At 45.2% G+C, this 70,180-nt stretch overlaps 4 protein-coding genes across 11 annotated transcripts in view; 3 read left to right on the plus strand and 1 right to left on the minus strand.

Moving 5' to 3' along the window:
* Positions 1–4,810: 4,810 nt before the first annotated feature.
* Positions 4,811–24,334, plus strand: klhl21 (kelch-like family member 21). 2 transcript variants are annotated; one of them, XM_061259215.1, is made up of 5 exons: positions 4,811–4,991; positions 12,510–13,600; positions 20,420–20,825; positions 21,947–22,019; positions 22,592–24,334. In XM_061259215.1, the coding sequence occupies exons 2-5, from the start codon at positions 12,574–12,576 to the stop codon at positions 22,937–22,939; spliced, it is 1,854 nt and encodes a 617-aa protein (XP_061115199.1). In that variant the 5' UTR covers positions 4,811–4,991; positions 12,510–12,573; the 3' UTR covers positions 22,940–24,334. The 2 variants fall into 2 exon arrangements, with proteins under 2 accessions (XP_061115199.1, XP_061115198.1); XM_061259214.1 differs by lacking the exon at positions 4,811–4,991 and adding an exon at positions 10,927–11,044.
* Positions 24,335–24,405: 71 nt separating this feature from the next.
* On the minus strand, positions 24,406–34,486 carry zbtb48 (zinc finger and BTB domain containing 48). 3 transcript variants are annotated; one of them, XM_061257776.1, is made up of 11 exons: positions 34,345–34,486; positions 32,966–33,729; positions 32,364–32,635; positions 31,512–31,623; positions 29,831–29,923; positions 29,218–29,304; positions 28,779–28,933; positions 28,186–28,322; positions 27,732–27,896; positions 26,762–26,850; positions 24,406–26,288 (listed from the first exon to the last, which is right to left on the minus strand). In XM_061257776.1, exons 2-11 carry the CDS (start codon positions 33,713–33,715, stop codon positions 25,881–25,883), a joined length of 2,268 nt encoding a protein of 755 aa, XP_061113760.1. In that variant the 5' UTR covers positions 33,716–33,729; positions 34,345–34,486; the 3' UTR covers positions 24,406–25,880. The 3 variants fall into 3 exon arrangements, with proteins under 3 accessions (XP_061113760.1, XP_061113758.1, XP_061113759.1); XM_061257774.1 differs by having other exon boundaries at positions 32,942–33,729; XM_061257775.1 differs by lacking the exon at positions 34,345–34,486 and adding an exon at positions 34,254–34,334 and having other exon boundaries at positions 32,942–33,729.
* A 20-nt stretch (positions 34,487–34,506) lies between these two features.
* nol9 (nucleolar protein 9) lies at positions 34,507–45,729 on the plus strand. Of its 2 annotated transcripts, none has more exons than XM_061257778.1 (13): positions 34,507–34,542; positions 36,249–36,805; positions 37,380–37,602; positions 38,397–38,530; positions 38,761–38,899; positions 39,859–39,955; positions 40,597–40,694; positions 41,444–41,605; positions 42,153–42,390; positions 42,826–42,940; positions 43,230–43,404; positions 44,190–44,323; positions 44,616–45,729. In XM_061257778.1, the coding sequence occupies exons 2-13, from the start codon at positions 36,296–36,298 to the stop codon at positions 44,739–44,741; spliced, it is 2,151 nt and encodes a 716-aa protein (XP_061113762.1). In that variant the 5' UTR covers positions 34,507–34,542; positions 36,249–36,295; the 3' UTR covers positions 44,742–45,729. The 2 variants fall into 2 exon arrangements, with proteins under 2 accessions (XP_061113762.1, XP_061113761.1); XM_061257777.1 differs by lacking the exon at positions 34,507–34,542 and adding an exon at positions 34,557–35,402.
* Positions 45,730–51,199: 5,470 nt separating this feature from the next.
* The window catches only part of plekhg5b (pleckstrin homology domain containing, family G (with RhoGef domain) member 5b), a 70,720-nt gene continuing 51,739 nt past the window's right edge, over positions 51,200–70,180 (plus strand). The window contains exons 1-2 of one of the 4 annotated variants that reach the window (XM_061258414.1): positions 51,200–52,018; positions 69,090–69,166. In XM_061258414.1, the coding sequence (XP_061114398.1) occupies positions 51,937–52,018; positions 69,090–69,166 (159 nt within the window). In that variant the 5' untranslated portion in view covers positions 51,200–51,936. Of the gene's footprint in view, positions 52,019–62,953; positions 63,114–69,089; positions 69,167–70,180 lie in introns of those variants that run through there. The other 3 variants (XM_061258411.1, XM_061258412.1, XM_061258410.1) reach the window with 3 other exon arrangements.

Genomic DNA, 70,180 nt, shown 5'->3' on the forward strand with positions numbered 1-70,180 from the left:
CGGGCATGTAGACTATATAGCCAGTCCAGCCCTGGTGCTCATAATAAGGAGTGTAATTTCAGTTTAATATTTAGTCAGCATTGCATTGTAATTATCCATATACATCATGAATATTTCAGCAGATTTTCAATGATTACTGATTTATATTCAGTAGTAAGTCAGTGTGAAGGCCAAATGTTGATTGAATCCAGGCCTTGTGATATCTCCAATTGTTCTTTTATTTCAACAAATGAGGATTGTTTATTTCCCAGCATTCCTCAGGGTGCACAGTATAAGGCAGAATTTTAAAGATGGGAAATCCAATAGGACACTGTGTACTGAGGAATAAAGGTCAGGAGAAAATTAATGTGGCTGGGTGGCTCAATGAGCCTCCTTCCACATCAATAATACAGGAAAGCCCTGAAGAAGCTCATCATTGCAGATAATCTGCCTGGTGTGAGCTTTTCTCTCTGAAGCCAAACACTCTGCTGAGGAAGACACTAAGATCAACCAAAAACACAAAAACACTGAAAACGACTGAAAATCCCAGAACAAATCAAGAACCCTCACATTAAATATTCTTACTATAACTGCCAGGAATCCTATTGAGATGCAGCCAAAGTAAAATCTAAAAATAGACAATGAAGGTACAATATATCTATGCAGAGAAGGATAACTGACATACATGCGCATATTCACTAATATTATACTCATGAAGATATGGGCATAATTATTTCCTCAGCAGGGATTTGCACAGAAATAATATTTGTTTTCCAAAGGCCCTGGAAGGAAGCGGATGGTAATGGAAGAGGATGGTAATGGGGTCTGAATCCAATCCAAGCATTAATGAGATGGTATGGATTTCTGACCAGCCACCCAAAAGCACAGAAGCCTGCCCAGACTGATTCCCTGTGTAAACTCAACAGACAGATTGAGATATGAGCAACTCCCCTGCCCTTTTAATTTAAAAACATTTAAAATAAACACAGTGTTCTTCTGACGACGATTGCTATTGAAATTGAGGGTCTGTGAATGTAATTTTTATACATCGTTAAATGGTTGCAGGGGCAGTAGTAGATGTAGATGAGTAGTTTTTAAAGATTTTTTTTTTTTTTTTGGCCTTTTTCAGCTTTATTGGACAGTATATAGTATAGAGAGACAGGAAGAATGGGAGTGAGAGAGAGGGGAAGACATGCGACAAATGTCAGACGGTCAGATTCGAACTGCCGACGTCGCGGCTCGCAATGAGCATGCGGTCAGTGCTCTACAGGCTGTGCCACCGAGACACCCGATGAGTAGTTTTTTTTTTTTAACAAACTATATTAGATTTTAGTCAAAAATACATTTAATTAGTTTTCAATTATGTAACTGTTTTGAAAAGTGTTGCAACATGCGAGGCAGCTAAGGTTAACAGGTTAACTAGCTATGGTACAGTAGTGCTATTTGCTGGCTAATTAGCTCACTGCTTATTTCTTGCTCTTGCTTACTGTTGCTAGTTGCAACCTAATTAGGGGAAAGGCCCCCATTAAGCCCACATAGCCTTAGACAAAGACAATTTTCAAATAAATAGTAATATATTTTCTCAGAAAAGCTAAAAGATGGAAAGATGAATGTCTTTAAAGGTGGATCTCTCAAACACATGATGGTTGGTGACACTTTCTAGGTTTTTATAAGCAATTTGCATTGAAGAAACACGATGAAAATATTAAATGCGTCCAGTTGTTCTCCTCATAGTGCGTCACACAAGGATAACCACTCCCCTTATCCATCCCCTATAACTTGTCACCCATAGTTTGCACCGCTCACCTCCTGGAGGATTCCTGGTTATATTAATTTTGCTCATTAGCTAACGTTATCTAGCTGTCTAGTTTGCTTTCATAAGGTGATGTTATCAATAATGTTAGCTTGCTAGTTTGCTTTCATAAGGACATTATAGTTGTGCTTTTATCTTAACTTGGCTAGCTAGCTATAAAAAAATATCATTGGATAAGTCAGCATCCTTACCTTACCTATCGATAGTTCATATACTAAGTTAGCTAGCTTTCAGAATTTAGTCTCCCAAGATAAGCACATATCATGGAGGTAGCTATGGTAACAATGTGTGGAAAGTGGGAGCACAGTCTGTCAATCATAGCTAATTCACAGTTCTCATTACCACAGGCAGACAGTTTGGGTAAACTTTTATAGTGGGAAATTGAGAAAAATAAATTTTTTGTTCTGTTATTGCCTGAAGACAACTGGCAAATGTTACATTCAAACACCATGTTACTCCTTTATATACAAAGCAAAGCAACCAATTTAAAGGGGAACACTGTATTTGATGGAAAATAAAGTGTCAGGACTCGAGGAACCAATCGCAACCAGGACGTAGGCAATGATGGAATGTTTATTAAGTCAAGTTAGACAGGCAGGGATCAAACGTTAGCAGACAGATACAGACAGGATAATCTGAATTGTGGTCGGGGTTACAGGCAAAGATTCAGACACAGTAAACTAATCCAAATGGGTGAAGGTACAGAATGTGATCCAGTAAGCGTTAAACAAATTCCAATCAAAGTCCGGTAACAAGAAATCCAATCAGAGACAGAAGGGTAATCCAGAAAGAGAAGGTTGAGGTAAACAAAATAGATCAGAACAGGCAATCCGAGAACCGGATAGATTGTAATATTATAATAATATTTTGACAAAGATATCTATTATATCATCCATTCATTTCTCATTTTATGCAAAAGGTTCAGCAGGACCATAAGAAATTAATGTTGATTTCACAAAATTGTGCTCAGGAATACTACCCAAATCTTTATTTTACGGGAAAATATAGAGGATACTCTGATATTAAACTGCAAGAGCTATTGTAAAAATTGGTTGAAGCCAATGGCATGTACCAGGGCCTGGTCTGACAGATGTATGGGATGTAGGCTTAAATTGCCATTTCTGTAAATTGAGAACAATTTAGTTAGAAACATTTTACAATGCCGCAGAGAGAACAAACAGTCCCTGTGTTGTTGCATTTGAATTTTACACAATATCCATGGGGGCAATGCTGGACAACTTGACCTTGCAATGGCAGACGAGGAGGCTTGCAGTCATCTTGTTATGTGCTCCAGCTATGTTTGCTCTTGCCAAATCCTTGGTCCTTTCAAATTTATCATCCGGGATAACCTGTCGCCCCTTTCCAAATGTTGACAAAGAGTCATTTCGAGTTGCCCTGGGGGACACGGTCAATCAATATTTATGGAACTCGAGAGTTTGGAAACAGCTGTAGCCACGGTGTGTGTGCCTCTCACCAAGCCTGCCGGTATCAATCTGGATCTGAACTGGGCCCCAACACTTACAGCCTGATGATACATGTATGTTTGAGAGCCTGCAGCCTTTGTCTAAATGGAAAATGTATTGAGACAGAGTGGTCATTATGGGTTATGCCTTTGTTTGTTCGTTTTTTTCATTTGTTAAAATAAATTAAGAAAACCTCCACTGGGAAAAGGAATAGATCAAGTCTCTGAAACTACTGGAGGGATGGAACACCATTCTTTCAAAAGATATTCCCTCATTTGGTGTTTTGATGACGGTGGTGGAGGGCGCAGTCTAACACGTTGGTCCAAAATCATCCATAGGTGTTAAAATGGGTTGAGATCTGGTTACTGCGAAGGCCATAGCATATGATTCACATCATTTTCATTCTCATCTAACCATTCAGGGACCCCTCGTGCCCTGTGGATGGGGGCATTGTCATCCTGGAAGAGACCACTCCCATCAGGATATAAATGTTTCATCGTTGGATAAAGGTTAAAGGTGATCACTCAGAATTACTTTGTATTGATTTGCAATGACCCTTCTCTCTCAGGGGACAAGTGGAGCCCCCCACTGCATAACAGCCACCAGACCAGACCCTCACTGTAGGGGTCAAGCATTCAGGACTGTACCGTCATCTTGGTGAATGCCATTCATGCAGTTGAGAATACGGAGATGGGTGATTCATCTCAGCATATCACTTTATATCTCTGTATACCACTGGCTATGGTTACCACTGAACTTTCAAATGTGCATTTGTCTTTGTATGTAGTTATCAACAGACGTTTCTTGCTGACTGATTACATCCTGCATTGCATGCATTGACATTCTCAGTCACCTGAGGAAGATTTGGTCTTCTGTTTTTCATTACATTCCGATCTTATTTACTGAATATCTTTCAAAGTCACTTTGATCATTTTCCTGTCTTGTAAAGGACAGAATAGGGGAGACGTGGCGAATGTCGGTCCGATAGTTTGTTGATAATGCAACTATTACTAATGTAATAACTTGAATTGAAACCATAGTTTGAAACTCACATTTGCTGTATAACTTTATATTCCATCGTTTGGAAATGTACAAACAAAATGTAACGACAGGGGGCGCTGCAATTCTCTGAACGAGAGGCTGAGGCTCTCCCTTCCCGTCTGAATCTAATGGCGGATTTGAAAGGCGATTTAAAACGATTATAAGACCTCAAAGCGTGCCAATTCGTTGCTTTAGCTTAGGTACTGCCCATACACAGATGGTCTTGTGAGTAACAGAATTATCTGTCATCTAATTAAATCCGTTTACTTATTTTAAAGAGAGGCAATTTTTTAATAAATGGTCATCAGAGAGAGATCTAACGTTAACATATTAAATATGACACACAGAATCCTATGTTACTAGCTTCCTAAATATTTCCAGAGCACATTTCATCGTGCAATAAACACGTGTATACACGAAAACAGCCACATTTGTCATGCAACAGTTTTGCGACATTGAAACTTGCTTAAACGTCACGCAGCAGCCTGTGCATCTCCCAATGAGGAGTGAGAGAGTGTTGATCTGACCAAAACTGATATGGGTTCATGGCATAGCGAAAAAGAGACGAGGAAAAACGCATTTTTCTTCTATGTTAAAGTTTCGTTTCTGAAACTGTTGATCTAACATTAGCTATACGCAAATGTTAACAGCCGAAGCAAGCACTTTTTAAAAGAAGCTTTGATATATTTACTTGGGTAAGTGAAAATCGGCTGGCGACTGTCTGGTTTGGACTGTCGATGGTGGATGGGCTTATTTTTGTTCCCCCAGGCAAATGAGCAGACGATGTTTTGTGTCGCGAGTATAGACTAGAAAAGAGTAGACGCCTTATGCCCAGAGTCAAACACGTCGATATGTTGCGTTGTAGGATATCGGTTTGTTTATAAACTAATGTGTTTTGGTTGAAAGGCTTTCTGAATTGTCTCGTAACGTCGACACATTAGAAACCCTAACTAGCTAGCTAGCATGGATTGATTTTACATTCAACCAATTGTTCAACGTTGGTAAGAAGGTTACATAGGCTAGTTCTTCTTAACGTTAATTCTACATTTTGAAAACATAACCCTAACGTTACCTTCAAATGTCCGTTTTCAGAATTTTACCGGACCAATTTGCTTTGTCGGCTGATGAAATTGCTACAAGTTCCTGAGATCCTTTCGTGCCGACTATTTACACCCCCACCTGTCAATTTAAAATTCACGAGTCTTCCTAATTTTGTTCATAGACTATGCCACGAATCCAAGACGCATATTGTCATTTCCTGCTTTTCCCCTTAGTTATGGAAGTATTATTTATTCTGCATTGTTATCATCACGTTTTATTGAGTCAAAGAACATTTTTCACAGACTGTAATGGCAAGACAAATGACCAGTATGCTAATAATATGCATAGGAATGAACAGTAGCATATCTATATCTAATTCCACACTTGGGGACCAATTGCTTACTGCTGCAGTTATTGCTGAATACTCTTGTGAGGAGTGGAGCTGCTTCCCGGGTGTTATGGCTCAAGTGGGCCTTTGTTGAATAACGTTGCCTTTTTATGGCAAAATCACACTTGGCCGCTGAAAATGGCAGCTCACAGAGGGCACAAGGTCTGTTCTGGCTGGGGCAGGTTCTGTCTGCTGTTTTGTGTTTACAGAACTAGCACTCTGGACATCAGCTTGAAAGCATCAACCTGTGCATGTTTTTTTGAAAGTTTATTGAATATTAATTGAAAGTACTAAGGCAGCCACGGGCCAGAGGATTACTGATAGAGAGACTGACTTACGTTTTTCAAAGAAAGTGGAGGGCTCATTTTTCCAAATTTTTGGGATTTGGTCCAGCCAAATAATACATGTAACATTCCTGTAGTCTGTTGGCAGAGGTATTGGATAGCTGCTGTGTTTTTATGTGCCTCCCATGGTCTGCCTGTGAACCTTGTATACAGTATATAGTCTAGTTTTTAGATGAAAACATGGTTATTATTATTATTATTATTATTATTATTATTATTATTTTATACATCGGTGTGTACCAGATTTCTCCAGCAGAGGTCAGCATCAGTTGCTTTGATGTACTGTGTCACCCCTGTGAACTGGCGGAGGGAACAAGACTGGTTTTGATTTAAGTTATTCTGTTTATTCAGTCTTGTTTTCCTGATGTAGCCTTGCCTACATTCCTGCACTGAACACACACACACACACGCACATTAACCCAGTCAAGGCTACTGTCCTGTCCCTAAATCTCTAAGGCTGAATCTGTGCCACTGATGTAGTGATGTGGTAATCTGTTTTATTGCATTCCTCCGCCTGGGGAAAGTGTTATTGTATGTGATTCACTTTGTAGCTGAATCATTAAAATGTGCTTTTATGTTCCGGGGAAAAGACATGTCCACATACTTTAATCTCTTAACCGTTACCATTTGATTCCGTTTTTTGGCTTCAAACGGTACGGTGTAGAGAATTTTAAAACAAGCCCCCAAAACAGCAGAGCCTACTCATCCCTCTTATTAATATTCAGAACTGGCTGCTTTTTAAAAACCGGTTCAGGATGTGACTTAGCACATCATTAGTCTTTGAGTGTTACATCTACATACACACTTTCAGGATGAGTCAGCAGTAATTTGATATCACCAGGAGGCTATTTTCTGGAACATCTCTGTGTGTTTGCACGTGTGTGTGTCATCCATTAAACAGTGGAATCGTCAGAGGTGTAGGCCTACCTACATGCATACATAGAGGAGGTTTGCAGAAATCGGCATTTTGGCTACATTTACATGGTGGTAATGATGATTTGTTTCAAAATGGAAAAATGTTAATCCTATTGAGAGGAAAATACATTTTAAGGCAGTGTTACTGCTTCATGAAAAATGCTAATAGTCTTTGAAGGGATCGGCAGAGGACTTTTTGAGGATTGACATTTCTAATTGCCAAAGCCAAATCACATTTAACCTTCCATTAAATACGTTGGATAAGCAACATATTGAGCTGTTGTCACAATGGCTAATTTGGTTTCCTGCTATGGCAGCAGTATTGATGCTTGGCCTTGAAGAGCCGCAGGGTGGGTAGTTTTATTTCTCACTCAAATCCAGCACTTAATTGCTCAATTACAGCGTTCAATTGCAGTTAATTTACCTCATCAGGTTTCATGGGTCTGGATTGATTACTGATTTTAAGGGGAAAACCGAAGATTAGGCACACTTCAGCTCTCCAATGGCAAGAGCAAAAAACACTTCTGCAGTGGCTTAAATGTTATTTTCAAGCTTAAACTAAGTGGGGTCAGTACAGACATGATGGAATATCAATAAGCCATTTGTTTAATGAATTTCTAAGTTCGGCTTGAACATGGTGGCAGCAACGGAAGCCAGCTTGTGCAGGGGTTAAAGTTCAGAGGTCAAGCCTTGTGCAGTTTAGACTGTACGGTAGGCTTGACCTCTGATTATTATGAGCATCATTTACAGTTTAGCCATTTAGCACCAGCATTCAGCCAAAGCCACTAAAGAGAATTTCACATGGTACCAGGTAATGTTCTATTCATGTACGGGCCACCACCAAGGTGAGTGCCCCAAGTCCTCAGTTTTTTTCTTTTATTTCTTTTTGACAGAAACTTTTAGTTATGTAGAAACATAACTGTTGGGTGCTGTCATCATTGATTGAAGATGGAAAGGGCCAGTGCGAGATTACTGTTGAATGCGTGCAGCCTCCGTTAGCCAGCGAAGGATGTTCAGAAGTGGTGGGACACGTGCACATTTTGGCAAGTTGAGGAACAGGCTGGCAGCAGCTTTCTGGACCAGCTGCATGGTGGCACAGGCTGGTAAGCTGGTTATAGTAAGCAGTACAGGAGACCACACCAGGGCACAGGCTGGTAAGCTGGTTACAGTAAGCAGTACAGGAGACTACGCCAGGGCACAGGCTGGTTACAGTAGGCAGTACAGGAGCCCACAGCAGGGCACAGAGGATGGAACTTAGTGAGTCTGCTTTCTCTGAGTAAAGCGTGACTGGGGGGGTGGGAGCTGTCTCAGCACTTTAAATCCATTTGTTTTATTTGTTTAGGGTGAAGGAAGTTAATCTCTTTGGCCATGGAGAGATGAGGACCATCACAACAGTGATCGTAAACGAGTCTGTAAACGGGGCAGCAACACTCCAGAAATTTTCGGCGTTGCGTAGTCAGCACATTCGTCCCTGGGGCAAAAGTGATGAAACGTTTACCCCGCATATTTCGAGAGGGTTATTCTCTCTTCCTAAATTTAGGAAATGAGCACACCCCCTGGCCCTGGCAGCTGTGCTGGGACACGGAGACAGCGTGTGGCCGATCCCCGTGTGGGGAGAGTGTGTGGTGTGCTGTCCCCAGGGTCACGTGGCCTCCACACAGCAGTCTGTCTGAGCTCACATCCCTGTCCACACATACCCAATCGGCCTTCCCTCCCATTTTAACATTTTGCCTTCTATTCTTGGTCCGGGCTGGTAAACAGACAGCTCGTAATCACCCCGGTTGGTTAATACCCCCACAGGTATGGACTATGGAGGGAGGGGAGCAGGAACTGCATTGCTTCGTTTATGTTTTCTGCTCTCAGGTTTTACTTTGTGACTATTTGCGTTCCTCTTCTTCTATGACTAGTGCTTAATTTCCAAAAAAACATGCAGTACGAAGTCCTGTCTTGTCTCTCTGCAATGAACAGGCAAAGACGCATATTCAGCACGGTTCTAGTTTAATATCAGCCAGCTGCACTGTAGCTAACCACATTCAGTATGTCCATTTAATAACTGATAATTGATTAATTTTTATTTTTTTACATTTGACAGTCATAGGCTGGAGAATGTTGAGTCTGAGTCATTGCGTCATTCCAGAAGGTTCTGTGCTGTACCCTTGAGCGAGGTGGAACAGAGTTCATGCAGAGGTGGCGCAAAGGGTGACTGACGGCTTAATGCTATTTTTGTTTTACGCGGAGCTTTGAGTCACAGGGATGCCCACATGATCGGGAATCCATTGATATCACTGGCGTTTCCCCTGTCATCCTGTGTAATGTGGAATCCTGGGCAGAGGAACTGTGGACACTGTTCAAATCTGTGGTATGACTTGGCCAGAGAAGCTCAGAAGTTATTTGATGTAAGGTCACTTTCTCAAACATCTAGCACAACTGACTTGTTTTAGGGACTGAGCCTGGTTTGCTCTACAAAAATGGTACCAAAATCAGATTTGAAGAAATTCAGAAATTCCTAACAAGATACGCGTTTTCCCTAATACAGTCTTGATTTTTTTCCTAGATATCGAACTGCTAAACAAACCTCAGTATGACATCAGTGATTTGCAAAGCAGACTAATGTGAAGTTTTACAGGCTAGTGTTAGAGGTTCCACCTCCTGTAAAACTAGCCATTTGTTACAGCAGGCACCCCCCCCCCCCCCTTAAGGCTGCTGCTAGTCTTTTCCTAGCTCAGGTTGTGTCAGAAGCCAGAGAACAGGACAAGGATTATTGCCCTAATCATCCCCTGTAACCTGAAGTTGTAAAGTGAACTTCCCAGGGTGGTAGCCCATAGAAGAGCACTTTCGGCAGGCTTAAGGAGCGTGCGTGTTTGCGTCTGATCCCCTCAGAGCTGAGCCCGGCCTTTTGAGATCCTGCTACGGAATGTTCTAGGCCCCTTGGCATCTTGTCGTTTTTCACACCGCTCACAGCTGGGCACTCCGGGCCCGGACGTTCTGACCGGCTCCCGAAAAAGTCTTTGTTGACCAAAGGGGTTGAGCTGCCCGAGGCTTACGTAAAACCACCTGGAATTTGGGGATATTTTTAGCGGCCCCTGTTTCTGTCCGAGGTGAAGTCTGAAAAACTTGGGGCGCCTTAATGAACAGTAGGCAAAATGAAGCTGTGTGAGCCCTGCTGATTTTCTGTCTGATCTGCATGAACAAGATCAAGTGAGCTTAGTCATCCCCCCTACTCCCAACACCTGGAAAAAATAGTTTTTACTGAAGTGAATGTATCTGCAGTGCTTCAGCCCCGCCTGGCTGATAGGATTGCTTGAAGAGGGCATCCCTCTAGTAACACTCAGTGATGCACACTTGTGGTCCACTATGGCCTGGAAAGTTGAGGCCCCCCTTGAGTGTTGGACTGGACTGATGCTGGAAGAAGGTCAAAGGTCAGCATTAAATGGAGTTTCCTTTGGGGGAGTGCCGTAGGGGAGCCATATTTTTAGATGAGGAATGTGTCGAAGGCTGCAGTCTACATTCATACACAACCATAATACACTTGTATTTGACTTGGTTTTTGTATTAATGTTGTGGGTTTTTTTTTCTGCTGACACCTGAAAATGTTGCTTTCTAGTTTCAGTTGCCGTTTGCTTACTTTGTGCATGACCTTTTTTCTTCAAGGATAATTTAGTTTTTTGGGCCAAATTATGATCAGTAGGCCCAGTTGTTGGGTAATCTGTGTTTAGACCTTGTCTCTAATGACGAGAAGCAGTGCATTGCGCATGTTTGAGAAGTCATTTGGGATGGCTTATTCCTGGACATGGGGAGGGGGGGGAGGAAGGTTGATGTAATCCTCACTGTGTGAGTTTGGAGGGCATGAGGTGTGCAGGCGCCCCCACCCCCACCCTCTGAAAATGGACACTGCCAGAGTATTTATAGCCCCAGAGCAGAGCGCGGCTCACTTTCTTAAACACGTGCTAGGAACTGTTCACATTCGAGACAGTGCGGCTCGTACCTTCTAGAACATACCGACTTCCCTCCGTCGCACTCCATCTTTCTTACTTCAGTCCCCAAAACGGGCTTTCTGCAGGTAATTTTCCACCTTTCTTATGTCTGAACTTTCTGGAAGTGGAGTTTTCTGAGCAGCGGGGACTCGTGTTGAAACTTCTCTACTAATCCAAGTGTTGAAATTGTCAGACATTGTTGTACAGGCGGTAGCAGTCCTTTGTACAGAGGTATTATGTGTATGAAAATACTATACTATTGGAATGCTGTATATTACCATGGAATACATAATTTTGCATCTGTATGATATGAAGAACTGAAACTTGTTGAATTATAGCCAAGGCTGTGTGGAGTTTGTTGTGGTGGTTCTGAGATGGTGTTTAGGGCATCTTACTGGGAATGGATCTGCAGATCGGGTGTTGTGAAAATGTGAAAATTATTGTCATTCCACGAGAAAATTAACTCGGCTGTCTGGCCTGTTCCTCAGAATCCCTTCATTTTTATTATTATTACCTGTTTGTAAAGACTAAGACTGAAGCTAGAGCTCTGGTTACCAGATAGTTATTGAAAAAGAAATGATCGATGATCATTCAAAATGGTCGCCTTTTACTGAGGCATCATTTTCAGATGTCTGAAAAATGGAGATACAAATCTCATTCTGTTTTGTAAGATTATAAGAACAACCAAACATAAGTTATTCATACCATATAAACAAGTAGCTAATCTATGCAAAATAATGGTTATGGTGATGCATCTTCAACAGAAGAAATTGGCATATTGTCACACATGGGCATATTTTTGTCAGCCTCATTTTTTCATCATTTCACAGAGATATGTACACAGTTAATTTGTGGAAATGGATATCACCCTTACATAACTCCTTCATGTTAAATGTTTACGTTTTCTGCTGTTATGTCTAATGTCTAAATGAATATAATTGTCCTTGGCCACCAGAATCTTTTGTTCAGTGTTCAAAAAGAAAAAACGATAATATATAATTGGCAATGGAACAGAACCTCAATGTGCAAGATTATATTTCCTATGGTTTATAGTTGTCAAATGTCACCCGCCTTGCCTGTGTTCAAAGAGTGTACTGCATTAAGACACAGTATGGACCATAATCAGGATTAAGAATAAAATTTATTTAACAATGAAGAAATTCCGTAAGGACAATGACCTGGTGCACATACCAACGTTATGTCACTATGCTTTCTTTGTGAATGTGTCATGAGTGTACTATTTTACCCATATGACTTTTTGTTCACAATGATTTGTTGATCTAATTTTCATACATACCAAATATGTATAAAATAAGTCCCATATTTGGAACAAAATGGTAGTCCCCAACTGGCAGCCATTTTGGAATGTCTTCAGACCCTTGTAACTGCATGATATCATGTCTAAAATTCTGTTTCAGTCATTTTAACACACAAAGCCTGCCTAAAGGAAGTACGAGGAATATCCGTAAAATGGCTAAATCCTGGTTGAATGTTGATGACTAGACCCACGTGGTTTATGGTAACGATAACCACGACTCTGTTTCTCTGTAGATGGTCACAGACTTCAGGAGGCCTGGAGACTGATAGAGAGAGCGCGTTCCAGAGCACCGGTCCGATGGAGAAGCCCGCCATCCAGACGCAGCCCTCCACGCTGCCGTTCTTCGACACCTCCCACGCCTTCAACCTCCTGCGCGGGATCCACGAGCTCCGCGCCGAGCGCAAGTTCTTCGACGTGACGCTGTGCGCCGAGGGCCGGGAGTTCTGCTGCCACCGCACCGTCCTGGCGGCCGCCAGCACCTACTTCCGCGCCATGTTCGCCGGGACGCTGCGGGAGAGCGCCATGGACCGCGTGGTCCTCCACGAGGTTTCGGCCGAGCTGCTGGGCCTGCTGGTGGACTTCTGCTACACGGGCCGCGTCACCGTCACCCACGACAACGTGGACCTGCTGCTGAAGACGGCCGACCTCTTCCAGTTCCCCTCCGTCAAAGAGGCCTGCTGCGCCTTCCTGGAGCAGCGGCTCGACGTCTCCAACTGCCTGGAGATCCAGGACTTCGCCGAAGCCTACGCCTGCCGCGAGCTGGCGACCAGCGCCCGCCGCTTCGTGCTGAAGAACATCGCCGAGCTGGCCAAGGGCAAGGACTTCGAGCGGCTGCCCTGGAAGAGGCTGCTGGAGTTCGTGTCGGACGACGGGCTGGCGGTGGACAAGGAGGAGACGGCCTACCAGATCGCCGTGCGCTGGGTGCGGGCAGACCCCACGCGCCGTCTGCACTACTGGCCAGAGCTGCTGCAGCAGGTGCGGCTGCCGTTCGTGCGGCGCTTCTTCCTGCTGGCGCACGTGGAGAGCGACCCGCTGGTGTACCTGTCGCCGGCCTGCCTGAGGCAGGTGAGCGAGGCGCGGGCCTTCCAGTCCTCCGAGTACGACCGGCACGACCGGCCCTGCCAGCGCATGAGGCCCCGGCCCTCCACCGGCCTGGCCGAGATCCTGGTGGTGGTGGGCGGCTGCGACCAGGACTGCGATGAGCTGGTCACCGTGGACTGCTACAACCCGCAGACCGGACAGTGGCGCTACCTGGCCGAGTTCCCCGACCACCTGGGAGGAGGGTACAGCATCGCCGCGCTGGGCAACGACATGTATGTCACAGGTAAGCACTGGAAGGGGGGGGAAACTTTATCTATCAATATTAGAAGCTGTGCAAGGCATAAAACAACGCTCAGCGCTTTACTATGAGCAGAGTGCACAACAGTGGTGGATCCTTTTCAGGTTTCGCTCTTAATTGTTTAATGAGGCCTGATGCTTGCTCTTAAAGGCATACTATGCAGGATTTTCACTTTGAAAATATTGTAAAACAACTTGCTCAGTCATTACTATGATACACTGACAACCTGTGTCTGTGTTCACTTCAGCCCAATAACTTGCTTGTCTACTTGTATTTGTTATCCTAAGAACTCACTGGGCTGCTTCTGGGTGTGGGCCTTTTTATTTTTGTTCTGTATCTGAAAAGCGAATCTGAATGTACATGTACATTTTAGAATGGGTAATGGACAAATAGAGCAAATCTAGTGTTTTCTTTCCCCATATTTTGTAAGTTATCATCACATCATTTAAGACAGATTTGGAGTCTTGTTTTGGTTTTTGATTAATTGAACTAGAGCCTCCACTGAGTCCATTAAAGTGACATTGTTGTGTTGGATGGGGCTTTGTACATTTTCTTGGTTGTAAGTATTATATGTGACACATTATAAATTAGATGGATCGATCATACTTAAAATCAGGGCCTACATATGAAGAAATACATTTTGGCTTCTTTATAGGAAAGTCAGACAGTTAAGTTTAAACACACAACTGTTATTTGTGTCTGTGAACATATGGCAGTTTCCCCGGGTGTCAGGGTCTCCTGTTTTCGCGGTTGTGAAATGGTGCTTTTATTAAATTGTGCTGAGTGAGATGGGGAAACCACCTCCGTGAGCACAAGGAGGGGTGTGGGGAGCTTAGGGAGGGAAACATCTTGGAGCCACACTTGTGATCTGAAAAACATTAAGCTTTCCAGGTGCAGGCGCAATAACACAGAAATCTGTCTGTAGAAATCTTCCAGGAATACCAGGGTCAGGTCATTTCAGGGATAGGAGTCTTCCTGAGTTATTGTCCTGTTTAATCGGGACATATTGATTTGTAACTGTAAATCTTGCTGTGTGTGACATGCTCATGACATACCCAAATCCTCTGCTTTTGGCCAAGACATCCAAGGTCTGAAAATCTTGTGAAAGAGTACACCCTCATTTATGTTTGGTCTCTGTTTATTAAGGGATTATTATTATGGGTTTTTTTGCAGAGGAGTCTCAAAAAGGGAAAACAAATAGTTGGCAGGCGCTGACATTAACACTATTGCTGGCTCGTTAAGGGCACACAGAGCGGGTCTCTTGTTACAGAGGTTACAGGGAGATGTTCAGGGAAAGGTTACCCGCTTACTGACAACCAGTGGGTCAGTATCTGTCCAGATATAATAGTGCATGGCCAAAATGTGGGCACTGAAATATAATTAGATTGGTACTTCAATATGGCATTTATAACTGGCTGGCAAGCCACCGTGGCCAAGCGTACCTACGGTCAGCTGACAACATATTGATTTATTACCTGGCTTTGTGCAAAGCTCAGCTTTGTCAAGCTGTCCACAACAACTCCAAGGAATGCAACCTGATCACTTGAGCTGTCACGGTCACTGGTATACAGTGGCTTCTGAAAGTATTCAGTTCACTTCACTTTGTGTTGTGCCACAACAAAGGGTCTGAATACTTGCGTATGTAAATGAGAGATTTCAGTTCTTTGGATTTCGGTTCTTGGATTTGGAATAAATTTGCTCAAATTCATAAAAACATTTTCACTTTGTCATTATGGGATATTGAGTGTGGACCAGTGGAGGCTGGTGACTTCCAGAATTGAGGAGGCCATTTTTTTCCGCTTGCTCACTTCACTCGCGATGGAATGTTCCCTGTTCTCTTATCTGTCTTTGTGCTGGCCAAAGGCATACTATTTGGAGTGTAAGCTACAGTCAGAAAGTTCTGGCTGATGAAATTCATTGTGCAGAGCTTAGCCTTGTGCCTTCCTGAAGAAATGACATTGCTGTAAGTCTATGAGCCTGCCTGATAATTAAGCTGAGAAATGACATTTGGATGTAATATAAATGCCAAGTGAACATGTGTAAAAGGCAGGAATTTTAATTATGTAGTTAAAAACAATTTTGTTTAGCTTACATTTTTCATTCTTCTACAGCTTCAACATGTAATCACCAATTTAATCAAGTTTAGCATATAAAAAAGATAAGATAACACTTTCTTTATCATATGTAGTTTTATTCAATATATTTAATATAAAATATGTAAAAATATGGTTCCAGTTGGCTTTATCTAACGTTAACGTTATCCACTAGAGGGCAGCACTCTATTCGTATTTAGAGTGAATTTCCTCACAGAGCAACAATTCGGTAATTTGATATGGAAGATTATTAAATTGACTTGTAATAAAACGAAATGGACTACATTAAAAATAAAACTGTTCAAGAAATCCCAAATGGTGTCTAACATGACCTATTGAATGTCATTCTCACTCCCTAGTATCTGGAATCTGCATATCTCCAGCCCAAGATCTCAAATTGCGCTAGAATCTAGCAAAAGTGTTTGGCCAAATGAGCTATAAACTCCAGGGGTGTTCTCAAAATTTCCTGAAAAGCACAAGTTGATAGGACACTCGTAGCCACTATGGCGAGTGTTTGTTTGACTGAAGTGACTAGCGAATTCTCAAAATGGCTTCTGTGTTGAATAGGAAAGGAAAGGACAGTTGATTCCAAATGAACCAGTAGCATGTGATTGGACGAACAAAATGTCAATCTTTCAGCCCTGGACACAATGCATGGTGAGGCCAGGCCTCCGTTGCCCACCCATTTTCAGTGATCTGGCCAATCACATATTGGCATGAAAAAAAATGCATTACATTGACTTCTATGAAAAGCGAATTTCCTAGGGGAGGCCTGGCCTCCCTTAATACAAACTGATAGGGAAATCTGGCCTGTTGCTTTACAATTGCAATATCGGGTTTTAGCCATGGGAAAATTTAGATTTATGAACAAAACTAAAATAATATGAATATAAAAAATAAAAAATATGTTTTTTGTTAAAATAAATAAATAAAATAAATATATTTATTGTTTTTTTTAAATCTCTCTCTTCTCTCAAATTATTGGGGAGGCCAGGCCTCCTCCACCTCTATGGAGGAGCCTCCACTGGTGTGGACTGATGGGAAACGTTGCAATTTTATCAATTGAAAATATAATTTGCAACAATAAAGTGTGCAAAAAGTGGAGTTTAAATACTTTCTGATGCCACTGTTTTCTGTCTGACTGTCTGTCTATGCTCCTTCTAAAATTTGTTGTACTTCCATATGCCCCCCCCCCCCCCCCCCTCCACTTTTAGTTGACTGGTCAACAGTAGATGGATTGAGGGGAAAGTATGGCAGTTCTGTACATGAACTGACAGTTCGGAATATGCATGTTGTCTCTTAATCTTTTTTATGGTGTAACAAAGATGAGCTAATGTGGACTTAAGACACAGACCGTACAGATGAAGTGAACAGTCTTGTAGTTTTTTGTCATACAATGTCAAAACATTCAAATTCTTAAGTCTGCTTGTTTGGTTACTGCTCGACCACATTATCTATTCTCGCTTTCTCCTTTATTGGAAAAACAAGAAAGGAAATATTTGTGCATTTGCGCAACGAGTACTCCGTAGGGTATTTGGTAGGTAGACGCTCCTGTTTGGTATTCTATTTGTATTCAGCGGCTGTTATTAGTGTCATTCTTTTCACCTAGCTTTGAAGCATTTTTTAAATTTATTCTAATGGAATGATCTTAATTTATTTTACAAAGCTTTTAGGCATTTTTTTAATTCAATAAAGGGCTGAAACAATTACAGTATGTGCTCATTTGTAATTGCATAGAAAATGCTAGAAAATTGAGGTATGAATTGGCTGCTACAGTAATTACTCGTATTGACTAGTATTTGTTTTTGCTCCCCGTTGTAGCCCCCCCTCACACACACACACACACACACACACACACACACATACGCACCATCCCATAATCCTCACAGCCGTATTGAACTCTGCCGATAATAGAGCAAGGCCCATGCCTTATCTACGGAATGGGAAGCTGCTGGTGTGGAGGCTGTCCTCGAGCTCGTAACAAAATGGCATCCTCGTGTCACCCGCGATGAATTAGTGACAGCTGACCGGGGCAGAGGCTCAGAAACGCTGCGCTCGTCCCGCTGTGGTCGTAATGCAGAAACGCACAAGGACATCCTCACGGGCGTACACTGCTCTGCTACATAAGGAAAACTTGAGATGGAGACACAGACTTTATGATTCCCTAAAGATTTTTCCCAGCAGCTGAGCACGAGTTCCCTAATGGTTCTCAGGTTCACTGTGCACCTTAATGTTGCTGCTCACAAACAGCTGATTCTCGGAACTCGGAGCTGATTCACCGATGTTCGTGCCAGCATCTCCTTTACCCGCACTGTAAAGCCAGTCATCCATCACTTGCTCCGGATGAGTTGGGGTGGCAAACAGCACTGCAAAGTCTCCCGTAATGCCCTCTGAGACAATTAACGATGACCTGAGGACATTACATATCACAAGCTGACCAAAGCCAAACTAAACGAGCGAAACCGTTTAAGCAAGTTTCATGCCTAAATATGAACAATGGCAAAACATTTCGGTAATGTCATGCTATATTGAACATTATATAATATAGGCCATAGCTATATGTTTAGCATTTGTTTGTTTCAAAATTATTCTGAGCCAATGGGCCCATTTTCATCTAAGCATAGGCTAGCTTTTAAAAAAATCTAGTAGTGGTGCCAGAAGTTGAGGAGTCTTTATATATATCATTTATATAACCAAGGTGTCAGGTTACACTCTTATGCAAGAAGCACATGCAGAAATATATGTAGGGCCAATATTTGTTTACCGGTCTGTTAGTTCTCCTGAGATCCTGTGATCATTAGGGTGATAGTTGATCTTACAGTATTACAGGGTCAAATGACTGTTCAGGGAGGGGCTAGTTTTTCAGATGGCCTACATGTTTGGAATATTGTGTATGCATTTCCTATGCAATATGGGTTGCTTGCTTCTTTTGGTTTTAAATGGTCTATACAGTGCAGTGCGTAAGCATTTGGACAGTGACACAATTTTTGTTGTTTTCTAGTGTGTACTCCACCACACTAGATTTGAAATAGAGAATGGATATGAGGTTAAATTTCAGGCTGTCAATTTAATTTTAAGGTATTTGCATCCATATTGGGTGATCTGTGTTGTGTAGGAATTGCAGCCCTTTTTTATACGTAGTCCCTCCATTTTATGGGAGTGAATGTAAGACAGATTGAAAGAAAGTCTTATTTAGTACTTGGTTGCAAATCCTTTGCATTGGATGACTGTCTGAAGTCTGTGACCCATAGACATCACCAGATGCTGGGTATCTTCCCTGGTGATGCTCTGCCAGGCCTGTACTGCAGCCCTCTTGAGTTCATTGTTTCTGGTTCGGTGTTTTGCCTTTAGTCTTCAACTTAATTTTGCTCCCCTAAAATGTGGGGACTGTGTATAAAAAGGACTATAATTCCTACACATATCACCCAATATGGAGGTCAATTCCCTCACATTAAAGCTGACAGTCTGCACTTTCATCCCATATTAATTGTTTTATTTCAAATCCAATGTGCTGGAGTAAAGCTAGAAAAAAGAAAAAAAAGAAGAAAAAAAAGGTCACTGTCCAAATACTTATGCACTGCACTGTTTGTTACACATTGGTCTAATGATGCCCATTCCTGACTTGCAGAGAACTGACAAAACTGTGACACTGATAAAGTGAGGCTGTAACCTTTATTTAGCCAAGTTAGTTTTGAAATTCTTGTAATTATATTGAGGTTAAAATCTCTTTTGTGACCAAGACATGGAAAATAGATAAAATAGAATATAATGCATTTATAAATGCATGTACTGTTCAGAGAGAGGGGGAGAGGGAGTGAGAAACGAGCGCTACTGACACGCTGTAGTCCTTAGTGTGGATGTCTTTCTCGCTGTGAGGGAGAGGAGCAGCAGCCGGGGGGTCTAATTACTGCTCCAAACCACCGCCACACCAGGGAGTGAGGCGGGAGCAGCTGGCCGGCAGCCGGTCTCTCCCTCCCTCCCTCCCTCCCTCCCTCCCTCCCTCCCTCCGTCTCGGGTCGCCTGCCGTCCCATCCCTAAAGGGTTCCTCCTCTCGGTCACATCCGTTCTCTCCGCCGGGCAGCGTGGGCCCCCCAGTGGTGGAAGGCGACAGTCAGGACAGCTGAGTCACCGTCTCATCTTCTGCCACTAACTGCACCGTTCCGTATACTCTTTGAGAGCTTTTTCTGAGATATTTGCTCGACAGCGTCTTGTCCATTTGCCACGCAACGCACTATATCCCCAGACTCCCGCTCTTGTGCAGAACATGCTACGTAATGACTCTGACTCTCAGCTCTGTCACTGGTGTAACTCGGTATTGTCTTTGCTCAGTGCCTAAACATTTGTGTAGAAGTAAATGCTTAACCATTTTAAAGTGTAATTATTATTATTTTTTTAATGTATTTTGTTTTTCAAAATTCAAAGTTGGTGTTCTCGCACTTGATTGTTATATCAGCATTAGAATGTTCAGTTCAGATGAGAAGAACATTCTAGTAATATATTTGTGCTGTTGCTCCTTAAATGCTCCCTTTTTGTCCCAAGCCTGCCATATGGCACTCAAACGTAACTACCGTAAAATCCCAATCGACCTTACACCTTTTCAACAAATCAAAATGACTATATGATTGTTTTGAGCCCCCTATTAAATTCTCAGCTTTCAAAATGTTTCTGGACTGGACTGAAAGGGCTGACCGCAGTGTGCTGTGTTCGGCAGGCGGCTCGGATGGCTCGCGGCTCTACGACGGCGTGTGGCGCTATAACTCCAGCGTGAACGAGTGGACGGAGGTGTCCCCCATGCTGAAGGCGCGGGAGTACCACAGCACCTGCGTGTTGAAGGGCCAGCTCTACGTGGTGGCGTCAGACAGCACCGAGCGCTACGACCACACGCTGGACTGCTGGGAGTCTCTGCCGCCCATGCTCCACGCCATGGACAACTGCTCCACCACCACCTGCAGGGGCTGCCTCTACGCCATCGGCTCGCTGACCGGCCAGGACACCATGGTCATCCAGAGCTACGACCCCGGGGCTGGCCGCTGGGCCCTGGTCAACTGCGGCCAGCTGCCCCCCTGGTCCTTCGCCCCCAAGACCGTCACCCTCAACGGACTCATTTACTTCGTCAGGTGAGCCTCGGGGTGGCAGGTTTATACCACTGCTCATCTACGACTGCTCATCTAAGACTGCTTTAGACCAAACTGAGAGTTTTATCATGTGTAAAGGTCACTTACCTTTTGGCAAAATTGTAGATCTTGAATTCTATTAAGGCCATTTCGATTCTTTTATTTTTTTAAACAAGAGTGGCACATTGCCGACCACAAGTTTGGTGGTATGATACAGAACCATTATCATCATCATTCAGAAGGCGGGAAAGGTCTGTCTGTTACCCTTTTGATGCTCACATTCCATATATTAGTAATTGAAATTTTTTTTAAAAACCTGGGTTGAAAATTCCATGCTTCCTTTAGAATTTAACACCTTAGAATCAGGTTTGCATTCATGAAAGCCAGATATGTGGAGATCTGCAGCTGACTAGTGTTCTTAAATCGATACACAATACCTTTTTGAAGCTTTATCAGAAGTTGTAAGGATCTGCTGAGATGTGGCTATCAAGAACACAACCTCTGTCTCCTTCTGCATGCCCCCTTTTTAATCAAAGAAAGAGGACCATATCATAAGCATGTCAAATTTGTATCGATATGGGCTGTCAACTTGAGTTGAAAAACATATTGAAAAACAGTTGAAAAACATTGCTATGGATATATAGATCAGGATGAACTAATTTTAGGCTTGGATACCAATGTTACGTATTCTTACACATAAGCTTCCCCATGTTGCAGTTACAAGCATGTCTGACCAAATCTAGCTTGCGTTTTCCCGCTGTACATTCTATGTAATAGACAATGACAGAGCATCACTGAAGTCAGGGGATAATATCTGGAGCTGCTCATCATAGTTTAATTTACACTGATACAATGAAGTCAACTTGTTTGGCTTTGAAACTCCATGTATTTAGCAGTTGGCATGAAACTAGATTGTACAGTCTATTTCCCCTTGATTTATTCCACAGTAAAATGTGGCCATTTTGGTATCTGTCCAGTAACTAGAATTGTGTCTCTGAATCTTCATTTATGCAACTGACACCAGAGTTGAAGACAGGAATGATTTGCCAAGCTAACTGCAATGTGGTCTCCCCGTTTTGATGAGAACTGGGGTTTGCAGATGTCTAACGTGGTCTATGTTGCAGGGATGACTCGGCGGAGGTTGACGTCTACAACCCCCTGAAAAACGAATGGGACAAGATCAGCCCCATGAACCAGGTCAGTAGTCTGCATCTGAACAATTTCCAGGAAACTGAGATTAGGATTTTCAAAGAATAATGACATTACATTACATTATTAGCTAATGCTTTTTTCAAAAGTGACTTAGAGTTAAGACAAAGCCTGTTGAAAAGTGAAGTGGGGTTAAGGGCTTGCTCAAGCTACTTGGGTATTATTGTGGCCACACTGGGGCTTGAACCACCAACCTTTTGGGTCCCAGTCATGTACCTTAGCCACAAGGCTACAGGCTGCCCTCATTACAGGGATTGAAATGCTGATAGGAAATTTCTAATGCTTGATACACTATCAAAGCGTTGTTTTTTTTATTACATGCATGCTCATTTTAAGATGTTTTTATGAAATTTGTTTTTACTACAAGTGTTTAATCGATTTATAGCAAAAAGACCTGAGGGGAGTATTCACCAATTCTTTTCTATTAACTAGGAGTTGACCTTGGATCAGTTTTCTCTGTCTATATCCTAACCATATGCATTATGAACTAAATGGCAAAGCTGACCCTAGATCAGTGCTCCTCCTCCTCCTATGCTTTACGGTTTGGTCTTCTCTGGCAGGTCCACGTGGGTGGCAGCGTAGCCGCCCTGGGGGGTCGTCTCTTCGTGTCGGGCGGCTACGACAACACGTACGAGCTGTCTGACGTGGTGGAGGCGTACGACCCCTCCACCCGCGCCTGGACCCACACCGGCCGGCTGCCCCAGCCCACCTTCTGGCACGGGAGCGTCAGCATCTTCCGCCAGTTCATGCCCCTGGTGTCCAACGCCTTCGAGCCGGCCGACACCCCCGACACCAACGCCATCCACCTGCACCGGCACCACCGCAACCAGGCCCTGCACAACCACAACCACAACCACAACCACAACCGTGAACTCAACCGCGAGCTCAACCGCGACCTCAACGCTTAGCCCCCCCGCACTCCCACCTTCACCACGACGATGCTACATCCAGTACTCCGCACTTTACCACTCGTGAACCCCGAAACAAATACGGCGAAAGCGGTTAGCTGACCCTCAGATTCAGACTCCTGCTCGATTGATCGGGAGAATAAGATTGTCCTCTTGGTGCTGTGAAGACGTTCGGACATTGATCAGCACCCCAGTGCTGTACCGAAACGGTGGCAGGAAACGGAAGGCATGGTTGGGCTGCTTAGGATTTGTGCAAAGTTGTTTGTTAACCTTTAGCTGCATTATGGTATCCCTGTAGGTTATAGCAACCTCTTAATCTGTGGAGATGTCTTGGGAAAAGGGACAGGAACAAATTTCCATTAAAATGCCACAATTTTAGGTATTCATAAGACTATATTAGAGCTTTTAAGACCACTTCACAGTAAGTGGGTATATTTACCGTCACCTGTTTCTGACATTGTTGTAAGAAACATACATTAATCAAAAACATATGATAATGTCAGAATACATATATAATCAATAATCAGCCCTTTACAATAGAGACATTCCAAAGGTCATCCTCCGCCCCTGCTCAGATCACACAGATTGTGACAAATGCTTCAGCCAATGTAATAATGATGCATTGAGTCCAATGCAGCACTAGCCATCGAGCTAAAGTCAAACACAAATTTGCAGTGCAGTTTGTGGACGGTCTCTTAAGCGTCATTTGCAGAGATGCCCTATATTGTGGCCGGTATGCACCAGACGGTGAGGCCGGTTATATCTGGTTTCTCCAATGTTCCAGCTCTTGGCTTTTGACACGTCGCGAGACCCCACCTCCGGTCTGGCTTCGCCATGGCCGTGTTGTCCGCTTGCATGTGAAATCTGTCACATCCTCCAGAGTTCTGGTTGCTGATAGATACAGTCAGTTATTTTTATAGTAAATTAAAAGTTATTTATGTACCTGTATTTAACTGTGTAGTGTTAAGTGAGAATGAAGTTGACTGAAGGGAGTTGGTGGGGGATAGTTCCGACTGTATTTAAGCAGTTGAATGCGGGACTCTCCCTTGATATTAACATGAAGTAATGGTGGAACTGACGGTCTTCTATTGAGGAAGAAATCAGGATCACTGCATGGATAACTGGAAGCTGCGATGTATTCTCAAAGTTAATTTTGTATACAATGGTGTTTTGCAGGTAAACATAGTGTAATGTACAGTAAGCTGTAGTGGTTTATTATATTTGCATTACTAGTGATTTGTTTGTTTTTTGTTGTTTTTTACTTTTTTCATATAAAGCGTTTGTGTTGTGGCCAAATCCATTTTATTGCCGTGCAAACTGTCTTAGTTTGCGGGCAAAAACAAAAGTGATGTTCATAAAGTGCAATCACCTATTAAAGCTGCAGGCAGACCTTTAGATCAGTTTCCTGTTCTTATTGCCTTACTAACCGCCTTCATCTCCAAAAGACTCACAGCTGCATCCATAACTGGTATCCTGACTGTTTTTATTATCATTGGCAATGTTCAGCATAAAAAAGACAAAGCATTTTGTTAAAAAAACATATGTATGAAAACAATTTTTTGCAGAGTGTTACTGAGGGATGAATTTCTGGATTAATCAAGAAATGGGAAATTCCACTGTAACTAACATTATAACTGCCGAATATTTGGGTTTTAAAGTCCAATACAGCTATATAATAGAGGCTGATAAAAGTTATTTCCTCCTGAGGGTTATTAAAGCATATTTCATTCTCTGATGTAGCTGTATTGGACTGTATTGGAGTCAAATATCCTGCTGTAATGTCGGTTAACAGGGAATTGCCCAAATGCTGATTTTCAGAATCTGGGCTGCCAGCATTTACTGCTGAGAATTCTCTGCCGTCAGCTGTCTGAGCACTAAAGCTCTTGGGTGTGTTCATAATATGCTCAGGTCCTGCCTCTGTTTGAGACATTTGAAAATATTTTCATGAAATCATGAAATTAATCATGGAGCATTCTTGGGCTACTTTACAAACCAATGTACAGCTCTGCACGTTAATGGCCAGTTTATAGTCCAATGACAGAGCGTTATCGACTGGCAACGTGCAATGGATGGTTTTAGTTTATACTCTGGGCGACTGGAGTGCATTCATGTATTTTTGCTAAGGACAATGACCGCAGTTGTCTGGTGACAGTAGATCTTTGACAAACGTTCTCCAATTTCAGTTGAGCGACTTATAAACTCACTGAACTATAAACTGGCCTTAAAGGAGTAACATGGTGGTTGAATGTGACACTTGCCAGTTGTCAACAAAAAAATTAATGTGCATAATTCTTTTTATTATCCAGTCATTGAAATGTATTTTAAAATTTATTTTTCTAAGCCTAAATTTCCCACTATAAAAGTTCACCCAAACTGTCTGGGCATGGTAATGAGAACTGTCAATTAGCTCCCACTTTCCACACATTGTTGTTTGTTACCATAGCTACCATAGATACACGCTCATCTTGGGAAACTGAATTTTCAGAAGCTAGCTAACTTAGTATATCAACAATCGATAGCTAAGGTAAGGATGCTGACTTATCCAATTATAATTTTTGCTAGCTAGCTAGCCAAGTTCAGAAGCACAGCTATAACGTCTTGGCTAGCTAGCTAAATTAATATAACCAGAAATTATAATAGTCTAATAGTCCTTAAAAGGCATTCTCATTTAAGTGAACCTAACGTTAGTCAACTATTTGCATGGTCTTGTCTGGAGACCAGTGGCGCAAACTACGGGTCATGATTTTTAGGGGAGGGGTTATCCTCATATCCACTACGAGGACAACATTCTCAACTGGTTGACATGAGGGTTTCTTCAATGCCCTCTTGTGCATATTGTATATAAAAACCTAGAAAGTGTGACCAACCACCAAGTTACTCCTTTAAGTTGTATCCTGCCCGTGGCCGCGGCGTGAAGCTCAGAGATCGGGAACGACGTTCCTCAAGCCTTCTCCTCGTCTCCTCCCTCCACCATCTCCTGGTCTTCAGCGGTGGTGTCGTTGTCCGTGGGGTAGGCCCCGGTGACCAGCAGAGTCTGTTCCATCACGTCAGCCACGGTGAAGGCCGGCCCCTCCTCTTCCTCCTCCCTCTCCCCTTCCTGTTCCCCCTCTGCTTCACCCTCACCCTCCCCCTCCTCCCCTGCCTCGCTGGGCCCCGCCCCCTGTGTGGACACCACCTCTTCCACCACCACGGTGCTGGGCTGGATCATGACGCCGATGACATCACCGCCCGCGGGGCCCGCCCCCTCGGCCGCCTTCTCGTCCTCCACCACCAGGTTGCGCAGACGCCGCTGCCTCGGGTTGTAGTTCTCCACCCGGTTGTGGATCTGGGAGTGTCGACGCAGATGGGCCTGAGAGGGAGGGAAGGAGGGAGGGATGGAGAAAGAGGGGGGAGAGGGAGAGGGAGTTTTCAGTTATAAGAAGCCTCTATTTTGTCACAACCAAACTGTACATCTGTCAGAAAAGAATTACGGTGTTGAAGAATCAAGCCAAGGTACCATAATTTTTATTTGGATGGGCGAGATCATTATTTCATAGTATTCGTACTCTTATGTAACCCTTTATACGACAGCAAGATGGGGGGATATAGCGAAAGATAAGGGAACATGGAGAGGGAGAGAAAGAAGGGACAACAAGGAGACATGGGCAGAGACTAGTAGACAGGGCCTCTGCTTGAAGCCCTCCCCCATGTATGGGTGACGCATTGCCAGACCCCTTTGATTGGTTCACAGGCCGTTCTCTAGCTCCGGGGCAGAGCAGTGGAAGGACGCAGACACAGTGACCGGAAAAGGATCTGTTCCAGTCACTCCTCTCCGTGTCTTACCTGTCTGGTGAACTTGTAGCCGCACTCCACGCACTCAAACTTCCGCATGCCTTTATGCCGTCGGACGTGAACCCGCAGCTGCTCGATGGCTGGGGGGAGGAGGGGTAAAGCCGGGTGAGGATGCCACAGTGTGCAAGTGTTTCCCAGGTGCCGGGGCAAACTCCCTCAAACGGGTTCACGAGTGCAAATAAACACATCGACTGGGATTTTCATCAGGTATACGATAGCAAGTATAGCTCCACAGGACGCACAATTTATCTTGTATGGGAGCGTTTAATGTAGGTGTTGTTTTTCTTCAACATATTTAACACTGGGGTCAACCTTTCTCTAAATTCTCATAATGGTTTATTATCTGTTTTCTGGACTGTAGAATTCATGGTGAAATCAAAGAACAGAGTGTACTGGTTTAAATCCAATAATTCATCCAACTGTAATTAGGCATTTTGTGAAGAGAGAGATGTAAAAAACATCTGTTACTGTGAAGGAAACAATCATTTTTCCTGACTAGACCACAAAATGCTGAGCACAATCCCATGCATGGTTTGTTTCTGTCAGCTAGCAAATTAACAAATACATCATGGTCCACTGCCTGCACTCCAGTAAATAGAATAACTGAGCAATGAATAAATTCAATATCACAAGGTTTTTATTTTTTTGCAAAACCAAATTGGGCTGATATGTTAGTTTCTGTGGCCCATATACTAGCGTTGGCCGATATGTTAGCGCTGTGGCCCATATGCTAGTATGGGACGGATATGTTAGCGCTGTGGCCCATATGCTAGTATGGGGTGGATATGTTAGCACTGTGGCCCATATGCTAGCGTTGGCCGATATGTTAGCGCTGTACCCATATGCTAGCGTTGGCCGATATGTTAGCGCTGTACCCATATGCTAGCGCTGGGATGATATGTTAGCGCTGTGGCCCATATGCTAGCGCTGGGCTGATATGTTAGCGGTGTGGAGGCCTCACCCTTGAAGGTCTTGCTGCAGATGTGGCAGTAGTGTGGCCGGCCCTCCTGGTGCTTGCTGGCCACATGGCGCAGGAGTGGCCCCTTCTCGGTGAAGCGCTGGTCGCAGAACTCGCAGCGGAAGGGCCGCTCGCCCGTGTGCGTGCGGTGGTGCTTATCCAGGCTGGCTGCAGGAACATGGCACGTCATGCGCTTAGCAGGTGAAAGAGGTTTTGTGTGTGTGTGTGTGTGTGTGTGTGTGTGACTCAGTCAGCAAAGGCTGAAGTGTGTGTGTGTGTGTGTGTGTGTGTGTGCGCACATCAGTGTGCCCAGGCTGTGCCTGGTATGTGTAAAGTAGGGGAGAGGCAAAGGGTATCCTCTGTCTATTAAGCCTTCAAGCCAGCATGGAGGTTACGTCTGAGTTTGGAAAGTTCCAGAAGCCTCGGGTTGTATGCCAGGAGTCCGGCCGGCAGTTACCTTGTGTCCTGAAAGTCTTCCCACAGAGGTGGCATTGGAAGGGCTTCTCTCCAGTGTGTGTGCGCAAGTGCATGTTGAGGTTAGCCTTCTGGGTGAACGCGTGGTTGCAGAACTCGCACACGAACGGTCGCTCGTTCCTGGGCACAAGAATGAATTACGGCCAAATCAGTCTCCAGACTCTCCAGTGAATTCACAGAGTCAGTACAGATGCTACTGTGCCCGACCCTCCTGTGGACTGACAACTAGCCTGGCAACCTCCTGCTGTCCTGGAGGCAGGCTGTCTCCCAAGAACAGACCATTGTGTTATATTAACTCATTATTCTTGTGTCCTAAGTACAGACCATTGTGTTATATTAAGTCATTATCCCTGTGTCCTAAGTACAGACCACTATGTTATATGAACTCATTATCCCTGTGTCATAAGTACAGACCACTGTGTTATATAAACTCATTATCCCTGTGCCCTAAGTGTAGACCATTGTGTTCTATTAGCTCATTAATGGCGTGTTGTCCAAAGTACAGTACTTAGTGTTGTTATATTCCCCCTGTCTCCTCAGTACAGATGTCTGTCCCATAATGCCCCTGAATCCTACCTGTGGATGGCCTTGATGTGCATCTGCAGGCCGTTTCGGCTGGAGGCGCGGTGTCCACACTCCTCGCACACGAACAGCTTCTCCCCGCGGTGCTTGGAGGCCTCATGCAGACGGAGCTCCGTGCGGGACAGGAAGCACTTGGGGCACAGGGGGCACTGTGGGAAATGGAGTCCCCACACTCAATAATTGAGACTCTTTTCCTGATGCTAATGGCAATTTCCAGACTGTAAACATGACTGGGGCCACCAGTACTTGGCTGCTGAATATTCTCTTCTGTTCTTGGCTGTCAATCAGCATTATTGCAGCGTGTAAACATGCCATACCCATCCCCAGCCTCAGCCACAGATATTTAGGATATGAGAATCACAGTGTGAGCCCATAAAGCCAAGCGTGTAAATTATTCCAGCCCACTAAAAGGAGACAGTCTGTAAAGGCTCACCGCATGTGGTTTGGGGGCTCCGTGGACCTTGATTAGATGGATCTTCAGGTCCTTTTTCTGCATGAACTGCTCTGGGCAGGATGTACACTGACACAAAGACCAAAGGCATGTTAAAGTGAGCTGAATCATGATGAAGCTATAGATCTTATATGTTATAAAGTTTATTTAAATGGTGTGTTCCTTCTAATGTGTACAAAGTGTGATTATCTTCTAAGGCAAGATTATTACTAAAACAGGAATGCACAAATTTCATGAAGAAAGAGAGACTTGTTTGTCACAACAAGAATGAGAAGGGAAAGAAGGAAAGGATTATATAAAGTAACTGAAAATTAATGTCTTCTGCTCATTTATCTCTCTAAATGAACATTCAGAACTTAGTGTTTTTACAATCCCAACTGTAGCTACCTATAGCCTGAACCGTGGCATAAAGAGGTTGAATAGCCACACTTCCGCAGCTGGCCAGATGAGAAGCGGGGGGGTTAGCAGGGGAAATGAGACTGCTGAAGTGCTGAAGCGCTGAAGTGACTGGGGTGGAGTGCTACATGTGGCTATAGAGGGTGAGGCTCTGGCTCTGCAGGCTGTGGGTGGCCGGGGCTGAGGGTGAGGGACTCACCTTGTTGGGCATCTCCCCCGTGTGCGTGACCGTGTGGACCCGCAGCTCCAGCCGTTTCCTGAACGTCATGGGACACATGGAGCACGAGAACACCTGCATCGCACGCACAGCGCAGGGGCGCCGACACACAGCACAGACACACGACACAGACACACGGCACAGACACAGGCAGTAGACACACAGCACAGACACACGACACACGACACAGACACACAGCACAGACACGGCACAGACAAACAGCACAGACACAGGCAGTAGACACACGGCACAGACACAGGGCACAGACACGGCACAGACAAACAGCACAGAGACAGGCAGTAGACACACAGCACAGACACAGGCAGTAGACACAGCACAGACACACAGCACAGACACAGGCAGTAGACACAGCACAGACACACGGCACAGACACAGGCAGTAGACACACAGCACAGACACAGGCAGTAGACACACAGCAAAGACACAGGCAGTAGACATAGCACAGACACACAGCACAGACACAGGCAGTAGACACAGCACAGACACACGGCACAGACACAGGCAGCAGACACAAAGCACAGACACACACACTTTACTGTTACAGCTCAAATAGCTATTTGCAATCTCAAATGGGTTCTACATGAAGCCATATTCTATAAAAGATGCTATACTAAGCATACCTAATCGATCAATTCATTACTGAGCCATTGGGTAACATCCATCCATCCATTATCTTAACCCGCTTATCCTGAACAGGGTCGCAGGGGGGCTGGAGCCTATCCCAGCATACATTGGGCGAAAGGCAGGAATACACCCTGGACAGGTCGCCAGTCCATCGCAGGGCACACACACCATTCACTCACACACTCATACCTATGGGCAATTTAGACTCTCCAATCAGCCTAACGTGCATGTCTTTGGACTGTGGGAGGAAACCGGAGTGCCCGGAGGAAACCCACGCAGACACGGGGAGAACATGCAAACTCCGCACAGAGAGGCCCCGGCCGACGGGGATTCGAACCCAGGACCTCCTTGCTGTGAGGCGGCAGTGCTACCCACTGCACCATCCGTGCCGCCCCATTGGGTAACAGGTAAAATTTATTTTTTTGAGAGAGTGTAGTGTGGCCTGGTTGCTTAACAACTGCCAGTGTGAAATAAATGTAACATGCCAAACACTCCGCAGATGTAAGGAAAACTGACCAGAAGGGAAACGGCAAACCTAAGCAGTAGCATCACAAAAATGATTGTCTTCAACAGGAACTCATAATTTGGTACATCCTGTCTTAACCTCAAAGTAACTGGTGCAACTTGTATTTTATGTGTCTCTTCACTGAATGTGAGAACACCATGTAATGGCAAAAAAGGTTTCCTGTATATATTTTAAGTCTAAATCTCAATATTTAAGAGATAATTCAAGATTTTGAGTCTTGTTTTAGTTTCACTTGAACTACAGCTTCTGCTAAAATGTATTCGTTCAATAAAGGGGAGGCAGTGTACCTAGATGACATCATTGTTTGAGTGGGAAGTACAACATGCGACACATTACAAATGAGATTGAGAAGGTCATCATAATTAAGGTGACGTCCCGTGTATTAAATAATTTTTGTCTGGAGTTAGCCTTTAATGGCTCAGGAATGCCACCCTGGACACCATATCCAGAGACAGGGAGCCGACCGCTGATTTGTGTGGCTGCGAGACTCACCACCCCCGCCCTGTTCAGACAGTTCCGCGCCTCGTGCTCCAGAAGGTTCTCTTTCCTGTAGTAGCACTTGCCGCACTTGGAGCACTCGAACGGCTTCTCCCCGGTGTGGCGCCTGTGATGTGGAAAAGGGCGACCTGAGAAGCGGAGCGCTACACCGAGACGACTCTGGTCGAGTCTGTCCTGACACTCCACCGTCACATTTTCACTGTGTGTGCTGCTGTGATGCTGTGCTTTGTGTGGACTGATGCTTTTGAACCCAAGAGGCCTGCAACCTGTGTGATGTTCATTAACACATAAATTACCTCTTGATGAGGTAATCACCGCGGATGCATCTGTGTGTAAATAACTGTAAATAACGGCATTTCTTCCACACGCAAAATAGGTATACTTACTCTAATTGCCATTTAATCTCACTTTAATCTAAATTGTTCATAATTGCAGTTAGGTGTGTGTTTGTCTGTATAAAAGCCTATTACTGTGTCTCGAATCTCTAAATTTACAGAAAGGTTTTGGAATATAAGATTAACATTAATACTGATTAATACTTTCAGTCCAAGTCTCACCTAACAGACTGTTGCACATTACAGTTTCAAATGTATCCTTGAAACACATTGTCATCTCAGATTTAAAAACATGACTTTGACAGTATTTAATTCATATTTCAACACCAAAATATCTGCCCATCTGAATACTCTGAAGTAGTGTTCTTCCTTACTGATTTTACACATCTCAAGTAACTGCTGATCGACCAGGTGAGGTTTGTACTGTTTTTACTTGTTCATACACCACACATTCAATGAAGAAATAAACTAGAGTTCTTGGAATCTTACAGTTTTGTGTTCCAGTGCTTACCGGTTGTGGACTTTGAGGTAGTATTTACTGAGGAAGGTCTTGTGGCACGTGGGGCACTGGACCGAGTTCCTCTTCAAATCCCGAACCGCCCCCTCCCCGTTCTCCTTGTTGACAGCTTTCCCTCGGCCCCTACGCTTGGTCCTCTGGGGGCCCCCGGTGGCGACAGGGAGGGAGCGGGGCAGGTACTCCTCGTCCGTGTCCTCCTGAGGCCCATCCACTTCGCCATAATCTTCATCTTCATTTTCATTTGCCAGCTCTGAGTCCCCGGCCACCTGGAAAAAGAAACCAACCCGGTGTTTCGACAACACTTGGAAAAAATAAATCTGACAAACCTACTCTTAAAGCCTAAAACAAAAGCAGTGCAGCTCCACAGACCAAACATTAGCATAGACAAACATGTTGACCATGTTTGAATTTAATCATATGACAGCAAACTTTTTGGTAGAGTATTTTTTTTTTTTTAAACCTGCCTCATGCCTCACAAAACACTCATAACTTCCTCGTACACAACTCAAAATGACTACACCATCCCAGCTCTTGGCCTGATTTCTGCCATTAAAATGGATCCACATCCCTACCCTGGTGGAGGCAAGTCTGGGTACCTCAGGCTCGCTAGCGGGCCGATCTCCGCTCTGACTCCCTTCCTCTGCTCCTCCCTTCACCGCCTCCTGGACTCCGGGGTCGGCCTTCCTGGCCGTGCCTCCTCGTGGGGTGAGGGGAGGGGTGGGGCTTCCCTCCCGAAGCAGGCGGCTGGGCCCCTTGACCGTGCGGCCAGAGCGTGTTGTGGTGGTGGGGGGCAGGATTGAGGCGGTCCGTTTGGGGATGGCGCTGTAGGCTTTAACCCTGGGTTTGGCCGTCGGCCTGGGTTTCTGCTTTCCCTTCACTGGGGTCTCAGTGCTGGAGGTCCCCTGGGGAACAGAAGGGGTGTCGAGCCCCCTGTACCCTTCATCCCCAGTCCCCGGCTCTTCGGTCTTGGGCCTCTGATCCAGGCTCTGCTGGCTGGTGAAGTTCTGGCAGAGCTTGACAGCGTCTGGTACAGACAGGCTGACAGCCGCCCTTCGCACCTTTTCCAAGTTGACAGAGTCTAATTTAAGCTCCCCGGTGTACACAAAGTCCAAGACCAACTCCAGTCCATCTGTCGGGCACTCCTCTGGTAGGCAGACCTCCATGCAGGTTGTGGTGGTTGTGTAGGTCTCCTGGAAGAGCTCGCTGAAGCATGCCAGCACGTTGCGATGTGCCAGGTACACCTGCCCGCTCCCCAAACTCAGCATTGCGTCACAGAACCTACCCAGCCCCCTCTGCTGGTTGAGGAAGGACAGCATGCGCTGGGCATGTGCTTGAGGCACAGCCATCTCCCCCTTGACACCTGCAACAACCAGACAGGAGGGGACGAGGAAAGTGAGCTCAAGACACTATGACAACATTTCAGACCCAATCCACTGGATGTGGCTATATAGAAGTGCTACAATAAGCAATTATGAGCTATCATTAATAATTTGTTATGTGGTTGCGTCCCCCGGGAACAGTTTTATATTTTTGTTATTGTTCTACACGGGATTTCTAACGACAATTTTTTGCTTCAAATATAGCGAGCTAGGTTGCAAGGCTTCCTTCTTAGCTACACAAAACGCCTATTTTGCGAAATAACAGTTATAATAAAAGTACTCCCATTATGGTTCACAAAGCATATGTATCGTGTATTTTAGGAAATCAACATTTAACAAAATAATAACCGTACCCGCTATTATAGTTATTGTTTTGGGCAGTGGCGTTACTAAGTTTGTGGTTACTGTATGCGCTGGATTTACAAGCTCCTCTGGCCCCCTAGACTTGATCATTTTCCGTCAAAAAACTATTCGGTCACAATAATTTGAGGAAACAAGCCCTTACCTCGACGTTTTGCCGTAGGATCGATGTTTTTACTGACGCTCCCTAAGCTTTCATTTCTGTTGCAGATAAAACAGTGTTTTGCGCCACTCACCTTAATATGTCGATGGAAAAGTCCTTCCTGTTCTCAGTCGATGGATTTAGAGAATATCTCAAATAATATTATTTGATTAACGCTTAAGCAGAAATCTTGAAGACATGAATTACTTTTTTTATTAGTATACAGGAAGCCATATTGGTGCAGACACCGGATGTGACGACATTGGTCGAGAGCGTAGTAGGGCATTGTGAGGTAACGTGGGAAGCTGCAAGTGTCTGGTGTGCGAAAATTACAAGCTTCAAAGACGTGGAGAACGTTTAATAGAAGCTTATATATAAAGCTTATATATCTTCGGTAGTACTACCTTATGCTGGAATTAATATTGTTTATTTAATTAAATTCTTCAGTTCAACACTTCTGATTAATTTCCACTTCGAAAATTATTTTCAAATTTTTTTGTTTGTCACGTCACTTTAGCCCACCACAGTGACATTATGTATTGAGAGGTGGCAACTTTAAGTTAAATACAACAGTTTGCGTTAGCTACCCAAATGTGTACATATAGTATTCTTAGCAACCGCTAAGTCTTTTGTGTATGTGGAAACAAACCCAAAAACCCATTCGTTCTGTTTTGGATTTGTGCATGCTTTTACACTTTAGCTTTTGCAACAGTAGGGGGCCCTCGAGCGGAATACGTTGGAAACAAAAACCTAGGGGTGGCTATTAATTGTCCAGCATTTTGTACAGTGCGCAGGGTGTGCATAGGCGTCATTTCTCAAAAATACATATAATTTATTATTTTAATCTGCCACAGGAAGGTGTAGATCGAGCAATTTTATATTTATGTCTGTTTGGGTCTTTTGTTTACACGATGTTGAAGATAGCTAACTGACCAATGTAACTGATACATGGTGTGATAAATGAGCTTTGCTAGCTAACCCAGCTAGCTTGTGCAGTGCTTCCAGGAGAATGATGGTTGGCCAAACAAGTCTTTATGCTGTGGCGGCAGGGTCTACACATGGACCGAGAGTTACAGAAATAAGGGGCCGTTAAATGTTGGGTATTAACACGTTGCTAGGTAGCTGGTCGTCGTACGGATCGAGAGCGATAAGGTGAGGTTTATTATTATTCTTTATTTTTATTTTTTTTTACTGTTTTTCTTATACACAACTTTAGAGAATTAAACCCGATTATTTTGTCTAACGTTATCTTGCTAGCCAGCTAACGTTAGATAGCCAAATTCAGAGTGGTGCGTGCTTGTTTATTTGTATCTACAGAATTTACCTAGCTGACGTTAGGCATTTTGTGCCAGTGGCAGTGATGATGATGGTCATTAATTGCTCTATTTTGCATTGCATGGGCAGTTTAGCAAGCAATGAACATGAACATTGTCGTGAAACGGCGACTTGTAGTTAGCTAATGTGGCTAACGTTAGCAAGGTAGCTAACGACGTAACTCCATCAACTAACGTTAGAACCATTTAGTAGAGCATCTAGTAAAACTCTGGGTTTTCTTTCCAGAGCTTTGCCAGCTAGCTAGTCCATGCATGATATTCTGCGATAGTGTCGGTTTGTAGTTGTAGTTTGAAATGCATGTTCTAGTTTTACACAATTTTCAGGTATCTGAGGTAAAAACTTTATGTAATTTATAATTACGAGTGATAATCAGTGGGCCTCTGTACCTTGTAAGAACTCAGGACCTTCGTTCTGGTACTTAATGTGGACCACAAAAGAAGTCCGGTGATGTACTGTGTATTAATTAGGCTATTACAAACTGGTGCGGTCCATCATCTCATTGCAGCTGGATGCTATTGGATTCTCATTTATTGAGCTGTACTTAAATGTCCCTATATTAACAGAATAATACCGCCATTGTCCCGTGTATTCAAGTTTGTCTTGTAATTCTCAAATCACGTTTTCTTTCTGACTTGCCAATTTCATTGTCACATATACCTACAGGTTCCTTGTTCAGCAAGTTTAAAGTAGCGGCGGTTAGTCAGGAGAACATGAAAGTGGCAAACGGAGGCTCAAAGGTCAAGGGGAGGAGTTCTGGGGAGATGAAGAAAGCTAAGAAGAAGAGGAGGCCCCACACCAGCCTGGAGAAAACCAGCTTGGTGAACTCTGCAAGCACCAGCCCAGACACTACCATGGCAAAAAAGTACTACCAGTCCAGCAGGGTGCAGCCCAGCTTGAAGAGATTGAAGAGCGGTGCTCGGCCGGTTAACCCTGGCCAGGGGCATGGACCTCTTCCCAAGACCAAAGGGAAGGCCAAGCCTAGCACTTCCGACCCTCACGCTCACACCAACGGGGGTGCTGGGCCACACCTCCTGACAGAGTCCAGCTCAGAGGACTCGGAGTACTGGACTGCCTTCGCCCTGTCGGTCATGCAGGACGACGCGGAAGGGGAACGCAAGGCGGGGGCTGAACCCAATGGAAAAGCAGGGGAACCACCTCCGTACCATGCAGAGCGAGACAGCATTCACAACCGCACCGTGCTGCTCATGGGGCAGGGACAGGTGGGTGGGGTCAGCAGCGCTTAACTGTCCCAACGCAGCATTGCATGCTGGGCCTGCAGTGTCTCCAATATCGAATGTAAATGTCCCCATTTCCACTGCATGGCTGCTGTGACTATAATGACAGGGATGCACAAGTTTTTATACAGTGACATAAGATTACTCATCACCACGGTTTATATATGACGTGTCGATTAGTCTTCTGTACAAGCAGGTTGTGTCTTTCATTAAGTCAGTCGGGCCTGTCAATGTGGTCATGAGCTCCTTGGAGACACGTGCCTATTGGCTGCTGTAGTGCACCTAAAATTAACTGTAGAACCAATTTGTAAATGTTTTGGTGTCAAATGCATATTATAACAAACTTGATTTGGTATATTATTTGTTTGTGAAAAGTTTGAGATTAATAATGAATTTTTCTTTTAAGAAGAATCATAGCTACAAATTAAATGTACACAACTAGTTTACCCACCTATCTTTAAATAAAACTCTGCAAAGCTTGGCTATTCATATCATTGGAAGTGAAACCTTGCCTCTTTGCATCATGGGCGACTGAGTGCCCTTCTCCTTCCTTACCCAGAGGTTGCAGTTCCGGGGGAAGGCCCTGCTCACCTGCCTGTACGGGAGAGTGGAAGTGCTCGGGTTCACCATCGAAGAGGGCCAGCAGCCGTACCAAGTCTTCTCCCCACCCACACACTTCCCCCTCTCCATCACCGCCATGGGAAACTCCTCCCTCATCAGCAAGACCCACAAAGAGCTCCGTCTGGAGGCCAAAAACATAATTCGAAAGCACCTCTCCATAGGTAACGCCCCAGGGAGGGGCGACAGTCTGGACCAGTGGTCTCCAACCCTGGTCCTGGAGAGCTACAGGGCCTGCTGGTTTTCATTGTTTCATTGCACTAAATTAATCAGTGAGAACAGTTGATTACACAGTTAACTCCCCTCACCTAGTTACCTGGGTCTCACCAGGGTGCTGATTTTAAGGTGGAAGCAAAAACCAGCAGACCCAGTAGCTCTTCAGGAGCTGGCTTAGAGACTCTGCACTCTTGTGGATTGTGGGAAGGGAAATGCTTAGATAGGCATAGACATGCAAAAAGCACATGGACAGGCAGGCCCATGTAGGCAAACACTGTTTGGACAATAAGGAAAAACGGTCAGTTTGTGCTCGATAAATGATGACCTCAGTGGAGCAGCAGACTTTGTGAGAACACCTCTTAGACCAGGGGTCGGCAACCCTGGTCCTGGAGAGCAGCAGGGTGTGCTGGCTTTTGTCGTTACTCAGCACTTAATTTATCAATTAAAGCAGTGGATTACACAGTTAACTCGCCTCACCTGGTTTCTTGGGTATGAATCAGTTGCTGAAACAAGCGAAAACAAAAACCAGCACACCCTGCGGCTCTCCAGGACCAGGGTTGCCGACCCCTGTCTTAGACACTGTAGAGCACTGATCAGACTGCTTTTTGCAAGATGGAAATCTCAAAGCAAATGACAGTGATCCAGACCTAAGACAAAGAAGTTTAAGGGGACAAGTTTAAGAACATATTTTCAATGTTCATGGTGGGTTCTGACTCGGGCCGTTGCCGTGGTGGTTCTGCAGCAGACTCGCGGAAGCGGCTGCAGGCGGCGGTGGACTCGGACTGCTGCCTGGTTCTGCTGGAGCCACTGGACACCCCTCTGACCCGGTTCCTCGGCAGCTTCCCAGAACACCGCGACCTGTTCGGCCTCAGTCCGGTGAGCCCTCTGCCATTCCCCTCACTGGCACTGCCACTCTGCTGTCCATAAAAAAACACTGTTCTTCTTTGTTATTATTGGCCTGTTATTTATGACTATCTGTTCTTCATTATTGTTTTTAAATTAGATTATCATTAGATGCATTTTCTTGTAATAATTGATAAAATCACAAAGGAAAAAAAAATAGGAAGGCCGCAGACTGATAGTGGTGTGCTTTCATTGGTCGACAGAGGGAGCTGGACCTATCGTTCGTCTCGGAATGCCCCCTGTCAGCAGTGGGCCTGATCCCGTTGCCCAGTAACACAGAGAGCCTTGTGATGTCAGAGAGCTACAGGAAAGCCCTCTCCTGCCTCCTGCAGGCCTGCGCAGGTAATGCCCACACAGGCTACTGCCATTCAGCCACAGCTCAGTCACTCAGCAGGTTAACGGTGTGGCAGACACTCAGGAAATTTAAATAGGCCCGCATTACTGTCATCTTCTGCCTCTGGAGCAGGGGTGGACAATTCCGGTCCTGGAGGATCAGTGTGTAGGCTGCTTTTTAAAGACCAGTTGGTCTGTCTAAATTAGTTAATTGGCTGTTTTCACAAACACTGGTTCACTCATACATTAGCTCGTAGTAAATCTGCTCACGCTTCATATAGGGGAACGAGAATAGTCTTTGGCTGTCATTCACATGCTTATCAAAAAATGTAGCTAAAAGCCAGAAGTTGGCATGAAAGCCAGAAACGGACGCAACCCTCGCTCTGCAGAGTATGGCCGTCTGCTCTCTGAAAGTCACCTCTGTGTAATGGAGGAGCCCTTCGACTAGCGCAGCAGCACAGCTCCTGTTATTCGTGATGGCTGTTGATCTGGTTTACAATTGGGTCATTCCATGAAAAATCAACCTGAGGTGTGGGGGGTACCACTCCAGTTTTGTAAATGTTGTTTATATATTCAACAAAGAACATGCAAAATATTAGCCTTGTTGGATTTTTTGTTATCCAATTAGCTATTATGGATATTAGCTCTTGAAAGTCACTTCCGAAATTGGGGTTTGTGTTGATTTTGGGCACCTACGGGTCCCCCTCCACGGCACTTTCTGAGCTGTGGTCCCTTCTCTCTCTGTTACTCTGGCAACTTTCTAGTTGTTCGACTGAAGTAAAACTATACAAAAGGAGGACAGACTGTTCTGCTCTCCTTTTAAAAAAAAAAAAAGTCAAACGCTTGCCCCGAGGTTCTTTGTTAAATGAACTGTTATTGTTAAACCCTTTTAATGCACCCTTGATTTCTCCTGGGATGTGTGATTCGATTATGTTTTTATTATGAAATTAACCCTCAATTCGCTGCAGAGGAGGCTGACGGCTGTCCAGTCATTCTGGTGTGCGGGGCCAAGAACACCGGGAAGTCCACCTTCAACCGACACCTCATCAACACCCTGCTCAACCAGTGAGTGCTGACTCACCTGCGAGGTCCTGGCGTGGTCACCGCGACCGCGTAACCGCGGTTTCCCAGTAAAGGCTAATCTATGCTTCTGGCAACTAAGTGTCTGCTGACAGGTCTTTTGTCTGACGACGTTTCGCAATTGTAGTTCAGAGACGGTGCGCTTTACTATAGCGACTAGCTTCTCCTCAAACACTGCCTAGCTATGTAAACAAAACATCTTCATTCATAAAAATGAGTAGTCTAGTAGTGAACTAGTATCCTTGCCAATGGCAACCTTTTGCTGTCGTTTCAGTCAGCCAATCATAGCTGCACGCCGCTTCTTACAGCCGTCTGCAACCTTACAAAAGACTGCAGGAAGAGGATACCTGTTGCTGATGCTCAAAAGTTTCAAATTTGTATGCTTTTTCTCCACGGAAATGTCGAGTAACATTTTGTTGCCAAAGGGTAAATTAGCCTTAAAGGCAGTCTCGTTCCACATTCAGGGAATCGTCTCATTGAGATGAAGCAGTGGGTGTTGCTCTGTCTATGTACAGGTGGAAGCTTGTGTCTACTGAAGCAGTAATGTATATAACGCTCTCACACTTTACTGTGTGTCTGTGTCTGCCTGTGTACGTGCGTCTGTGCGTGTGTGTGTGTCTCTACAGCACTGCCAGTGTGGACTACCTGGAGTGTGATCTTGGCCAGACAGAGGTCACCCCTCCCGGCTGCCTTTCCCTGTTCACCGTCACTGAGCCGCTGCTGGGTACGTACCGAACCCGACCCCAGTGGCCACACCCGCCCGGTCAGGGCAGGACTCGTAGCAGACCTGGGCTGAGCCTTCTACGGATCTCTTCAGTTATTCATCTGTGTGAAGAACTTTGTTTTGCTGTCTTAGTGTCGTTATTGTAACTAAACCGCTGAAATGAACTGAATTGACTGAGCTAACAGCACTATCCTTCCTCAATCCCACACTTCAACCGGTACACCACAAAGTATCTGTATGCTACATCCTTGCTATTTAATAGTGGTGTTTTTTTTATGCCTTGGTTCAGCATTGTTTGGATAAGTTGTGCCTGTGATAGTTCACTGGTTGGTTAGGTGGTATACAGTGCACAAGTATTTGGACTGCTACAATTTCTTTTCTTTTTGGCTCAGTGCTCCAGCACATTTAATATGAGTATACGTACATCCATATTGGGTGATCCGTGTAGGAATCTTTTGTACATATGCCCCCATTTTAGGGGGCCAAAAGTAATTGGCTTCTGATTTGTCAGATATATTCAATCACTGCCTGTCTTGACCACTGTCCAAATACTTATGGACTGCTCGGTACATTTGCATAGTAATCACTGGTTTGCTCTCGGCAAAGCTAAGGAAATGCCTCTGTAGCTTTAATTTGACTATGCATACATCCATATCGGGTGATCTGTGTAGGAATTGCGTCCCATTTGTGATGATGTCTGGAAGCCACCCCAGTTCAGGCCTCGGTCTCTCCCCCCACCCTCTCCTCAGGCGCCCCGTTCACCCACCAGTGCACCCCAGAGCATATGGTTTTCTTCGGCGAGACTTCGTGCGAGAGGGACTTGGACCGCTACCTGGAGTCCCTCAAGTTCCTGTGGCGCTCCTACAGCCGCGAGACGCCCGTCATCATCAACACCATGGGCTGGGTCAAAGGTCAGTCCCAGCGCTAACCGTGGGAGAGCCGCGTGCCACGACCCTGTGTTATAGGCTGAGCTACAATGGGACTTTGTGCTCCGCAGCAAAATGCAGTGATTAGCCGGGTCATTGAGTCACCGATGGCGTACACAGAGTTGACTCGTTCCTTGTTTCATTAACTCTCATCACTCGTCTGTGACATCAAACCAAATTCGGGGTCAATTCCATTTCGGTTTAATTGATTCTGGAAATAATTTACAAGGATGCCTCGTAACATTTTAATGGGAATTGAACGCTTTGAAGAGTGTTTTTTTTTTTTTTTTTCTAAATTTTTAGTCCATCTTCAAGAACTCCTGTGCTTGCTTTCAATCACCATAGTGATCATTTCATCATCATTAGAATGTTTGAATGTTCAGTGAAGTGATCACACATAACCGCATGCATCTTAGATGAACTGATTTGAACCATATCCTCCTGAATCAAACTCAAGTTGACTAAACTGAATATAATGTCCTGAGTGGGGTTTGGCCTGTGCCCGGGGTGACGGCCGTCTCCTCTGCCGCAGGGTTCGGGTTCCAGCTCCTGGTGGACTTCGTTCGGCTGTTCTCCGTCACTCACGTGGTGCAGCTGAGCTACGGCTCCTTCCCCCAGTGCCCCGACCTCACCCCCGCCTTCATGAGCACCGCCTCCGGCTGGCAGACCCGGCCCCCGCCTCCACCCACGGAGGAGCAGGCCCCGCCCCCGGCCCACGTGCTGCTCAGTGTCCACTCAGAATTCCCGGGAGCGGGCAGCGTCAGCAACATGTGAGGGTTTTTTTGTTTGTTTGTTTGTATATGACTTTGGGGGGCAACTTGGGGCTGAGCATGTTGAAATCTCACCCAAATTTGGAATGGCCAACTACCACCGCATTCATGCGTGAACAAAATTCTCAGCTCTTGGTTCAGTCCGTTCTGTTGGCTGGCCATCTCTTTGTTTCCAGTTATCACGGTAGTAGCCCAGGTGTGTGCTCAAGATGGCAAACGTTTGCTAAGTATTGTTAGTAGTGCACCTTTATTAATAAATCACAGGTAAGCAACGAATCGGCTAGCTGGCATTGTCCGCCACCTTGAACGCACGTTTGGTCTTCCAATTGGGCGTTGTACTGCAATTCCCATCAGGCATTTCACCACCATCCCGTTGATGTCAACGACAATGCAGGAGGTGCTGAGAGTCACTGTTGTGTTTCTGTCTTGTGGCAGGCGGTACCACCGCAGTAACATTCTGCGTGACCTGGCCCTGCTGGGCTACTTCAGCCAGATGCAGGCCCCTGAGTCGGGCCTCGTGAGACCCCTGCACTGCTTCATCCCGTACCAGGTAAAGCCCTCCTGCAGTGTGCTCTCTCTGGGCCCGTGTCTGAGGCTCTCTGTGTGGTGCACCTCTGACATGTTCTCCTCACCCCTCTCTGTGTGGTGCTCTAACATGTTCTCCTCACTCTCCTCTCTGTGTGGTGCACCTCTGACATGTTCTCCTCACTCTCCTCTCTGTGTGGTGCACCTCTGACATGTTCTCCTCACCCCTCTCTGTGTGGTGCTCTAACATGTTCTCCTCACTCTCCTCTCTGTGTGGTGCACCTCTGACATGTTCTCCTCACTCCTCTCTGCAGGTGCCCATGTCAGCAGTCGCGGTGCGGGTCACTCACTCTGACGTGGCTCCCCTGCACACGATGTACGCCGCCAATGGCAGTCTGGTGGGGCTCTGCTGCCTGGGGGAGAAGGTGGGGGGCTCGGGCGGGCCCGTTCTGCTCTCTCACACCCCCGTCTGCCCCTGTGTGGGCTTTGGTGAGTACCCTGACCCCTCCCTCTCTCACACACTCACTCTCTCCCTCTCCCTCCCTCTCCCTCTCCCTCTCTCTCTTTCTCTCTCTCTCTCTCACTCTCTCTCTCTCACTCTCAGTCCCTCACTACAGCTCTCCACCTCAGTTTTCATGGTATGTTTTTGGAATGTGGAAAGTTCCAGATGGAGGTACTTACTTTGGACAGTAATGAACAGTACAGTTAGCTATGTGCCTACTGCTTCTCCGAAAGTTCTGTTGCGTTCAGCTTTGTCAGAAATTAGGCAGACGTCAGAAAAGAGTGCAGGATTTTGTTTTAGCCCAGCTCCACAGCACCAGATTCAATTATGACTGGCCATGGACTTCAATCATGACCTTGATACCAGGCATCATAGTGCTGGGCCAACACAAAGATTAGACACCCCTCGTATGGACTGTACTACTTGAGTTGATGAGATGGGAAACCTGTTCATTTGCAATGCTTAGGTACATCTAGAACAGTGGTATCCAGCCCTGGTCCTGGAGAACCACAGGGTCTGCTGGTTTTCATTGTTACACTGCACTTAATTAATCAATGAGAGCAGTTTGCTACACAGTTAACTCACCTCACCTGGTTATCTGGGTCTCACCAGGGTGCTGATTTTAAGGCAGAAACAAAAACCAGCAGACCCAGTAGCCCTCCAGAACCAGGGCTGAACACCAGTGATCTAGAATGTCCTCCAGCCCTAGTTGGGCTGTGTGTGTTGGTGTTTGTGATCGACATGGCTCTGATTGTGAGCGTGTGTTGGGTAGGTGTGCTGCGGGGTGTAGACTCGGCGCGGGGACTGTACTTCCTGGTGACGCCCGTCGCCCCCTCCGTCCTGCGGCAGGTCAACTGCCTGCTCATGGGAGGAGTCAATCTGCCCCACACCCTCCTGAGAGCGCAGGTGAGTGTTTGAGTCTGTGTGTGTGCATGTGCGTCTGCATCTGTGTGTGCGCATTTGGTGAACCTTCCTGTAAGTGTGTTGTGTCCTGGCACAGGGGTGCATCCGTCTGACTGCAGAATTCTCTCCAGCCTTGCTGCTTGTCTGTGTCTAATTTGTGTGTGTGTCTTCACACGTGCCACTCTTGGTGTTCTTTCTATGTTTGTAAGACTGGCTCGTTGTCTCACCTTCTCCCTCTCCCTCTCCCTCTCCCTCCCTCTCTCCTTCCCTCCCTCCCTCCCTCCCTCTCTCTCAGCGGGGGATTGAAGGGGAGAGGCCCTACGTAACCATGGAGTACAGCTTCCAGCTGAGCGGCGCAGGGAAGATGAAAGTCTTTAAAGGGCTGGTGAGGAGAGAGCACATGGGTGGAAGTAGCCGCTAGAGGCCCCGCCCCCACCTCTGTCCACCAGTGCCGGGACCCCTCCATCCTCCAATGGGGAGCCTCCATCTGACTGAGAAGAAAAACACACGCTAATGGACTGAACACTGGCGAACAGCGGGTGACCGTTTGGCAGCAAGGGAGCACTTTTTCCCTTGCATTCTTATTACTTTTTCACAAACATGCAAGAGTGACTGTGGAACGCATGGCGCAGAGAATGCCTGGCCCCGAACTGTCGGGCTGATTGGCCCCCTGGTGATGCCTCCGGCCCCCGCCGCGGTCACATATGAGGGAAAACACGGGGGCTGTCAGCGGCTTCTCATTCTCCGCCCAGCAGGGCTGTCCGACTGCATGCCCAGAGGGCCACAGCGCCTGCATGTTTAACTCCTGCACCCAATTTAGCCTTCTGATTTTTCATGTGCTTTGGCACATTTTTCAGGCCTCCAGGACTGGAGTTAAACCTGCAGACACTGCGGCCCTACAGGACTGGAGATAAACCTGCAGAGACTGCGGCCCTCCAGGACTAGAGTTAAACCTGCAGGCACTGCGGCCCTCCAGGACTGGAGTTAAACCTGCAGAGACTGTGGCCCTCCAGGACCTGAGTTAAACCTGCGGACACTGTGGCCCTCCAGGACTGTAGTTTGGCACTCGGACAATTGAAAGCTTTAGTGCCGGTCAGAAAAGCGTCATTTGATTTCCTGTCCCTGGATTTCTGCAGTGGAAATGCTTCATCTAATTTCACAAGCAACTTGGTGGTTTGTTTTATTTTCTTTCCAAAAGGGGGCTTTATGACATTGAAACCTGCCAGAAACTATTAGATCTATGATCTAGAACTCTGCGGTGAAATGACACTCCCATTTTTCAGTCCGTTGGGCAAAACTGGATTTTGTCCAAGCAAAAAAAAAAAAAAGGAAGAAAAAAAAAAAGCATTTTTATTGTGGGATATGATGGCTATTGTGTCTCTTTTCCATTAAAGGCAATGTGTATTTTAGCGAGCAAAAGCACAATTACTGTACTGAATAACTCTGTAGTCAATCTTTACACTGTAGAGCCTGTATATCTGCCTGCCACACAAAGCCTGTTTGTTCTGGGTGACTGCTTTAGTCTGCTTTAGTCTTATTGGCGGAGGTTACCGTTTGGCCTTTGTGTTTTAAAAGCCCAGTTATGGTTATTTCTCTGCGCGGACAGTTTAAACCTTCGCTGTACTGATAAGCCCGCTTGAGCCTGTTCTACTCTTTAGCCTGCACGGTTGGTTGCGGTCAACTCCTCCTCACAGTGCACTACTGGCCGGGCAGGTCGTCCTCTCTGTTTCATTCCCTGCACCCTCCAGCGAGTGTGCACTTGGCGTGACGCCTGCCCTTACTGAGGGGGAATGAGCCGAGCGCTGTCCTGCTCTCGCACGCCTGCGTGAACTCTGCAGAAACGTCTCATCTTGATCCTGCCAGTACGAAAGTTCCGTGAGTCAACCAGAAAACCGTCCCTGATGTCTGAAGTTGGGGGCCGTGAGAAGATTGGAACTTGTGTTCTGTTTTTTTTTTTTGGGGGGGGGTGGGACTTTTGGGGAAGGGGGTGGGGTGGGATGGCATTGTTCCTGTATCTGCCCAGCGAGGCCTTACTCCGTTCATTTGACTGCTGGGAAAGGCCTCCCTTCTCTATTGGTTGAATTTGTGGAGGGGTAAGGTGAAAGGCCAATGAGGACGGACTTCTTGGAAGGCGGGGGAGGAGCTGGAGAGCCGAGGCGCGGTCCTGAGACGTTGTGGGAGGGGCCGGTGCCAGTGATGGTTTTCTGCGGCCGATGCCTCTCCTGACACCGAGCCGGTTGCTCTATAGTTTTTTTTATGTGTTATGGAAATATGGGAAATGTGGAGGGATACTGTTATCATAATAAAATATTGCTCTTGAGTAAATGATGGCTGTCATGTTATGTGATTGGTGCTTATTGTATAAGGTCAGTGAATAATTAAATTCCAGTACATTGAGCTGTAGTATAATATGGCCCATATTCGGTTCATCAAGTGGTTGTTTCCAGGATGACATGCTCTGACTGGTTCTTTGGCCACGAGAGGGCAGAAGAGATTTTTTTCCTTCTTAATTTACTACTTGAATTTCTCCATTTCAATCTGGCGTAGGAGTTGACACACTTGGTTTCTTGAGGCTGTGCTTGTAGGATTCTCTCTAATGTGCCATAATTATTTTGATTTGCTATGAAATAAACCAATTTAATTTGTAGTTGGCTTCTAGTCAAGCCTTTCCACACATGGCTCACTCAGAATGGAGTGAGTCACTCCTGTTTTCATGGCAAATCAGTGCAGAATGTAAGCTCATTTTAATTTTTACACTCGGGCTGTTGTGAGATGCGGTTTGAGCCAGTTATGGTTACAGTCTCCTGATTCCTTTGTCCACTGCTCACATGCAACAGTGACTTCAGAAAGACAAAAGATCTGATGTCTCCTGATTTTATTCTCTGTTTAACTCTTTTATGCAAGATAGAAAATGTGATTATATTCTACATAACTGAACATTATAATGCTAATGTAACAATCATTACTGTAATAGTCAATGGAGTTCTGGAACCTAGACTTAGAATTTCCAAAATGTTATTTTATTTTCCACACCCTAGTTTTGGGCCACTCGTATTTGGTCTGATTGCTGAACACTCCTGCCTTCAGCTGTCAAAGTCAAAGAATGCTAAAGATCTTCATGTGTACTTATGACACCCATGACCTTTGCCTCTGAGGCCTTCAAGTAGAAGATGAGGTGGTTTGGTGGTTTGTGGCTTGATGTCTGTACACTTCACTGCGATAATAAATAATACAATTTGTTATTTAGCTGAAGCTTTTATCTAAAGCAACTTGCAGTTGATTAGACTAAACAGGGGACAACCCCCCCTGGAGCAATGTTAGGTTAAGGGCCTTGCTCAAGGCCCGACAGCTGTGCAGATCTTATTGTGGCTACACCGGGTCTATTTCTAAATCTCAGCGCCTGCCCTGTACTAACAGCGTCGCTGTAGCCGCGGTTTGGACTGCTCTGAAAACAAAGCCAAGGACTCACTCCTCGATGAGCTTAACCCGGCAAAGTAGAAAGTTATCTACTGCAGGAACGAAAGGAGAGTCCCCAATACTGGTCAATACAGTGTTGTTTTTAATCTTCCATTGTATTTGCATTTCTTGCGTCTCCCCCCGCAGGGACGTGTGTGTGATGACCCAGATTATGCCATTACCATCTGTGACTCCTGTTGTTCATAGTGTGTGTGGACGTGCCCTGCTCTCTGCCCACAACATGGGTGACGGACCCTTGCCTATTATTCTGTATAATTTGTGGCTAATAATAGGATAGTGCTGTTGTCACTTTTGTCACCTCAGAAGTGTTAGTCTGCTTGCAGAATTACCCCGGCGTACATCAGATGATGATGGAAGAATCAAACACAATTGTGTCACCTCTGCAAGGGAGCATTACAGCACCCTGCCAGCCAGCCTACGGGCTTGTGCCTTCAGGCCACTGCACCTGGTCCAGAACTCGGATGTGCACCTGGTCTTCCATCTGCATTATTCACACCGCATTGTTTGAAATGCCGTTCACTGGCTTCCAATGCCTGTCTGCATTCAGATATAATCTCTCGCACTGGCAAACAAAGCTGTGAATGAGTATTTCTAATGAATAAAAACCAGTGTCACTGTTGTGGAGTGCTGTAATTTGCAAGGGTTTTTTTCAACGTTTTGCCCCCTATGCAAGTAGTTAATAAGGACAGTGTTATCCAGAGATGGTCCAAGTTAACAAAGCTAGTGTGATAGTGGTTGTATTGAAGTCTATCTGGTGACACTGCACTGCCTACTGTAATAAGCAACAGTGGCTATATCTATGTACACTCAGTGACCATTTTATTAGGTAGACCTGAACACCAGCTTGTTAATGCAAACATTGAATCAGCCAATCAAGCTGACAGGAAGGTGACAGTAAAGCAAATAACCATGCATTACAACATTGGTATGCAGAAGAGCATATCTGAACACATCAAACTTCTTGAGTGGATAAGCTACAACAGCAGACTGAAGTAAAAAAAAAAAAAAAAAAAAAAGTAATACCAAATAAAGTGCTCACTGCATACATCTGTGGCCCTTGAAAGAGAAATGTCCCTTGGTTTACAGAAGAATATGTAATTATGAGAGCAGAATAGATGGATTCCAGCATTATGTCGAGCCTGGACTTGAAGACCAGCTGATGTCATTAAAGATGGCAGACCTCGATTGATTCCAAGGTCAAGCAAGGGACAAGGAGATGAGCAATTGCAATGAACCCACATTTTTACCACCTTCTTTCCTTTCCCCCCCCCCATCCTTCCCTTGTTTGATCTGTTCTTCCCTTTGTCAAGGATCCATTACATTACATTAATGGTGTTTGGCAGATCCTCTTATCCAGAGCAACGTACAGTTGATTAGACTAAGCATGAGACAATCCTCCCCTGGAGAAATGTAGGGTTAAGGGCCTTGCTCAAGGGCCCAACAGCTGTGTGGATCTTATGGTGGCTATACCGGGGATCGAACCGCGAACCGCAGGTCCCAGTCATGTACCTTAACCACTACGCTACAGGCCATCCGATCCATTTGAATGTGCAGTTCTAGAGTCACAGTTCCTCAGTCACAGTGACGTCATTGTTATTTCCTTGCTAAAGATTGTCTCAGTTAGGAGTGTGACTGGATGAAAAATGTGCCTCTTTGGATGTCCCTTCCAGACAGCCCAAATTGGGCAGAGAGGCCAGGATTTTTTTGGTGGAACCTCCCAGGAAAACATAGAATAAACTACCCAAACTGTCTCGCTGAAGGTAAACGGTTGAAGACCGGGTTGAGGGGGCCAAGGATCATCCTGAGGAGAGGAAAACAAATTAACATGATGATGAAGCTATTACTACGAGTACATCCAGTGCTTATTTTTCTTAGAAGATAATCCACCGGGTACTGTATTTTGGAAAAAGAAGACTGCCTGGAGACAACAATGTTATCGGACACGGTAATATTGAGCAATCAAACCTAATCTTAAAAACACTTTTTGGGTTTTAGGCGCTTGCTCCTTTGCACGCATCATGGCAGTTCCTGTGCGTGCATCGTCACAACTGAATACTTTGGTGGGATTTTGCACCCAACACCACCAGTGGAAAATAGCATAGGGCATTTACAGTCGGTAGTGCTACGAATATGCCAACGTGAAAAGGTATGAAATATGGCATTTTTTATATGAAAGAAATTAAGGATTGGTACTTTAAGATTCAAACTACAACATTATGAACCTGAAAGTAAGACTTGATGCTAACAAAGTGAACTTTCGTCTGGCATAACCTACCATGTCTAAGCCAGCACTGAATTTTGATGGAATTCCATCCATCCCCACACCAGGAATATTCTGCTTGGCACAAATGGTGGCCTGGAAATTGGAGTATTTGGGTGTGCCAAGGATACACCAGTGCACAGTGTATCACTGCCACTGGTCTGGCACCCTTAGTATGTAAGACTTGCACTGCCTTGTCTCTTGTCTTTCAAGACTGCCATAACCATAATGAGCTCCTGTACTTGAGGCTGTGAACCCTCAGTTTCCAGGGCAACGTGCCGGAGAGTGTGCTGGTGACGGGCCGGCAGGCAGAAAGGGCCTGTCCTTGCTGTCTGAATCCAACGCAGAGAGGCCGCGACGTGCTCCTGCCCCGCATAACCGGCTACGGGCTGTGTGAGACGTGCGTTGTTCGGATTATGGAATCGGAGCACAAACTTTCCAATTCGTTTCACATTTAAGGTCTTTACACAGGCTTTTATCACCGCCAGGACTCAGCAGATGACTCGTTATTATGTCATATTTTTGTCGAGATTCATAGACTTAATTGTTTTTTTTCACATGAAAACATATTTCACTTACTCATTTTTGAGGCAAAAATTGATTAACCGTATATGTCACCATGAACAGCAATTCCTAGAATTTGCATCAGAATTCTGACAAGAGATGTCAGTCCAGACCAACATATAATTTACAGTTCAGTAGAACATAATTAATTCGCTCCCCCTGAGCCAGAAATGCGAAATAATAGTATAACCGTATGCTTATGACGTCCAATGGTAGCTGTGTACCATTCTGGCGTATGAAACGCACTCGTGTTAGGGAAATATGCCTCGAGTGAGGGGGTAAATCTGTGCTCTATGGCACCCCTAGCTGCGACCGGGGTACGTTGGAAGACCGTTTCGGGGGAAGGAAAAAAGATATGACAAAAAAGGCTGACTGAATGAATGTAAAACGCGTCTGGTGGAAGAAAAAAGCGAGGGACCGGAGGCGGGATGACTAGACTGTGAGACAGGGGATAATTTGCAATCACTTAAGTCCAGTCTGAAGCTGAAACAAGGATCCACTCGCCAAGAGTTGGCTGGTTCGGAGGGGGGGAAATGAATGATCTCGCCTTGCGAAGAAAACAGGGAAGGACATCCTCCTGAAAGGAAACTGCTCTGCTGAAATGAGCGGCATGCGCACGAATCTGAAAGCCGTAGGGAATGCACAAAGCGCATTTCATGCATCAACAGGTTATTGCAATCTAAAGGAGAGCTCGCGGGGTCCCTGCGGTCTCCCACGCCTGTAAGTTATTTTATGTTTAGAGTGGCATTTAACTTCACCTTGTAGGCTACATATTTTCTAAACGCAGACTCAAGCAAGCGGGCGAATCGATCCTACTGCTCCCTTTTGGGAAAACCTATTTTGTTTTGAAGATGACGAGGGACGACCGTAACAAAACAACAAGTTATATTTTATCATGAACTCTCTTGGAAATAATCAACCACGGTTGGGAAGCTGTGCTATCTATCTCAATGTTCCAAGTTTTCCTGGATGCCAAATTGTGCGATTTCGGTGTAGCCTACCCGGCGTGTCTTTATAACGTATTGCAGTCAAATTAGTTACGAAAAGACTAAAGGTCGATGTTGTCTGGAGAGTCATTGGCATAGTTTTTGAATGGGCAGCTATATTTAATTGGACGTTAGATTACATCGCTTGCTGTTCGTAAGGAAAACAAAAAAAGGTTTCAATAAGCCCTATGTACGACTTGGAGAAACTGGCTCAGCAAATTAATGTCATTGACTGATGTTGACCGCTGTTGACCCTGACGTTCACTGCAACCGTCAACTTTTCTGGAGTTCGTCACGACCTCGAAGGAGACAAACGAACCAATGCGTTGATGGTCCCGAACAAGTGGAATATGAACTCGGTTCTGCACAGGTCACCTCAGAAGAGCTGGCTTGGACTCCGCTTGCGGTTGAGTAAGTGATGCATTTCCATTTTTCGTGCATCGTTTACATTGGGCTATTTACACAATCGTTAGTAAATTGACTTAAAATTCCTGGAATGCATGCAAACTAATGTATGAAGCTTGACATGTTGGTGAGAGAGTGTGAAGATTTGTGCAGATACATGGAAAATTATTGCATAAAACAAACAAAGAAACACACGCGATTCTATTCACTTGTGACGGGTGCATGGTACTGAATATAATGGATTAGCCGCTTCTGGTAACTTCTGCTTGGGTGAACAGCTAAATATCCAGTTTCTATGCAGACGTTAAAGTGTCGGATAGGATTTTAAGGAGTAAAGTGATTGCAAGGTGGGTTGTCTAAGTTATATTCCAAAGTCAAAGCTTGTTCAACCTACCATTGTGAAAAAAATAAAATAATAAAATAATAATAATAATAAAATAAAATCAATGTATTGCAGAGGGTATTTAGGGAGGCCTGAGATGAGATGTGATTACCAGTAGACCTACATATGGATTCTAAAATGGGTACTTGGAAACACTTACACATACAGTATTTTTATTAAACACAGAAAGTGCAAATTTCTCTGGTTATAAATTTTAAAATGTATCCACTGGTGGACATCTCTTATGGAGGAGCTCGGAGCAGTTTGTGCTCTCGGTTGCCAGGATAAATCCCCTATTTTACCAAAAAGACTTTCCCCTGAGTGTTAGAGCAGATTTATGCAGCATTGTCTCTATGTGCACTAACACCCAAGTCCCATACACAGTGCCCTGAACGCCTGCACACTTCTGTGCTCAGTAGCCTAAGTTCCTTCAGACTTGTTTTCTTCACACCACCATCTCTATTGCATAACTTTTGGACTGTAGGAGTTTTTTTTTTGTAATCTAATATTAACTTCCAAGTTATGTGACAGTGCTGTGCTATCACCTAGTGCTTGGTTTAAGCATGCATAATAAGACTGTTCAAACATTCTATTATGGGATTATCGCTGCCAAGAGCAGTCACAGCCGTCTGGATTGGGGAGAACTGATGTTGAATAAGAAATGCCAAACAGATATTTTATTTTCCCAAAAAATGTCAATGGCTTTTAAGACATATTGCAGTCATCATGTTACAGATGATGCCTGCTGAGATTTTATTCAGTTTATCAGATAACTAACCCTTTCACTTTAGCATACTTGTACAGTCAAATACTGCAATAAACTATAATCAAATGAGATGTTTTTATTTATTTTCATTTTTTTTTTACATTTAATTTATTCAATCTGTTATCGATAGTGCTTCATTTTTCTGTTTGCTGATTTTGCCTATAACATTGTTATAAACTCATATTGAATCTATGAATCAAATTTGCTGCTTCTGGAAGAATTGGACCTAGTTTAGTAAACTGTGTTTTCCCCTCTAAATACTTAGGCCTAAATACAGGGATACAATTAATGTATCCTGATTAATGATGAGGAAGTAGGCAACTGATTTTCAGAGCCTCCATTTCCCAACCAGAGACAAAGCATTTGGGTCATAAGCACAAATACATAAAGAACTTAATTGTACTCTTTGACAGCTGATAGCAGGAGAGATTGTTAGGAGATAGCAGGAGAGAGCCCCCAGAAACATTTAGGTTTCACAGACACAGATTAAGCTTAGACCTGGACTAAACTGAGTTGAGATTCTCCATTTAAAAAAGTCTAGGAATCTGCAAAATCTGTGTGGGTGAATCTGGCCCATAGTGTATAAAAAATCTTATTGGTTATTGGTCATGACAAATTCAGAGAATATCTTGGATATAGTGTTATAAAAGTAACAGTGGGATAGACCTGGCTAAGACCAGTGAGCAGAAGCACTCCAGATAAAACTAGTGTTGGGTTAACAAACTGATGCCCAGATATCTGCCTCTACTGCTTGCAAAACTCTGTCCCGCAGATTAGCAGTTGTGTTCATCCAAACCTCACTGCCATGGCCTGCTGTCTTCAGGCGCAAAATAGACAGAAGGAACTGAGGGCACCAAAAACACACAAAATGGCCGCCTCTCAAAGGCTGGGGAACACTATAAACAGTGCACTAAACATCCAATGTCAGCAAGCCTGCTTTCACTTGCAGTTGCTGGAGAGTTCTGGAAAATCCGCTGTTCAGAAAAGAAAGACGTAGCCTTGTGGATTACTTGTGCTAACTTGCGATTATAAAAAAAGGCAGTAAGAAAACAATGCTTCAGCAATTTCCCATTGTTAACAACATGGTGTTTCTGGAATTGAATCTGCACTTAGGCGGTTCAGACTATTGGTAACTGAAACCACCACCTTTATGGCCCAACAAAATCCCTTTCCCCTCCTAAATTCCATTTTATTTTTGTTTAGTCTGAAATTGTGGGATTTATTTTCCCTATTCCCTTTATTTTTATTAAGTCGTCATGCTACAGAGATTATATTAACGCTGCATTGTTTATTTTTCAGGGAGAATTTAAGGCGACTTGAATATACCTGAATACCTGAAACCTGAATATAATTGTGATATTAAGCTGGGAAACATGGATTGATGTTAACTGACATGTTGAATTTGAGTTGCATGTTTTTTTTGTGTGTATACTTTGAGCACTTAAAACAAGCACACAGTTCCAGAAGGATATACAGTACATGTATGTACACACAAACGTGCACACTATACGCATATTGAAATACTGTATGTGTTGGTAGAAACCTTGTTTGGACCATTAAACCTGCTTGATACAGTGTGATGGTAACCCTTTCTGTCACCATATAACATGACACGACATTGGGTGAGACTGAGGTGCCTGTCCTGTATGCATGCAGAGTAATGGGTTGTGTAACCTCAGACTGAAGCAGGGTGGGGTGTGTTTGGAAGCCTGTAATCCTGGCCTGGAGGACAGGCTGTGGGGCTAAGCTCTCTTAAACACACTAGTTTAATCCCTGGCCAGATGCCCTGGCTGTCTGCCTGCAGGGTCTCCCTACATGTTTTTAAAGTCCTCCCGGGGGTCCTCGTCCCATTGTTACACATTTCTCTGTTTTAATTTCTTTAATTTCTTTCCTTTTATTTTTGGTATGCTCATCTTTTCCTCTTTTGTCGTTTCCTGCAGCTAACTGGACGGTTGTGCCACCCTTTTACTTGTCCTTCATTTTGATTATTTTGTTTTTTCAACAAAGCAGGTCGGGGAAAGTAGGCACCTTTGAACGAATGCTTTTGTTTCCACTGAGATGGCATGGGAGGTCGCGCATCCCTTGGAACAGTGTCTTCCGGAGGGTTTCTGTGATGTGGTCTGTTTGACAGACCGTTTCTGTTGCCTGATCTGGTTTGATATCCATCAAAGTGATTCAGCTCTGTGTCCTGTCACTGCCTGAGGGTCCTCTTCCTTATCTCCGTCAACTGCTTTGTCCTTGGGATAGTTCACTGTTTGTGTCTGTGTGTAGCTAAAGAGGCTTTATCTTGTAGCTACCTGATTGAACCTGAGAGCCTAAGGTGCAAATGTCTCCTTTTGAAATGTGTAAAGGCTTGACAAAAATTCAAGCTGCCGGTATTACAGGCCATTCCGCATACTGCTGTGGAAAGTCAGTGTTGTGCTATAAATTTCCATTTCAAATTACTTTAGGGACTAAAGTCATTAAACTTTTGGGACTTTGGTGCTGTTCAACTCACGGAAGGGGCGTCTCCCATCCTGTTGATTAATTTCGCTGTTACTGAATACTGGTAGAACCTTTTAAAGGGCCCGTGAAACATAGAGAACGAAGAACCGTATATTTCTGTGACTGCGTTCTGAATTTGCTCTCCCCTGGTGTCATATATTATGAAGACTCCTAAATGCCCATAAACCCTTATCACATAATGTGGGAATTACTGTCGATGAGCAGGACCTGGCCAATGGTCTCGTCTTTCTTTCAGCCGTCCCTCTGTCACGTTCCAACGTTCTCTCCCCTTCTCTGTGACATTGTGGCACCACAGAACACCGTGAAACATGAGAATGCCATGTGTTACCAAGGACACCGTCATGCTCAGTGTCTCCAGGTCCCATAATTCTCCTGGGCTTGTCTGCGCCCAGGCAGCACGTGTTTAAAGTGTGAAGTTTACAATTCACAGCCTGTCACCGTTAGCAAAATTGGATGCCGATGTGACAAAACAAGCCACGTTTGCCTGAAGGCTTGTGGGGTTGAATTGGTCATTTGAACTTTGACCTTTGACTTGTGTCATACATAAGCATGTACCCTTAGAGTCTGTTTCCTCTGTGTGTGTTTTTATGTGATCTTTGTACGTGTATGTTTGTGTGTTTGTGTCTGTTGGTATATCATATGTATGTGGATGTGTATCTTTGTGATGGATGCATGTGAGTACTGTATTTTCTAATGTGGTGTGTGTGTGCGTGTGTGCGTGCGTGCGTGCGTGCGTGAGTTGCGGCCAGTAGTTTTATGATGGTTGTACACTCTGTCAGAATGCCCGATTCCTGGGGTCTGTAAAACTCTTAAGGTCTCTGGGTTCACGTCCCAGGTTGGACATCTGTTGTACACTTGAGCATGCAATGTACCCTGAATTGCCCCAGTGGAAAGAAATGGCAGCTGTGAACAGGGGCAATATAAAAGATGTGTGTTGGAAAAGTTGCTGTGATTCCCCTGTTATAGCCTGCAAAAACAAATCTGCTTGACAAAGTGGATCTTTTTTTTTGTGACACATTAGTTAATGAATTAGGTCAATGAATACGGCCTACATTGTGAAATCAGGGTATAAGCTATGAGTACTTGCGGCTTCAATCTCAGATATTTAGTGATCCTAAAATGAGGGCAAGCAGTAATTTGAACGTGGTGACGCTAAATCAACAAATGAAATGTACTGTTTTGTACTAAGGCCAGCTATAGGTTAAGCCAGGGATACTGAATCCCAGCCCTTGAGGCCAGTAGTACTGCTGCTTTTCATATCTCCCTTTGAAATCAGGGACCAGATTATACCTGGGGTACTAAGTGAATGGGTTCTCTGGCCAATCAGTGATATCAGTAAATTAACTGTCAGGTAGAAAACAAAATCTGCGGTATTGCTGCTCACAGGGCCACGTTTGAGCATTTCTGGATGAAACCAGAGTGAAGTGGGTTCTCTGTCTTTAGACAGAGGCTACAGGTGCATGATGGGAGTAAATCAGTGAGGAATTCCATTCCTGGAGGGCCATAGCCCTGTTCGGCATTTGACTTTTAGATTAGCAACTGCCGTGTGCCTGGAATTCCAGTTTGACTGATTTTATTTTTTTTAAAAGACTTTAATCAAACAGTTAAGATCTGGAGACGGTAATTTCAGAGGAGACGTGTGGCCCAGTCTCAGATTGTATGTACAGGAAGAATTCAGAGCTCGTCATAGCGTGTGTGAGCACGGCAGTGACGTGTGCCCACTCCTCATTTCTGCCCTGGGAAAGCTCAGATTATTTCCAGCTGTGTCGCGTTCACTGCTGAAGGGATGGTGTGAGAAGCAGGCACGCATGAGCAGAAGATGCTCATCCTACTGCCACTTCCCTAATGCCAGCCTTCACTCCACTGTTAGTGTGAATATACCAGGCTACACTAGTCTCAGTGTTAGTGAGAATGTGCCAGGCTACACTACTCTATGTGTTAGTGAGAATGTGCCAGGCTACACTAGCTGTGTGTTAGTGAGAATGTGCCAGGCTACACTAGTCTGTGTGTTAGTGAGAATGTGCCAGGCTACACTACTCTGTGTGTTAGTGAGAATGTGCCAGGCTACACTAGTCTCAGTGTTAGTGACAATGTGCCAGGCTACACTAGCTGTGTGTTAGTGAGAATGTGCCAGGCTACACTAGTCTCAGTGTTAGTGAGAATGTGCCAGGCTACAGTAGTCTCAGTGTTAGTGACAATGTGCCAGGCTACACTAGTCTGTGTGTTAGTGAGAATGTGCCAGGCTACAGTAGTCTCAGTGTTAGTGACAATGTGCCAGGCTACACTAGTCTGTGCGTTAGTGACAATGTGCCAGGCTACAGTAGTCTCAGTGTTAGTGACAATGTGCCAGGCTACACTAGTCTGTGTGTTAGTGAGAATGTGCCAGGCTACAGTAGTCTCAGTGTTAGTGACAATGTGCCAGGCTACAGTAGTCTCAGTGTTAGTGACAATGTGCCAGGCTACAGTAGTCTCAGTGTTAGTGACAATGTGCCAGGCTACACTAGTCTGTGTGTTAGTGAGAATGTGCCAGGCTACAGTAGTCTCAGTGTTAGTGACAATGTGCCAGGCTACAGTCGTCTCAGTGTTAGTGAGAATGTGCCAGGCTATGCTACACTATGTTAGTGAAGACTTCGGAAGATATTTTTTCTGCAAGGGACATTGGGCTACGGTTCTTGTATGAACTGGGACTGAAGTGAGAATAAATGTATTTGGTTTAATTGTTCCCTTTTCAGCTCAACATTCTAGGTGTTGGTCATATTTGAGTGTTTTGAGCTGAGCTGCGCTCTAGAGTAATTGTGAGGTCTCTGATCTCCTGGTCTGAAGGTTGTGGGTTCAAATTCCTAATGTATCAACTGTTGGTAACATGACAGGTAACAGCACTTAACCTGAAAGAGTCTGTGTCAGGGCTCTCCGTCATGGGAAATGGGAGTACCTTGGGCTCAAGGAACACAGCCCCATTCAAATGTTCCCCCTTTGAAACCATGCGGCTTTTTGAAAACACAGCCCCCCGCACGCAGGCCTCGACCTCTCCAATCACGTCGGGGTCACAGTTGACTCAAGGGAACCCTGGGAGGAGAATTAGAAGCTGCTTTGTGGTCACTTGCTTACATCTTCTTTGGGCTTTTGAGGTTCTGTCCCCAGAAGAGGCCTTTCCTGCCATGCCCCCACCCACCGTCACCGCACACGCACACCCAAAATAGCTGTTTATGAACATTCTAGCCCTCTCCCACAATAATTGTATCTTCGGAGCGTAAAGTGTTTTAATTCCTGTGCAGCAAGAAGAGGGGACTGCGTAGGGTGTTATTGGCCTTTTGGAGGCAATGCCACGCTGTGCAATTTCGGCAATGAGGTTCCAATTACCGGATTCTCCAAATCAGCGTTACTTACCAAGTTAGGTCTGATCGTACCATTTAATTTTCCTCTGCCTTGGGTCTGGAAGACAGACATTTTAAATACACGTCTGACGGGAACTCCGCTGTGGCATGGAACACTACCCTTTTGCGTGCAAGAACACCAGGGTTATTAAAGTGTATGCTTTTCACAATACAAATAGTAAAACAGACTTCTTTAGCTTCTCTGAATGTGTATGTGAGTATTTTACTGCAACACTACAGATATCAAGGTAAAAACCTCACCCCCCACTGTCTTATTCATCTCATAGAGTTTGGTAATGGAATAAACGCTCAATCAAGGCCAATGGCTTGTCTTTTCTCTGTTGGATGAATGAAACAAAACAACGCGAAAAAACAGGTGGCTTATCAAGTTTTTTTCCAGAACACCATTTATTACCGACTGTCTGTATATTTTCAAACATCTGCAGAATATATTTTAAGGACGGAAAGGGACGGAAAGTTTTTCCGTTGGAATGGAGGGCCCTGGGAATTCTGACTTCGCACTGCCTGTCTGACACATCCTGTCAGAAGTCACCAAGTTGAAACAAATGCCATTTTATAAAATAAACTCCAAAATATATTGGTGGAGATGCTGTTCCAACCTGTTGTGCCCCCAAATTAATGCCAGTGAAAATTGCATCAGCATTAAACTAGACCAGAGAGACTAGTTCCTCTGGGACGTGTGCAGGTGTGAGCGTGATGACGACTTGGTGTAGCACAACGTGGTGCAATTTTTCATTTCTTCGGGGGGGGAAAACGGCATTGTTTTGCGAGATTATTATTATTATTTGAAATAGTTGTGGAACTTGAAGCAGGTGTTCAGTTCAAAGCCACCAGTTGAACCTCCAATAAAAACAGGACTCTACGTGAACTGAGTCTGAGCCTTCATATAAAGCTGGGAGGGTTTGTCAGGTTATTCCCTTTCATTTGCATTTGAATAATTGATGCAAAATGTTGGATCATATCTGTAACCAAGCCTTCTATTATTTTAGGCCGTCAGTGTGATGTATTCGGCTTATTTTCAGTGACCGAATATGGAAGAATATTAAGAATACCCACATAAATTGTATTAAACCCAATTGCAAGTAAAACATTACTTAATGGAACAGGTGGATATTGGGTTATTTGTAATCTGCTTACTCCACCAACCTATGCTAAATGGACAAACTTGGCCAAATCTCTGGCCACAGTGAGCATGCTCAGACTTCTGGCCAGTGAGCATGCGCAGACCTCTGCCCACAGTGAGCATGCTCAGACCTCTGCCCACAGTGAGCATGCTCAGACCTCTGGCCGCAGTGAGCATGCGCAGACCTCTGCCCACAGTGAGCATGCTCAGACCTCTGCCCACAGTGAGCGTGCTCAGACCTCTGCCTGCAGTGAGCATGCTCAGACCTCTGCCCACAGTGAGCATGCTCAGACCTCTGGCCGCAGTGAGCATGCTCAGACCTCTGCCTGCAGTGAGCATGCTCAGACCTCTGCCCGCAGTGAGCATGCTCAGACCTCTGCCCACAGTGAGCATGCTCAGACCTCTGCCCACAGTGAGCATGCTGAGACTTATGGCCACAGTGAGCATGCTTGGACCTCTTGCAGCTTTTCCTTTGTTCCCTGACACTCCCAGGCCTTTTATTCACACCCCCTCCCTCAAAACTCTCTCTCTCACACACACACACATCACTGTCCTCCCTTCACAGAGAAAGTGAAGTTGCTGGTAAGAGCCCTTAAAGGCTCATTCTTTCCTGACTGTAGGAGCCTAGAAACACTTCTTCATCAGTGCTAAAGAGATGTGTGGGAGAGGCCCTTTTTCAGACGCCTGCTTCAGGATGTCTGTGAGTGTCCATGTTCCGCTCCTTCATCTTCTGCTCTGAGTGGATACAATGAATTCCCACACTAAGAGAGCCTCATTCCTCCCCACATGCACAGCCGTAGAACTTGAGAATGGGATTTAGTTTAGGGCTTCAGAGTGACTTGGGTGGTTAAAGTGTTTGTCACAGTGACGGGGATGCACGGTGACTATTTAAGAACAATTTTGGCGGTATTCAATTCATGAGTTGAATTTGAATCTGTATTGCTTGAATCCCTGCCTTTCGCCCAATGTATGCTGGGATAGGCTCCAGCCCCCCTGCGACCCTGATCAGGATAAGCGGGTTCAGATAATGGATGGATGGATGGATGGATTGCTTGAATCTTGAACCCCAACCCTGCACTTTATCATGTAAAATCAATTCCTGTCAATCCACTGCCCTGTTACTGGTATGTGTGCGCAGAGGATATAGCGGGAAATGCAGTTTGATTCTAAATTGGAGGAGAAAACTAAGGAAACCGAAAAAAGGGGGTTTGTTTATAAAAAGAACAGGAGCTCTTTTGCCTCTCTCTCTCCCTCCATGTCCGTCAGTAGGCCACGAGGTGGAACTGGGCTTCCCAGTCAGGGGCCCCGTTTCCAGGCCGAGCGGCCAGTCGGCCAGCCTCTCCGTCAAATGGGAGCTTCTGGTTGGAAGCCACAGCAGAATGCTTCCATATGGGCACGTTTCCTGACATAGCCCAGCCAGCAGGCTCCTATCCCACCCTCTAATCTCCTCTCCCAAATTTAGACACCAGCCTCTCTCGCGGTGACAACACCACTCCCGAGCCCTTCCTTCCCAGGTGGCACGAAGCCTTCTTGTAGCCACCGGAGCAGCGATAGCACCCTCGCCGCTTTGGAAAGATATTGGAACAGCACTGTTGCAACCTGATGCGAGCGTTGGAACGGCCGTGCCTTAGCGTTGTGACTTGGCTGCTTGTCCTGTAGTTTTAAGCCCTTCTTGGTTTTCATAGGGGAAATGGAAATTGTTATTTTGACCCCCCCCCCCCTCTTCCTCCAGGTTTCCGTTAAGACAATAATAATTTCCTTCTCATAGACGCAGGACCTAAATCGTAGAACTTGGCCATCGGTAATGTATCTGCTTTTGCAGTGGCTGTTCTTTCACGAAGATAAATAAGACATCAGGAGGCAGAAATTTATGCAGAAAAATGTCATGCTTTTACAGTTTTGTGTAAAACATAAAGAAGCCTTGCCCTCTACGTAGGAGGGTGTTTAAAAGGAAAGCTTTGTGTCACCCGCGTCCAATGCCATTGGCTCAAGCAGCCAGTCCCAGCATGCACCTCACCTTTCCATGAATGCAGCGTTTGTCTGGTGGAATGGACCGAATCCTCCCCCCACACCCCCTCCCACCCCGCCACAGTCCGTCGATCTTGCAGCAGCTGCACGGGGACTCATGCAGACACGGGGAACTTTCCAAAGTTTGCAAAGCCTTACCAGAGGAGAGTATTTAATATGTAGAGTTGAATAAATATTGTTGGTGGAAAGGAACCTTTCCAGTGGGAGGGGCGGCGGGGGGGGGGGGTGATGTACTTCCTCTTCCTGGAAAGAAGGAAGAGAGGATGGAGAAGAGAAAGAAACGAACTTTGGAAGGAAGAGATGGGAGTTTGTCTCTTCTGTACTAAAGAGCTGGTTATTTAGAGGACTGATTGAAAATACAGCAGAAGTTCTGAAGTCTTTGGCTTCAAGTGTTGGATCGATGTATCGCCCTCTCTTGTTCCACCGGGCTTGGGTCAGAAGAGTGAGAGGCAAGGTTCCGGAAGAACAAGTTTTGCGCAGGTTTGGTGTGGAGGACTGCAGTTTTATGAAGTTGGTTTGAAGAAGGTGTTGGGTGATTTAGAAGAAGAAAGTGAGAAGTTATTTGGATTTGTTATTTTTGTGGGTACTGGGATCAGCGAAGGCTGGCGTTGTTGGATAGGGTCATGTGAGCTGTGCTTTGGTAAGGATGTTGAGTTGGTCCTGGGATGTGTTAAGAAGAGGAAGAGACTGGAAGAACTGCTGCTGTAAAGTACGCTGAAAGTAGGGATTGCGTTGAGGGGAGGTTTTTTTGGGGGGGGAGACTCGGAAAACTTTGGCAGGGATGTTCCCCTGGAAGAAGAGGGGGGCCTATGAGCTGGAGACCCTCCCGGCCTTCGTCTCCGGCCATGGGCAGGAACGCTTCACCTGGTCCTCCTCCCTGGACATCATTCAAGACCTCTGTGGTAAGGGTTTTTCCACGTTATGGGGTATTCAAGCAGACATCAGCTTTGCTTTAATATTTTTGTTCTGTCAGTGACTTTTATAAAATAAAAAAACTTGCTGTTCACACCAGGATTTTGAGCTTCTTGTGTGGGGTGTGGCTTTCTCTGTAATATTCTGAACTGTGGTGTGGACAATAATAAATATAGTCTGTAGTGAGGGGGACTGTGGGGGTGGGGCAGTGTGTGTGGTTTGTGTGATTGACCATTTGCTGAGGGTAGATTTAAAGGCCTCTGAGAAGGTAGATGGTATGTTACTCCGCCTCAAAACAGGGAAATCGTGCTCTGTGCTATAGATGGTAAGCATGTAGGCCTACCTTTAAGGACCTCACAAACGCACAAACCTTATGAAGGCTCGGGGCACCCCTGTAAATGGCACTGTTTAATGGAACAAGACAGATGGAAATAAAGGATGTTTGACCACTGCCACATCTACTGGTATGAGGTGCAACCTGGAGCTGAAAGGATTTTGTTAAAACAGAGAAGTGAGCAGAACGGTATCTCTGAACATTAACTGGCGTTAAATAAGAGCGTCAACCGTTCTGGTGCTGTGGTATTAATGGATTTTCATTAAACCTCTTATCAAGCCTTTCTGAGAGTTCAGTCAACTGAACTGGGCACTGGGTATGATGTCAGCCTTTATACCTTGCTTTCCTGGGCAGGTTCATCCATCTGAGCTCAACCAAATCCACATTATTAAACGCACGTTATCAGTTCACTGCACAAAACTGTGTCCTGAAAATCCAGGAGTAGATTTTTGATCGGTTGCCAAGCTATATTTGGGTTCGATATACGTTACATTTTCCCCCTTTCCACATTCCAGTTGAGTGTTTTAAGTCTCAGGGGAGTTGAGTTGTGAATTGTTTCATTCATCGGAAAAACCTGTTTAACCTTTTGTTCTTCTATTATAAAATGGTGCTTATCCCAGTCACCAGAGATTTGGCTTATGGGGGCTTTTATTTTGATTAAATGGCTTTGGATTGCCAGGCCAGTGAAGCTCATCTTTGTATTGCGCTGGGAGCTGCATTACTGAGGGGTGTGAGGAGCGTTTTCCTGTGTGCCACCTCCCGGGAAACGGGCTCTGGCACTGAGCGTAACGCCGATGTGAACAGTCGCATGAGGTAAACCGATTGTCGCCGAAGGACGGTGAGATTGGGTTGAAATTCAGCGGCGCGTCTGGCCTGTTTGAACGGTCGGATAGAGAGCGTGGCGTCTGGTATCCGGGAAGGTTTTTTTAATCGGTTTTCTGTCGTTGATTTACTGCGGACGTCTGGCCACCTGCTCTGCTGAAACTCTCTCTGGGTCTGGCCGACTGTCGCGAAAGGTAGGATGAAGGGGATGGCAGAGACATGAAAGGGTGCCTCTACAGCACGCTCTGCCGCTGTACTTAAGCCTCCTGCCTCTCCAACGGTTCCCAGAACAAGGTGATGAGGCACACTGGCTATTAGCCTGAGCTCAGGTAATGAGAGATCTTTTTCCCTGGACCTGTCACCTTCTGTTCTAAGAATGTTATTTACGACACTGCTGTTTACCTGTCAACTGGCATATCCTCTTACATTTCACATAGGCTTATCTTGGATACCTCGCTTTCTGATGAACACCTGTTTTCCAGTTATCTACTGGCGGAAAACTTTAGGGTTTGTGCGGATTAAAGTGCTGTGGTATCATTCTGTTTTGGCTTGATTTTGAGAAGTGCCCTCTCTGAGCTTATAGAACTCGGCTAGTATTATTTTCTACAGCTGTCGTAAGGGGTCATAGTTTTGAGACATCTCTCACCAGTGATTCAAATAATCGAGGTATAGCCTGTTAGCTAAAAGCCACACCAACTGAAATTGAGTAAGCCACGCCTACTGAAATTTATCGGGCCACACCTGCTGAAATTGATCAGGCCACACCTACTGAAATTGATCAGGCCGCACCTACTGAAATTGAGTAAGCCACACCCGCTGAAATTTAATTTGACACTTAAAGTCTTTAAAGAAAGATTCAGGTGAAGCTTTGGTGGCTTTCAGGGTTTTTACCAACAACATTTAATCAGTTGTGGTCAAAGCTTTTGACCGTAGGCCTGTCACCTGTGGGACCTGGGAAATGACCTCTCAGTGACCCAACACTCTGAGGCCAGAGCCGGCATAAACTAGCATAAACATTTAATGCGGCCATTTTAGGCTACAGCCATCCCTGGGCCACATGATTCAAGTTTAATGATGGGCGTGATTTATGTTGGAGTGCTTTTGGGCCCCCGCAGCATTCTTGTTTAGGGCCACCAAAACCCTAGGGCTGACTCTGCCCGATGCCACACCGTATACGCTTTTATACAAAGGCCTCGCTCTCTGGCACCCTGTCCTTACTCCCGCGAGTCACAGTGACCGTAACCAGACTGACCCAGGAACACCTGGTCCCCTGGCATGGCTTCACCCCCATCTGTCTTTCCTCCCCAAGGATATGGCAGCCATTACGTAAGCCGCTCCCAGCCGGTCGGTGTGTTATCGTAACTAGCCTGGTGCATGGAGTGCCACGCACCGATAACGACGACCAGAGGAACTAAATCTGTTAAAACAAAGAGAAAATGCATGGTCCTGGATTCCTGCGCAGAGCACACCGTGGTCCAAATTGAACGCAGGCTCTGGCATTCTCCACATTCCTCACAAATACGTGTTCAGGCCTCGACCGTGAGATTGGCGTCCTTTCTCTGACTAAACAAGGAGCGAAAGGGACCAAGGGATGGAGGGAGAGCAGTTGTGGAGCGAGCAGAGGGAAGGCGGCGATTGGGCGCTGGGAGGAAACGTAGAGTGAAGTGGCGGAAAGGTTTGCTGAGGTTGTGTGTCGGGCTTGTTCTGGGTGGGGCGCGGCAAGCCGGGGTTGGAGAGGGCAGGTGGTGTGTAGGGGCGGGGCCATGGCATGCTGGCCAGAGTTGAGGGCTGCTTATCGGAACAATTATGAGGGGTTGTTCTGGTAAATTCTCTGTACTGAGTTGAGCTGAGTTTATTTTTCTTTTTTGAAGTTATGGAGTTTTAGTTTATGCTGGCTGTTTATTTTCCACTTTCTCTCCAGAGGTTTATTTGCATTGAGAAAGCAATTCTGACATATTCTTCATCTGTGTGTGTGTGTCTGTGTGTGTGTGTGAGAGATACTCGTCCATTATTTAGCATAGTGAAGTGGGACCGTTTGTTTGATCCATGTGTGTACAGTGTATTTGTGTGTTTACAGTATACAGTGTTTATAGTGTTTTGCTCCTTCTGGGGTTGCCCTTTGTCATTGTGCAGGGTGATGGATGTGTGGGCTGGCTTCATGAATGTAATACAGCAGACCCATACATGCTGTGCTGTATGGCCGCTGTGCGTGGGGTCTTTAGCATTGGCTTCAGCGTTTATATTTCTGACCCAATCAGCAGTGCTGAGAGGAATCTCTGCTTGTATTCAAGAACAGCACAGAGCACAAGAGAGGGAGAAAGGGGTCGGGGGCCGAGAAGAGTAGACAGAAAAGGGCAGCCTAATTGATGGAGAGTGAGAAGGAAGCAGAATGAGAGGGAGAGAGAAGCAGACCGCTGAAATGAGAGGGTAAGAGAGCGAGACACAGGGAGAGAGCGGAGTCAGGCTGCCGGACACACCCTGCGCCACATCACCCTGTCATTACAGGCCACTTCACATCACAGCACGCACTGAAGCAGCCGCTGGCCTGTCTGTGAGTTAACTCCTACCGCTCCGCTAAACCAGCCCCTGTCTGTGAGTTAACTCCTACAGCTCCGCTAAACCAGCCCCTGTCTGTGAGATAACTCTAGCAGCTCCACTAAACCAGCCCCTCTCTGTGAGATAACTCCTACCGCTCCGCTAAACAAGCCCCTGTCTGTGAGATAACTCCTACAGCTCCGCTAAACCAGCCCCTGTCTGTGAGTTAACTCTAGCAGCTCCACTAAACCAGCCCCTCTCTGTGAGATAACTCTAGCAGCTCCACTAAACCAGCCCCTGTCTGTGAGTTAACTCCTGCAGCTCCTCTAAAAGATTACTCCACACACAAAGCAGCTGTGTGTGAATATACCTCGCATTTGAGAAGATGTTCTTGAGGAAAGGAAAATTTGTTCTTATCCGATATGTAGCCTAGAGACCACTCTTCAGAGGCCGAAGCCAGAGAGACACATCAAAAGAACAGCCTAACTTTTAGTTCCAGGGAGCTGTGGATGCTCGTTCTGACAAACTTATCTCTGTTCTCCTCTCTTATCTGTGTTCTGAGTCGATTATGAGCATTTGTAAAGGGTTCAGTGAGGGAAACAGAGGTAAGGGAAGCAGCCCCCCCAGGTCTGCCGCTTGTTAAAAGACTGAGAGCATCTCAGCCTGCCGCCAGGATGGAGGCACAGGGGGGTGGGTTGTGGGGCAGGTGGCCAGGGAGATGGGGGCAGGTTAGCTATATTTTTGCCTTCGACAGCAGCCTGGGGGGAGACGGTCATGTCTAAAGGGTAATCTCAGGTTGTAATCTTGCGCCTGCGTGTTCATCTTTCAGAGAAAAGAAATTGTGAAAAATAGCAGCCTTGTATACCAAAAAGGCAACTCAGGCTCCCAGCAGATTTGGTGTTGTGGTTCGTGCGATTGTCACTCATGCAGAAACAGGCTCACCTGTTCCTTTTTTTACTCTTTGTTTTGCTCAGTTTATTATTAATTTTTGTGAGTGAGTGAAACAAGTGAGCATGGCAGGGCAACGTGCTCTGACGACTTTGTGGTGGCCAAGTCCAGGTCTTCATCTGTTTCTTTATTCCTTTATTCCTTTTTTTAATTTTTTGATTTGATTCGTTGGAGGGACAGACTGTGTCTGTAGAGGGGCTGGGACACTCAAGCTCATGCCTTTAAGCTGTGCGTCTCTTTCCGGGCGTAAACAATAGCTTTTTTTCGTTTTCCACATTTTATTTCTTAAAATTTCGTTATCTATGTTCGACTGTGTTTTTAAGACTCTGTATGTCAGAAAAACTATGAAAATCAGCTGGTTCTGGTATCATGGCAGCTCTGGTACTCAACCTGCTGAATCTGCACAGGGAGAAGGGGAGGTTCCATGTCTGTGAGAAGTGGCACTGAAGAAGAAATCTCGTCCTGTCCTGAGTCGTGCCAGTGAGATGTTATTTAATGGAGGCTACATTTGCCGGGGCGGGGTGCCAGCTCTCCCAATCCAAAGGAATTGGAAAATCCCAGCAGTCCAGGAGCCCCGTAATGTCTGGAAACCTGGAGAACGCTGGCTAGCCTCTGGTTTTCTCGTTAGCGGAATCGCCCGCCGCTCACCTGAGTGTCTGTATCGTTATGGCGTTGCGTCATCGTCCGGGCCTCCCGGCACAAACGGACCCCTGCTGGGGTTGGGTCGGGATTTCTCAACAGCTGGTCCAGTCCGGCCTCTCAAAAACAGAAAGAAATATCGGAAGTCGAGCCGTTTCCTTTCTCTTCGTTCCCCTTCTCTACTCCCACTTTTGTTTTTATTTTTATCTGACCGATATTTGCCTCTCTTCCTCCACTGATGTCTTTTCTCACTCATTTATTTGGTTTGTCTTCTCTCTCTCTCTATTTTCTTTGTATCTTTCTTTTCTCTTCCTTCCTCTGAGTGCTCTTTGAGTCCCCCTCTGTGGTCGTAAAAGCCTCTTAGCTCATGTGTCTCGAGCAGGCTTTCACCCTGCAGTTTCCTCCTGTCCCTGTCTCTCTCTCTCAGTTCACTTAAGTTCACTTCAAAGTGCTTTATTGGCATGACAAATACAAGCGTATTACCGAAGCATAGGTTACACAAATTTATGAGAATTGTAACAAATTCTAATAAAACTGAACAATCTGGATTATACACACACACACACACACACACACGAACACAAACACATGCGTGTGTGCATGCACACTCACACACACACACACACACACACAAACGCTGCGTCTGTGTGTGAGTGATTGAGTAATCAACCACTCTTCCTTTTTTCAGATGAAAAGTCTGCCCAGGAGGAGAAGTGTGTATTGTGTCAGCACCCGGACTGCCCCGAGCGCAGATACGCCACCAAGGTAAGGGTCAAAGGGTCAAAGCCGAAATCTTCACCAAACGTATTTGCATTCCCTTTCTTTATGTAACCTTCATTAAATGCGGTTTTATATGGAATAATTAGTCTTATGATTTGCGTTGTAATAGAGTTCACACCAATCACGGTGTGAAATCTCCGGATCGTTATCTTATGAAGCATGGTAGTACCTTAGTGAACATCGTGGTGAAAATTTGGTGAAAAGCTGTCTAGGCCTTCAGGTGAAAAGAGATCGTTTTTTTAGCTGACTAGGTAGTAACTAGGCTATATCCGGTGTAAAACTTGGGGTATGTTGTGTTTAATGTCGGCTGTTTATGTCTAAAGGTTTCTCAACCTAGATTTTCACCCCCTAGATGTCCAGATTCCGACTTTTGCTCACTTGGGCACTTATGGTCAGGATGTTTGTATTATGTGCAGATAGTAAAAAAAAAAAAAAACCATACATACATACATATATATATATATATATATATATATATATATTTTTTTTTTTTGTGAACTTTGTCCCAAGTTTCGGAAATTGTCGGCAAGACTTGACCGACTTGTAACTCATTGATATGGAAACTGTGGATTTGTTAACCGTAGTTGACTGTAGTCTCCTGCGGATAAGTGTCTTTCTTCACGAGCCGGGGAGGGAGAGGGAAGCACGAGTGGGGGACCTGAACCCCACGGCTGTGAAATGAATCATTACTTCACTGCTTTTTGGCTTCTGAAAAGGACTGCAGCCAGATTAAGCCAGAGACCACGGTAGTCTGGCCAGCCCCCCTCCTCTACCCCCGTTAGCTCTTTATTATTAAAATGGTCCTCTTCTTTCTATGGGAGAGCGCTTAAGTGTTCCCTTCTCGTCTGTGAAGCCGGAACGCAAGAAAAAAGGGGATGTGGAAGAAGTGTGGAAAGAGGACTATTACGTGGCCAAAAGCCTCCAAGTGACGTGGCTGGGCCTGGGCTGTTGTTGTAAAATAACCTGAAACTGGCTTCTTGGGTCCCGTAGTCCAAGATG

Source organism: Conger conger, chromosome 10 (genome assembly GCF_963514075.1).
Source record: "Conger conger chromosome 10, fConCon1.1, whole genome shotgun sequence".
Taxonomy (NCBI): Eukaryota; Metazoa; Chordata; class Actinopteri; order Anguilliformes; family Congridae; genus Conger; species Conger conger.

Excerpts from the sequence above, each read along its gene's own strand:
- klhl21 (XM_061259215.1), top strand. The coding sequence starts at position 12,574 with ATGGAGAAGCCCGCCATCCAGACGCAGCCCTCCACGCTGCCGTTCTTC. Across the intron at positions 20,826-21,946 it reads GGACTCATTTACTTCGTCAG|GGATGACTCGGCGGAGGTTG; the intron begins GTGAGCCTCGGG and ends TCTATGTTGCAG. Across the intron at positions 22,020-22,591 it reads AGATCAGCCCCATGAACCAG|GTCCACGTGGGTGGCAGCGT; the intron begins GTCAGTAGTCTG and ends CTTCTCTGGCAG.
- zbtb48 (XM_061257774.1), bottom strand. The coding sequence starts at position 33,715 with ATGGCTGTGCCTCAAGCACATGCCCAGCGCATGCTGTCCTTCCTCAAC. Across the intron at positions 31,624-32,363 it reads TACCTCAAAGTCCACAACCG|GCGCCACACCGGGGAGAAGC; the intron begins GTAAGCACTGGA and ends TCCACATCACAG. Across the intron at positions 28,323-28,778 it reads CACATCAAGGCCATCCACAG|GAACGAGCGACCGTTCGTGT; the intron begins GTAGGATTCAGG and ends TCTTGTGCCCAG.
- nol9 (XM_061257778.1), top strand. The coding sequence starts at position 36,296 with ATGAAAGTGGCAAACGGAGGCTCAAAGGTCAAGGGGAGGAGTTCTGGG. Across the intron at positions 36,806-37,379 it reads TGCTCATGGGGCAGGGACAG|AGGTTGCAGTTCCGGGGGAA; the intron begins GTGGGTGGGGTC and ends TTCCTTACCCAG. Across the intron at positions 42,391-42,825 it reads GCGGGCAGCGTCAGCAACAT|GCGGTACCACCGCAGTAACA; the intron begins GTGAGGGTTTTT and ends GTCTTGTGGCAG.